General features: G+C 26.9%; 5 protein-coding genes across 6 annotated transcripts in view; 2 read left to right on the top strand and 3 right to left on the bottom strand.

Annotated features, from left to right (window-relative positions):
* The window catches only part of LOC135930108 (ATP-dependent DNA helicase PIF1-like), a 1,161-nt gene extending 49 nt beyond the window's left edge, over nucleotides 1-1,112 (top strand). The window contains exon 1 of the mRNA XM_065466894.1: nucleotides 1-1,112. This exon is cut by the window's left edge and continues 49 nt beyond it. Coding sequence (XP_065322966.1) covers nucleotides 1-1,112 — 1,112 coding nt within the window.
* A 487-nt stretch (nucleotides 1,113-1,599) lies between these two features.
* On the top strand, nucleotides 1,600-11,591 carry LOC135929683 (large neutral amino acids transporter small subunit 1-like). Of its 2 annotated transcripts, XM_065466376.1 has the most exons (16): nucleotides 1,600-1,697; nucleotides 1,742-1,842; nucleotides 1,887-1,987; nucleotides 2,032-2,132; nucleotides 4,110-4,240; nucleotides 5,204-5,575; nucleotides 6,061-6,186; nucleotides 7,276-7,372; nucleotides 7,676-7,720; nucleotides 8,194-8,317; nucleotides 9,156-9,259; nucleotides 9,502-9,598; nucleotides 9,782-9,931; nucleotides 10,056-10,167; nucleotides 10,827-10,892; nucleotides 11,389-11,591. In XM_065466376.1, exons 5-16 carry the CDS (start codon nucleotides 4,129-4,131, stop codon nucleotides 11,490-11,492), a joined length of 1,509 nt encoding a protein of 502 aa, XP_065322448.1. In that variant the 5' UTR covers nucleotides 1,600-1,697; nucleotides 1,742-1,842; nucleotides 1,887-1,987; nucleotides 2,032-2,132; nucleotides 4,110-4,128; the 3' UTR covers nucleotides 11,493-11,591. The 2 variants fall into 2 exon arrangements, with proteins under 2 accessions (XP_065322448.1, XP_065322447.1); XM_065466375.1 differs by lacking the exons at nucleotides 1,600-1,697; nucleotides 1,742-1,842; nucleotides 1,887-1,987; nucleotides 2,032-2,132 and having other exon boundaries at nucleotides 4,026-4,240.
* A 10,918-nt stretch (nucleotides 11,592-22,509) lies between these two features.
* LOC135929738 (Kv channel-interacting protein 4-like) lies at nucleotides 22,510-41,093 on the bottom strand. The gene is made up of 7 exons (XM_065466441.1): nucleotides 40,904-41,093; nucleotides 27,484-27,608; nucleotides 26,676-26,745; nucleotides 25,848-25,918; nucleotides 25,132-25,341; nucleotides 24,665-24,730; nucleotides 22,510-22,994 (listed from the first exon to the last, which is right to left on the bottom strand). Exons 1-7 carry the CDS (start codon nucleotides 40,971-40,973, stop codon nucleotides 22,944-22,946), a joined length of 663 nt encoding a protein of 220 aa, XP_065322513.1. The 5' UTR covers nucleotides 40,974-41,093; the 3' UTR covers nucleotides 22,510-22,943.
* A 3,385-nt stretch (nucleotides 41,094-44,478) lies between these two features.
* On the bottom strand, nucleotides 44,479-55,926 carry LOC135929944 (tetraspanin-33-like). The gene is made up of 6 exons (XM_065466698.1): nucleotides 55,799-55,926; nucleotides 49,829-50,064; nucleotides 48,110-48,261; nucleotides 46,821-46,980; nucleotides 45,934-46,020; nucleotides 44,479-45,137 (listed from the first exon to the last, which is right to left on the bottom strand). The coding sequence occupies exons 1-6, from the start codon at nucleotides 55,881-55,883 to the stop codon at nucleotides 44,487-44,489; spliced, it is 1,371 nt and encodes a 456-aa protein (XP_065322770.1). The 5' UTR covers nucleotides 55,884-55,926; the 3' UTR covers nucleotides 44,479-44,486.
* A 2,387-nt stretch (nucleotides 55,927-58,313) lies between these two features.
* LOC135930107 (tetraspanin-11-like) lies at nucleotides 58,314-71,768 on the bottom strand. The gene is made up of 6 exons (XM_065466893.1): nucleotides 71,696-71,768; nucleotides 69,993-70,228; nucleotides 68,672-68,823; nucleotides 67,699-67,858; nucleotides 59,213-59,299; nucleotides 58,314-58,961 (listed from the first exon to the last, which is right to left on the bottom strand). Exons 1-6 carry the CDS (start codon nucleotides 71,748-71,750, stop codon nucleotides 58,314-58,316), a joined length of 1,338 nt encoding a protein of 445 aa, XP_065322965.1. The 5' UTR covers nucleotides 71,751-71,768.
* Nucleotides 71,769-72,089: the final 321 nt, after the last annotated feature.

Genomic DNA, 72,089 nt, shown 5'->3' with positions numbered 1-72,089 from the left:
CAGGCATTGCCGCTATTCTTTTAAAAGGGGGTAGAACAATACATAGAGGATTTAAATTACCTATTCCGATTGTTGATAACTCTGTATCTCGCATGAGTCTTCATTCCCCTGATGCTACTGTTATTAAAAGGACCAAATTAATTATTATCGACGAAGCCACAATGATGACTAAATACGCTTTACGCTGTATCGATAGATTACTTAAAGATATAATGCAAACAGTTTTCCCATTCGGTGGTAAAGTTATATTATTGGGCGGCGATTTTAGGCAAACTTTACCTGTCATTCCAAACAGTTCAAAAGCATATATTATTGAATCGTGTCTTAAGTCTTCTGATTTATGGGTTTATTTTAAAGTTATCCACCTGAATGAAAATATGCGGTTATCTTCTGAAAATGTTAAGTATAATTCCTGGCTTTTGAATGTTGGAGAGTCTTTATCAAATGTTTACAATCCTTTACTCCCTCCAGATTCGATTGAAATCCCAAATTCATTATTAGAAAATTCATTAATCAAATCAATATATGGAGACTCCATACAAATATCTGATATTAACCTATTTTCAAAAAAAATTATATTAACCACTAAAAATAACATAGCCCTAAATTTAAATAACGAAAATATTCAACAACTACCAGGAAATTCTAAGATATATTATAGTGCTGATTCTATACAAACATATAATCCGGAGGATTTATTTAATTACCCCATTGAATTTCTTCATTCTCAAACCCCATCAGGAATGCCTCCTCATATTTTAAATCTTAAAGTTGGGACAATAATAATGCTTCTTCGTAACATGAACCCCAGAAGAGGCTTATGCAATGGGACACGCCTTTTTATCAAAAATTTACATGATAATTTTATAGATTCTGAAATATTATCAGGAACGCATAATGGCCATCGCGTTTTTATTCCTCGAATTGATCTATCCCCTAGCGATTCCCGGTTACCTTTCATATTAAAAAGACGCCAATTTCCTATTATTCCTGCTTTTGTTATGACTATTAACAAAAGTCAAGGTCAAACATTTGACAATGTCGGCCTCTTTCTTCCTGAACCTGTGTTTTCCCATGGTCAGCTCTATGTTGCTCTAACACGTTGCAGATGAAAATTAAGATATTACCTACAAAAAACCAGGGCAAACTTTTGAATGATAATAGAGTATTTACTCTTAATGTCGTATATCAGGACATATTTAATTCTGTCCCTACAAATTAATAACGATACCACATTGAGCTAAACCATCAAAGATCCGATACCATAATCAGTAAATTCTATTTTATACTTTCAATTTACACAATATATTTACAGCAAACTACAATCAACAAAATTTTGGGCAAGCGTTACCATGGAAATTAAAAAAACGAATCATATTGAGCAAAACCATCAAAGATCTGATACCATTATCAGTAAATTCTATTTTATACTTTCAATTTACACAATATATTTACAGCAAACTACAATCAACGAATAAGGCAAGCGCTACAACCATGGAAATTAAAAAAAGGAATCATAATGAGCAAAACCATCAAAGATCCGATACCATTATCAGTAAATTCTATTTTATACTTTCAATTTACACAATATATTTACAGCAAACTACAATCAACGAAATTTTGGGCAAGCGTTACCATGGAAATTAAAAAAACGAATCATATTGAGCAAAACCATCAAAGATCTGATACCATTATCAGTAAATTCTATTTTATACTTTCAATTTACACAATATATTTACAGCAAACTACAATCAACGAAATTTTGGGCAAGCGTTACAACCATGGAAATTAAAAAAACGAATCATATTAAGCAAAACCACCAAAGATCCGATACCATTATCAGTAAATCCTATTTTATACTTTCAATTTACACAATATATTTACAGCAAACTACAATCAACGAAATTTTGGGCAAGCGCTACAACCATGGAAATTAAAAAAACGAATCATATTGAGCAAAACCATCAAAGATCTGATACCATTATCAGTAAATTCTATTTTATACTTTCAATTTACACAATATATTTACAGCAAACTACAATCAACAAAATTTTGGGCAAGCGTTACAACCATGGAAATTAAAAAAACGAATCATATTAAGCAAAACCATCAAAGATCCGATACCATTATCAGTAAATTATATTTTACAATATAAGGCTTTACATAGAAAAATAAAAATAAAGCCAAATATATGTGAAATCATAAAAACTTTATTATTAGGTTTTTTTTAAAGTTTTCAACTTTTAATTCACCTTTTGGAAGTTTTGATGCAGGTTTTGAACGTAACCTCATCAGAATTTGGAATCGAAAATAGAACCCTCAAACGTGACCTGCAGGCCCCGTCCTAAGTCCGGCTATGACACACAGGACGGGCCGTGAGACCGGGTAAATTTTAAAATACCAGAACCGAGTATAAAAATTTTTATACCCGGGCCAGGATGTATATTTTAAAATCAAATCTTTTAAATCGCTATTATTAGCTATAAAAATTATAAATAAATATATTATATTTTTAAAAAATCTAGGCCAGACCCTGAAAATATAAAACCCGGGCCGGGACGCGACGAATTTTTTTTTTAAAAAATCCAAGCTGTGCCGCGCTATGTAAATAGCACGATTGCAAGTCTTTAATTTAAATATTTAGAAAATTTTGACTTGGAGTGAGTGGTAAATTTTTTTACCCCCCCCCCCCCCAGTGGTTACGCACCTGATAGCAGATATTCCGGGAAATAAACCATTTATTTTATCTTCTAAATATCTAAATTTTTATTTTCTTCTTCAAAGATTCGATCCCCAGAAAAGAAAAACAAAGATAACATTATTGAAATATTGAATAAAAATAAGGACAAAATTATAATCGTAAAAAACAAAAAATAAATTGGTATTTTGAAAAGAATATAGATACAAACATTAGGGGAAAAATGAAGTAATCTTAAAAATTTGGATCTGATTCGAAACCGGTCTGAAATAAAATCTTAAAACCAAAATCTACCCGAGTTCCGTCGATTTCGGATTTAAATCGACCCGGTTCAGCTGTAAGTATTCATTTTCAAAGTAATATAATCTTCTCAGGCTTAATTTTTAAAATATATTTAACCTTAAATTCGACTCATTCATATTATTTTATAGTAAAAAAATAGCCCTTAAGCCATTAAATAACTCGAAAAATCTGAATAAATGTTTATTTTATATTATTGAATAACAAAATTAAGTATATTCATGTTTGAAAAATTAAAATTTCATTTTATTATCAAATATGGTATGCTTCTTTGTTTAAAATACGCATATTTTTGTTATCTAAATATAAGTTTGGTGACCTGAAGGGACTGGGGTGGAGGGGGAGGGGGAGGGCATAATCTCCATAATTTTTCCAAGTTTTATCTTATAGAATATCTTTTTTTATATACCAAAACAAACAAACAGAATAACCTTTATTTATTTTTATTTATTATATATTTGTAATTTTTTTATTGTGCACCTTTAATATTTTATTTATCGAAAATAATTATTACTTATTAAATAAAAAGAAGTATAATTAACTAAAATTAGAAAATTTTATAATTTTTTATTTTATAAGATAATTTTATTTAATCAATGATGCAATATTGATTGATTTATTATATAAGATAATTTTATTGATCGATGATGTGCATTGATTTATTGTACCTTCAATTTTTTAGGTGTAAAATCAAATCACATATTTATATCCTATAAAGAATGTAATACCTCGCTATATTTAATTAATTAAATTACTAGAAAGTTATCAGCTATTATAAAACAAGAATCGTGAGTATATCTGCTTTATTTTAGGCAAGAGTCTTTCTTGACACTGTCATTTAATTAGCCCAATTTTTTTATATCCCTAATAGCTTATATTCCCAGATATATTTTTATTTAAAAATAAATTGAATACAAATAGTCGCGAACGCTACAAATATTGATTTTTTAAAAAAAAAAAAAATGAAAACAATAAAATAAAATACAGGCAAAAATTATTTTTTTTCAAAAAATGATGAAATATTTAAACAAAAAATTTGGACCTTCACATGAATAAAAATACGCAAAAATAATTTACCATAATTAGACAAATTCGGACTTTATTTTTGAAGAAAATAAACAAGAATAAAAATGAATTCAACCGCGATATCAAAAGCAGCTGATGATTCTTCTCAACATTCTAAGCCGGAAGTAAAACTGCTAAGACATGTGACCTTGATGGACGGTGTAGCTATTTTAGTGGGTAATTTATAGTTATTATAATATATTTTTTAAAATTATAATTTATTGTAACTACAATATTTTTTTAGTTTAAAAATATTGAGAATGCAGGGTGAGGTTAAATTTAGTCTTAATAAGATTAAGGGCAAAAGTTTTGATTATGACAATATCGCACTTTGTTAAAAAAAATTTAAAATTATTTTGGTCTCATTTCAAATTTAAAATTTAATTTATTTTTTAATAATTCGCAGCGAATTTTGAACTATGAATGAGGGGTAAATTAGAGAAAAAAATACTCCAAAAAAAACCTATTTTTATAATTATTCACTTTATCTTAAAAAATTTTTTTTTAAACAAAAAAAAATAATCAACCTAACCTTTTGATGTAAGGCCTATTCACAAATGAATAAATGAATTATTTGAACTCGACTCTTTTAAACAAAATCAAATAATATACTATTCGTATTCACGCAAATAATTAAGTTAATTCTATTCGTTTAAGGAATTTAATAGAAATACATTATTAGTGTTCAATTTTGAATAGGCCTACTCGATTTAAATGTAGAGATTTTATTCTTCAACCCAATCCCTTTCCGAAATTTATTAATTATTTAAAAAAGAATATATATAAAATAACACACTTAAAAGGGTTTGTCCTAATTCCGGTGGCTGATTCAGATTTCAAAAAATAAAAAACTTCTTTAATTCGATTTTAATTTCTAAAATATAAAATATTTGAAATTATTTCAATTTATTACGTTCAACTTACCTAAAAAAAAATTACACTCCATTCCCATTATTCATTATAAAAAAAAAGAATTCCCAGTCTGTCAGATCTTTTTAGGTCCCAAACCGGTCTTAATCTGTTCACATTTTTGAGTCCAGGCCCCGGGCTGACTTTCTAGGCTCTACACCTTGATGTGATCCCAAAAAAATGTATTAGAAAGATATTTCACTTTACAAACTAAATGTGTATACATAATAGGCAGCATGATAGGCTCGGGCATCTTTATAACACCGACCTCATGCCTAAAATACGCTGGGAGTCCCGGAGCCGCTATTTTGATATGGTTTGCGTCTGGGTGCTTAGCGATGCTTGGTGCTCTATCCTTCGCAGAGCTTGGCACTACTATAACAAGTAGCGGAGGAGAAGCTGCCTACATAAAAACGGCTTTCGGCTCAATGCCGACTTTCCTATTCATTTGGGTGAATGTATTAGTGGTAAGACCAGTGATTGTAGCCATAGTTACGGTCAGTTTTGGCGAATACGTGATTGGACCTTTTATTGGGAGCATCGGAGAATGCGACAGTGAGAGGAGGGACCAAATAGCTAGGTTCACGGCAGCCTTTGGATTATGTTAGTTTTATTTTTATTTGATTTTTTAAACGTAATTCGTAATTGTATAAAATTTTTTATAGGAGAGCCAGTTATTTCTGTCTAAAATGGTATTTTTTCCTACTCAGTAAGAATTTGAATACCAATTTTCTCCTAAAACCATGATTACCTAGACTTTAAAAAATTTATCAAACTAGTATTTAAATTTAAATAAGCACGCTTTTTTTATCTAAAAATTTTTATATATTTAATACCTCATTACAATAAAATTATGTAGGAAAAAGGTTCTAATTCTTTAAAAAGTAGGTTTTGGGGCCCGAAGCCCTCTAAAATTAATCACAAGACATTTTTTTGCACTTTTATGAACCTGTTCCTAAAAATTTTAAAATAGATTCAGTTTCCTGTTCTAAGGTTCCATCATCCTGTTTGAGGATTTAAAATTTTATTCCGGCGGTTCCCAAACTCTACAATTGTATTTGTCTCTTTTTAAAAAAAATTTATTATAGTCTTATTAATGATGATCAACTGTTATAGCGTTAAATTAGCCACTAAACTCCAAGATGTTTTGACTATAGCTAAATTAGTAGCCCTCGGTGTCATTATAACCATAGGCTTTGTTCGACTTGGTCAAGGTAATAATTTGTAAAATAATAATAAAACAATTTTTTTCCCCACTTAATTATACATTGGCAATGAAAAGTTTAAATTGGATTATTTTCACATTACTATTAAAACCGTGGAAAATCTTTGAAAATATTTAAATTGTTTAGTAAATTTATGTTGTAAATTGGAAACTATTTGTCTTATTTATTATATATGTTAGCGGCAATGTGTTTTTTTCCGACATTTTGTTATTTTTTCAACTTTGAATCATTTTTTGAGTTCGTTTTTTAAATTTAAAAATCTAATACTACCGGAAATATGTTCAAGCATGTTTAGTATACCTATCTTTTTGAATTATAGACAATTCTGCAGTTAACTTTTGAGTCATTTATAATTTATATAAAAAATTTATGGAAAAAATAGTATAAATTATATATTAAGTTCCAAAGTTCAATGGCGAAATAATCTGAAATTTATAAGGTAGGTATTAAAAATTTGATAAAATACATTTTACAGTAAAATTAAATTTTTTAATAATATAAAAAAGCGCTCAAATATTGATTTAAAGTTTAAAAAATAACACATTGCCGGACAAAGCACTTTGACGCTAACATATACATCTGAATGTTACTTTTTTTACTATAACTTTTAGTCAGTGGCTTAAGTGAAACAGTAGAACGCTGCAAAAAGGGGAACGGGCTATACCTAAAAACTTTAGATAACTCAGAAGATAATGATAGGGGCTGAAAAAGTTTTATTTTTACTATAGTTTCGTGGGGAAATTTGCTTACTGTTTCTACGCATAGTGTTGATAAACGGCTTGATTTGAGCCGAGTTGTAAAAACGGCTAACTCAATAGTATATCCAGAAAAATGCAAGCCTGATTTAGCTCTTAGTTGGCACAAAGGTTTGAACATCTATTAGCAAAATCTCATGGCTTAGGTAATATTTTTCTAGCTAAAATATTGAATTAGCTGTTTTTAAAAATCGGCTCATATCAAACCGTTTACAACACTATCTACACCATTGCGCTAAGTAATGACTAAAAGTTTGTTTCCTCCATTTTTATATTCTCCTTTCTTTTCTAAAGCTTGTAAATATATTTACATATATTTTAGGTCATACAGAGAATTTTAAAAACCCCTTCCAAAACACGAATGGGATCCAAAAGATTTCATTGGCTTTTTACTCAGGACTCTTTTCTTTTGGGGGCTGGTAATTATACTTTTTTTAAAAAATATATTATTTTTTATTATTATTATAAATCTAGCATGCTGCGTCCTAATTCATTTTGATTTTTGTCTTAATTATGAATTTTGATTAGGAAAGCAGTTTCGACGTCTTTTTTTGGTTTTATTGCAAATGGATTTTGGCATAAGAAATCACATTTTTAAAATATGCTTTAAATGCACTTTTGAAATCATTCTTCAGCTGTTAATATTATTTTTAAATAGAAAAAAGACTAACTAGGGCAGTCTGCTTAGAACAATATCTATATAATTTCTTGAAAAATTACAGGAATTTTCTAAACTTAGTGACGGGAGAAATGAAAAATCCTACAAGGTAAGCTTATTTATCAAAAATATTTATTATAAAATTAAATTATATTTTGAATATGCAAAGGCAGAATTTTTATTAGTTTATACTTAGAATTAAAGATATTTTATACGATCCTATCTAATTTATTAATTAAAAATTTGCTTATTAATGTTATTATTTTAATTTTAAGCTTATTTTATTAATGCAATCAGAATTTATAATAGTCCTCTATTATCTTTTCTTATAAAATAAGTTATCCATACACTTTTATCTGTCAGTTCAAATAATATTCTCTACCTAAATTATAGTAGGTAAAGGTTTATATTATGTTAGAAGAGTGTAAATAATTTTTTTTAGAATTCATTTCAGTCTTTCTTTCTTTCTCAAATGATAACTGGTAGATCCTATTCAGATCAGTCATATCGGAGAGTCCTAATATTTATTATCCATTATCTTCTTTTAAAAAACTGTATTTTTTTTGTATAATACGAATCGAGAGATCTTCCCCTCTCTATATTGATCGGTATGCCCATCGTGACCGCTGTATACGTTCTAACTAACATAGCTTACCTGTCCGTGTTGAGCGTCGAAGATATGAAACTTTCCAAAGCCGTCGCCTTTGTAAAAAATAATATTTCATGAACAAAATTATAAATTTAAGTTACTAGATAGAGCTTAATTTTTTATCCAGTGCCGGTATTGATGCCGGATCATATACTTTTATTTATCCCAGGGCGGATAACCGGACTTTATAAAAAAAAAAGTCGTTATTTAACTCTCTTATACTGAGAATGTAAATTTAATTCATTTAATAAATTTTTTAATTAATCGACAATATTCAATTATATACATCTAGTAGAGATCATTATTATTTTTGTGTTATAATTTATTTATTCATTTTACATCTTTCAAACAAAAGAATATAAAAAAAAATATTTTTGAACTTAGTTTAAATTTAAATAAATACTTTAAATAATATATATATAAGAACCGGTTAACAATAGGCATTTTAATAAATCGGCTGGATCTAAAGAAGAAAGATCTGGGTCCGTATGTTGTAATTGTTACATCTCCGATTATTACATACTCTCCTTAATCTTAACGATATAAACTAGTGGCATCATGGCCCAAGCACTTTGAACTTTGGAAAGTCCCTCTAAAATTTTTGTTGCAGATTAGTTTGTTTATTTTTTACTTATTTTTAAGATAGCCCTTAATTTTAAAAACGCTAGCTACTTGCTCACCCTAACTATCTAATGTAATATTTTTTGTCCAGAATATTCTTTTTTGTCATAGTAAATTTTGTTCGTGGATGACATCGAGTGATTAAATTTTTAAATTATATTTTTAATATTCTTTATTATTAATGGGAGTATAAGCATTTTCTTGTACTACCATTTCTAGTAAAGTTATTTAGAAGTTGTTTGTCTTCATTTTTTAGTTTTTTTTTTAAAAAAAGGACTTTGCTTCAAAGATAAACTATTACTTAGCGTGGTTCATGCCTATTTTCGCCGGACTTTCCGCTTACGGCACCGCCAACGCTGTGTTATTCACTAGCGGAAGGTAGCTAATATTATTCTTGGAACATAATTTTATGTGACCGAGTTATTAAATTATCAAATCAAATTTGCTTTAAAATTAATGTACGCTTAACATAATAGGATAGTTAAGATTTAAAAAAAAAATTATCCTAAGATTCGCGTGACGTTGAAATGATTTAGATAAAAATAATGAGTAGTTAATTAAGAAGATAGAAATCCCTCAAATAGAAATTTTAATATTTATATTTTAATCAATCGCACAAGAATTTATTACATCGGGGCCCAGAATGGTCATCTTCCTCAGATTCTCTCCATGATTAATATAAAATGGCTTACTCCAATGCCCTCTATTATAGCACTAGTAATAATATAAATTTATTTTTTTTGAACTCTTTTCAAACACTTTTTTATAAAAAAACCTTCTCTTTTTCCTTCCTTTTTCTCTTATCCTGTTAATACTTTTGATAATAAATTTGAAAAATATAATATACTATGATATTTCATTTCTAAAATTTAGTTATTATTATACAAAAAAAATTTTAAGACTTTGATATCGCTATTTTATATGACCGGGAAAGACATAATATCCCTGATAAACTTTATGAGCTTCATCTTCTACTTTTTCACAGCCATGTGCGTGGTGGGATTGCTGTATCTAAGATGGAAGAAGCCGGATATACCTAGACCGATAAAGGTTTGTTATTTTTTTAGGATAGAAAAAAGGAGAGGAGGAAGAAAAAATAGAGAATGAAGGAAAATAGAAAAATATAATTTTATATTATAATATATAATTTATATCAATTTTTAAAAAAAAACAGCTGAACGTGTTGATTCACTTGGCATTCTTGTTATCCTCCGCTTTTATCCTAATTACTTCTCTTATATCCGATTACAAAGATATCTCCAAGGGACTTTTAATGTTGTTACTTGGTATATTTACATATATCTTTATATTTAAAAATATTTATCTAAAGTTTTATTTTAATGATTCTAATTTTAAATTAAAACGCTAAATAATCTATATTTGGTATGTTTACAATATTTTGGCAATCTCAAATATAAATTGAAAAAATAAATAAGTACAGCATTATCGGAAATAGACGTTCAAATACAAATATCTTTAACGTTTAAATTGGCATCTTTAATTATTATTTTAATTTTTAGTTGCATTTTTTTGTAGCAAGAATTTTCTAGAAAAATAAAAATTCGGAAAAACGTCTCTCAGGAACCTTATATGTTTTTATTCAATATTTATTTATTAATATAAAAATATCGCTCTTTAAATCAAATTATTATCTTTAAAAGAATATATTTGGACATAAACAAAACATTCCCAATGTAAAAAAAAACCATACTTTGATGTTACCAATATTATAACCTAGAATTACATTTAGTAAATTTGATAACTCCGGCCAACTTCAAAACGGCTTAGCAAATCTTTTAGCCTTTGACTTAAATCTATAAATTGAGGCTTCAACTTAAAGATTAGGCTAATCTATTTTGTAGTTTGCCCAAAGTTAGGTCTTTTAACCACACCTATCTAAAAATTATTATCATTTTTTTGTATACATTTTTTTAAATTCAACAAGGTATACCGGTTTACTACCTATTTGTCAAGAAATATCTGATACCTAGATCATTTTTTAAAACTTTCGGTAAAAATTGATATTAAAATATATAAATATTCTTTAAAATTATTTAATAAGAGTGGTAGCGAATAAGTAGGTATAGTTGGGTGATGGCTAAAAAATTGCTTTTTGGAGCGTGTGACGAAGGAAAGCGGCTATGCATTGAGTTGCTAATTAAAAAATTTTTTTAAATTTTTCTTCAAAGTTGAGCTATATTTATAAGAATTGTAGGGGACACCAGATTGACTCCTCTTTTTAGAAGTTTGTTTAACCATTTAAAATTTAGGAGTAAGTAATACCAGAATGATACTGAGTCTGTATGTTAATCCTGCTCTTTAATTCCATTCTAATTTTTTGTAAATTTAGCTGGTCCCTCGGAAAGGGTAGCCACGTTTCTATAATTATTAGAATTTTTTCTCGTCAAATCATCTAATTTAAAGTTCTAGTTTATAAGAATGTATATTTTTATTTACCTTGTTAATTAATTAATTAATTTATTTGTTTTTTTTAAATAAAAAAAAAGATAAATTTACAAAATGGATTCAAATGTTATTCGTAGTGGTTCCTTCCGAAGAAAAGGAGAACGATCCGTTGTCATATGGGGAAGAAACTATGAGTCCATTATAAATTTAAAGGAACTATAATTCATATGTCTGTTCTTTCTTGTGATTGATATTATGCAATGTATCAAAAATTATATATTTAATATAGATTTAAAATCGTTTATCCGTGGATTTATATTAATAAGTTCAGAAATTGTTTTTAAAAACATATATATATAGAATAAAAAAAAAATTTATACAGGCCTTAACAGAAACTAGGTCTGGTTTATTTCTTTTTGGCTCGGCTAATATTTTGGGAGCGATTAATTAATTTTGTATTAAGAATAGCTTTAAATATAATAATATCAAAAGTCAACAAGTATCACTGGATTAAATATTTCGTAAAAGAAATAAACCCAACATAGGCTTAAGAAATATATTCTCAAATAGTGCTCAACAATCGCGCCACTAACTTTTTAAAATTTATGTGAGCTTCTATTTTACCAAAAATTTTAGTGGGGATGGGGGGGGGGGGTCTCCAAAATTTTTAAAGGGCTTGACTCTGTATGCCCACACGACCCTACTCGCGCTCATATTATATTATACAATATAATTATTTATGGATCGTCATCATTAAAACAAAATTTTCGGGGATGAATATTTTAATAAATTTTTAAATTCAAATATATTGACTGCCTGACTTAAACAGGGGAAGTGGATGGAGGCTATATTATACTAGTTTAAAATTATTATTGTTTATTTAGGTTCCACGTCTTTATAGAAAAACCATTATAGAGAATGTATTTTAGAGAAACATGAGAAAACAATTATAGAGAATGCATTTATAGAGAATTGTTTTATAGAGAATGTAGTTTATAGTGAATGTTTTATAGAGAATGTTTTATATAGAGAATAATTTTTATAGGTAATTAATTTATAGAGAATTGTTTTATAGAGAATGCCGTTTATAGAGAATGGTTTTGTAGAGAATGGTTTTATAGAGAATGTCGATTATAGAAAATGATTTTAAAGAGAATTATTTTAAAGAGAAGGTCCTTAATAGAGAATGACTTCAAAGAGAATAATTTTATAGAGAATGTTGTTTATAGAGAATGATTTTAAAGAGAATTACTTTTATAGAGAATTATTTTGTAAAGAATTACATTGTAGAGAATTATTTTGTAGAGAATTACATTGTAGAAAATTATATTCTAGATCTTGATTTTATAGAGAAATATTATATATTGGACAATTATAGAGTTCTAAATTTATGCGGGATTTGAAAAATATATCAAAATTAACATTTTAATAATACAATTCAGTTTGTTGTATTTTTTCGATGACTTTATTTGTCTCAACAATGGTTTTTTTGTAAAATCCTTTTAGTTTATATCAAGGTTTAGCTTGATTATTAACTCAGCTAAACCAAACTTGAAAAGATTTTTTAAATATGTATTAACCGTTATTAAAGAGAATCTAAACTGAACCAACCATTTTTAAAATTTTTATATATTGCATTTATATGTCAGCTACCTAGATTAGCATATAGAAGGGTTCTTAACTTTACCCTTATGGATATAATATGACGGACGAGAATCTTGATTCTAATTTTAATTAAGAAAAGGTTTTAACCAGTTGTTTGGGTAAAAAATATGTAACATTCCCGTTCGTTCTGCGTTTTAAGAACACGTTTCTAAATATAATTTTCTTTTTATTTTATTATACAAATTTTATTCATAAATCTTTTTAATATTGATAACTAAGAATTCACTATTAATACACATTTAGATGTATCCGATGGCTTTAATATATTGAGTGTCGAAAAGTGCCGATCTCTATCTGGGGTTCCACAACCAATATTTTTGATTTAATAGAAGAACCATAATTTTGTCCTACCTAAAAAACCAAAACCGTCAACTGAAGGTTTCTATATAAGATATTTTAGCGAATGCATTATCGCGAATGTATTATAGCGAACGCATTACCGCGAATGCATTATAGCGAGTATAATACAGCGAAAAAATTATAGCGAATGCATTATCGCGAATGTATTAGCGCGAATGCATTATCGCGAATGTATTAGCGCGAATGCATTATCGCAAATGTATTAGCGCGAATGCATTATCGCAAATGTATTAGCGCGAATGCATTATCGCAAATGTATTATCGCGAATTCATTGTCACAAATGCATTATCTTAAATGAATTATATCAGTTGCGATATCGGGAATGGAGTTTGTTGAAAACTGCAATTTTATATTTATCAGCCTTTAGACAGAATTAGTTGAACCTGGAAATTAAGATAAAGTCGGACAGGCTTTTGATTTTTTGACTCAAAAAATATATAAAAGATTCTAAGCAATAAAAAGATTTCTCTAAAGATTAGGGTAAAGGAATTAAATTTTTATATTAATTGATTGTTTAAATATGCGTTTAGTTTTATTTTTCAAAATTTGGAACAGAACAGGCTCAGGCCTAAAATTTAAAATTATGGCTAGGCTCCTAAAAATAAAGATTTTGGATGGAGCTTTGGCCGAAATAAATAAAATTTGCAAGGCACTAAGAAAAAAAGTTTTATTTAAAACATTGAGCCAAACAGATAATTAGACTTCGGATTTATATTAATCTTTGACAAAGCATGCTTAATTAGTGAGGGATTTAGTATGGACTTGATTAGCATTTTGATAATAAATTTGTATAAAGTTCTCTTATTGTTTAATAAAAAAGACAAGGTCAAAGCTTATCACAACAAGACATGAAACAATATTCAACATCATAGGTAGATTGTCGAATTGAATTTCTATCCATCTCAGTACTTAATTCGTGTAATCTCTGATGATGAAATTGCAACAATTGTGACTCAGGAATTGGGAAAAAAAATAGATTATTGATTTCATTAATTGATTCTTGCTAAGTTCTTGCTTCCTGACGAGTCTTTTTTCTAATTATGTGATCAAATACAAATTTGTATAAAAATGGATATAGAAATATAATTAATATAAGTAGAGCTGAAATTGAAGGAAATAAACATGCCTCATATATTATTAAAAATAACTTAGCTATTTTTAACACAAATTATAGTATAATTCCATTTCAGTTCAGTTGCTATATATTATTAAATCTTATGAATGTCATAAATTTTATTAGAGTGGCGATAATAGTGATTGGACGTTACTGTCATCGCTGAAGATGAGAAAATTTAATGGAATAAAATATTTACTTTGTGAGTTTTACTTCAAGGAGTAGATACAACCCTAAAAAATCGAAAGGTGGAAAATATCTCTTTTTACATTTTCTATGCCTTCATATTTTTTTAAATGTGTATTCTTCAAGACTAAAAGAGGTTTAGAAAGATTTAAAATAAAGGTTTAAAGGCAAGCATTGACGGATATTAAAACTAATTAAACAAGCTGAAGCGAACTTATTATTCATGATTGCACTTTTTACAGTATAAAGCAAGGCCCTATAAAAAATATATAAGAAAAGTAAGATATCTGTCGCAGGAAGCGTAGATAATGAAAATCCTTATATCCTGGAAAATAAAAATATTGCTATCATGAAAATTTTTTTACTAAGAAACACCCCCCCCCCTCCCAACAGAAAAGTTTAATAAATAATTAGCCCCATGATACGAAGAAATTTAAATATTAATGATAATTATACTTACTTATAACCAGATCTATAGACCGACTACCAATAATAAAAAGACGCTTAACCATTCAAACAATGTTAAACAGGACCTTTTATTACATGGGAAGGGGTTATAACTCAAGATTGGCATTGAAATTAAAATGGGTAGTTTGTATTTGGAATTCCATTGTTCTAATTTTGATGTAGTATAAAAAATGAGGAGAGTGGGGGAAGAAGGGGATAGTATTATAATATATGATGCAAAATCTTTTGATAATTAGGTATTTAAAATATCTTCTAAGTGTAAAAGAGTTAGTAAAATATTGTGCAATCTGCTGCAAATATCAAGCTTCGATATTTTCTAAAGAAAGACATTACAATGCGATGGAAATCAGTGTATATCAATGATACAATGCTTCATATAATCATATGATAATACAAGTTTGTCTGTGAACCAACCATATTTAAACAAATTGGTATCAATAAATATAATCCTTATATATGAATAAAAATTTTTTTATACATATTAAAAGTCTGATCTTCGGAATGTTTAACAAGTGCAAAAAACCTATACATTTTAAACTTTTTGATTCATCTTTCTTTACATTGCTAAGGAGTTTAGGCTTGTAATAAGAAATTTTCATTTTACTAAAATCAATTTAGAGAAAAAAGTGTATTATTTTAAATTTGTCAATGATGAATTTTAGGTAAGGGTTTGAACTATCATTTTGTATTTTGTAAATTCAGATACAATTATTTTCGGACCTATGACAATTTTGACAGAAATTGATCCAACCACCCCCTGGTCTTCCCTGCCTACCCTGTGAATATTAGACAGTACTCTAGTGATCTTTTAACTAAACTTAATTTTGGTAAGGCGATAGTTTGATGGGTATTGTTTTATTTTTTGTTATTATTTGCATTTAAAATCATTAATTGAGTGCGTTTTATTAAATTTAAAAATCTGATTTTGCCAAAAATGCACCAGAATAAGTGTAGAATACACACCCTTAATGTTGCGCAGTCGGTTAATATTAGCAATTCCAAAACGGTTAGCCAAGTTTTTAGGTTAAAAAATCGGCTAAGCATAATTAGGCTTAGCATCGAAATCTAATTATTCAAAAATTAGGCATCGGCTAAGGAGCTCGGTTAATCACCCGTCATATATCGTTACATAATAAATATATAAAATATTTTAATAAAGGCTAGGCTTATTGTTGCGTAACGCTGACGGGCGATTAGCCTAGCTCCCATTTTGTCTAATTAGTTTTAGACGATTTTTCGGTTAAGCCAAATTATGTTTAGCTGATTTTTAGGCTACTAACACTACTTATAAATTTCAGATTAAAATTAAAATTTCTTCAGAGATTTAATATAAGATCTTCTGAAATTTATAGGGTGGGTATTCTGCACATATTATAATGCATTTTCGGCAAAATCAGATTTAAAATTTAATAAAACGCGCTCAATTTATGATTTAAAATGAAAAAATACAACAAAATAAAATTATTAAATACAAAAATTTTGGCGCAATCGTATGAAACAGGATAGATAAAAGCGCACTATAAATCCGAGACCTACAGGCCCGACCTTAAACCAGGGCCGTATTTTAATTTTTTTAAATATACCCGGGCTGAGCCTAAAATTTTATTTTTTTAAATACACAGGCCGGGTCAAAAAAAGCTTTTTTTAGAAACTCGGGCCGGGCCATATATTTTAAAACCAAATATTTTATCACCATTATTATCTAGGCAAATTAAAAATATATAATATATTTTTAAAAAATTGGGGCCGGGCCAAGCAGATTAAAATAATGCACAAAGCAATAAATATTGGCAAAATTTTCTAAAACTATTGGCGTAAGGCTGGCTTTGTTGCTAATAGTGTTTTTTTAAATGGCTACTCTACTAGTTAAAGCAAAGCACTAATAGAAACTGATAACAACAGAAAACTCAAAAATATTATCATAATTATTCATAAGCAATACAAATCAGGAACGTGAATAATTTTTTTTAAGATAATTTTTTCCCTTTTTTTATTCAAGGGTTCCGGGAATTTATATGACGGCATCTGGCTTGTTTTTTTGAGAAAATTTATTTCTAAAATAATACTTAATTCATTTTCTATAAAATTATTCTCTATAAAATTCTTCAATTTATTCTCTATAAAATCCTTCTCTATAAAATAATTCTCTCTAAAACAATTCTCTGTAAAATATTCTCTATAAAATAATTCTCTGTAAAACAATTCTCTGTAAAATATTCTCTATAAAATCATTCTCTATAAACGACATTCTATATATATAAAATCATTCTCTATAAATGAGATTCTCTATAAACGACATTCTCTATAATTGTTTTCTCTTTAAAAGTTTCTCTATAAAATAAATTCTCTATAAAATCATTCTCTATAAACGAGATTCTCTACAAAATCATTCTCTATAAATGAGATTCTCTATAAACAACATTCTCTATAATTGTTTTCTCTTTAAAAGTTTATCTATAAAATAATTCTCTATAAACGAGATTCTCTACAAAATCATTCTCTATAAATGAGATTCTCTATAAACGACATTCTCTATAATTGTTTTCTCTTTAAAAGTTTATCTATAAAATAAATTTTCTATAAAATCATTCTCTATAAACGAGATTCTCTACAAAATCATTCTCTATAAATGAGATTCTCTATAAACGACATTCTCTATAATTGTTTTCTCTTTAAAAGTTTCTCTATAAAATATATTCTCTATAAAATCATTCTCTATAAACGATATTCTTTATAAACGACATTCTCTACAATTGTTTTCTCTATAAAAGTTTCTCATATTTGCATTCTCTATAAAAGATTCTCTGTAAAGACGGGATACCGTTTATTTATTTGTATTTTTAGGACAAAAATTACAAAATTATAAATAATAATATTGATATAGGAACCATAGTTCAGGATAAATCAAGAAATCGAAAATGGAACCTGAAACCCAAAATTTATGGGATCAAGAACCGATTTAATTTCCAGAAACCGGTTGCGAGAATAATTTATTTTTTAAAAATTTTTTGTGTGATTTAGTTTAGAGGGTTTATAAGATATTTAAATTTTAAGAAAAAAATTTTTTTAGGCACTTTAATAGAGTTTAGAACTGGAAATTGAACATGAAACTAGAACATCGATTCAGCTTCGTCTTCTTATCTCTTAATTATAAAGGGTATGGGAAGGAGTTTAAGGCTAAAAGATAGAGATAGCCAAAATGTCAATTTGGAAAAAAAAATGAAAACTTAGGTGCACCATGAGAGGGTGAACGCAAATTCAAAAAAAGCGAAAAAATGGGAATATTTATTGTACATTCTTGAAAAAGATTATATTGTTTATGATATAATTAGATGTTAGAGAATCAAATATTTAAATGAGTTTTTAAAGATATTCCTAAAAAGGGGGGATATTTAAATATTCTCAATTTGTTAAATATGATAATTGAGAATATCGATTAAGAATGTCTAAGATATCCCCATGTTTAGAAATTGTTTTTTAAAAAAATTGGATTGAAACATATTTATTACCTTCCCTAGCCTCTATAAATTATTTTATTTTTAGAGTTTGTAAGGTGCGACAAATAATATCTTGCCTAAATTCTTAGAGGCTAGAGCAGTATAATCATTTGGGGGTGCTCTTGGAGACTCGAGGCACATCCAAATCTTGAACCAATAAATATATATTAAGAATTTTTGACTTTGAGCACCTATTGGCCTCTGGCAAATTAAAAATTCTAGTTAGGCCCCTGGGATAGAGAGGGCACTGAAAATCATATCTCACAAATTTGAACTCATAACACTCCAAGTTTACAATATTTAGAATAATATTATTTTATTAAAAAATAGTTAAATTTTGATTAAAAAATTAGAATGATTAACTCTAAAATGTTTTAAAATTAATAAATGTTTGGATGTTTTTTTAAAAAAAAATGTAAGCGTATCAATTTAAATAAATATAATATTTTTAAATATTTTAACTTTTTGATTTAAAAAAATATATAAGAATTTGTATTTTTTTTATAAAATGTTTTATTTTTCGAAAAATAATATCCTGCGCTATAATGGGCATTTAAAATAATTAAATATCTAATTTAATATCTCTTTAAACATCTGCCACTCTTTTAGCAACTATTTATAAACGGTGAAAATAAAAAATGAAGTTTACAAATTTTATTACCGCCGATTACTTGTTAGCCGATCCATAAATGACGAACAGCAAACTTTTTCCTAAAAATCTTAAAAATTTTCAATGGAAATTGAAGTTATTTGGGACGAGATTTTTATTATTTAAATTGGCCGGTTCATATAACAAGTGCATTTTCAAAATTCGATCTTTTTTTGCTTCCCTCGCCAAACATCTAAAATTGGAAAACGAGTAAGCGTTCATTTTTTTTTACTAATTTTATTTAAATCTTATTTACATAATTTACCACACTAACAATCTAATTGTATAAATCTTTCTTTTATTACAATTATTCGAGTAACTAGTGTGTTTCTTTATTCATCATAAAGAGGGGGGGGGGGGGTTAGAAGAATTCCTTTTTTAAAATAAAATCTTTTTATCCTTGTTATATATCACTTTCATGATTGCCCCCCCCCCCCAATTCCCCCTCCTTAATTATAAAAAAACATAGCTTCCACCCACACGCTCCCAAATTAAAATGTCAATAACCCTTCTTATTACTATTCGATTTGTATAAAGTTTAATATGGTATCTTGGAAGGTATAATATAACTAGTTCCATTCAAAAATAGACATTAAATCCAATGTTTCAGATTATCTTTTTAAAATTCTAAATACTGAATAGAAATTTATTTTTTAGACTAAAAAAAAATTGATATGCAGTGATATTTTGGTACTATATATAATCTTGTGAAACATGCTAATTAAACCTTATCTGAAAAATTAATCAAACTACAAAAATTATTTAGGCATAAGTTTTACAAGAAAGACAGAAAATCAGGTGGAGATTTCGCGGTAGATGAACTATTACAAGAAGAAAATGGATCGCATTCAAGTCCCGATGGAGATAAAAAGTTTATATATTGTCATATGATTATATTTTATTTGTTTTACTGCGAAATAGATTTGTAAAATATAAGTAATTATATATGTCAGAGACCTGCAAGATTAGCTTGTAACCTTGCCCAGAACTTAGCATAAAACAATATCATTTGTAAAAATTTTGGCCAGACTTAAACCCGGACCAATTCAAATCTTTTAAATTAAATTGAAATGATATCAATTTATTAGTTAGAAAATAATGAATAATTTATTATTAATTTGCTACCCATATTATTAATTTTGATGCAGTAATTTTACAAAAATACAGCTAGTCATAGGAGTAGCCAGGGTAGGAGGGGGGGGGGGCAAAGAGAAATATCTCTTTCCCCTTATAAAATTTGTCTTCTAGTAAATATCATTTATGGTTAATAAAAATTTCCCCCCTACAGACTCCTCCCCCCCCCTCCACTTTCTTCTCCATCTTAATATGTGTATACAATATATCACTATAAACAAGATTTTGAAAGAAAATATGTAAAAATATTTTAACATATTCACTTAGGTTTTTTTAAGAAAGAGGCATTTTTATATTTCAAAAAAAGTGAATAACTAAAATTGATTTTATAAAAATCTAATTTAGTCAATGGCCTACATTAACCAAACACCTCCAATAAAATATATAAGGGAAATCCGTGCCTAGATAAGATTAGATAGATGACATAATCATAAAGCATAGGAGATCATTTGGGTTCTACAATCATCATGGTTGTTTTGCAAGGAGTTGGGAGCTAATTCCCTGATTTTTAGCCCCATTTCTAAATTTTGAGGAAGGCTAAAGCACCCCTCCTCCCCCTCCTGAAAAAAAAATTTTTTTTATTAATATTTTTCAAAAGTGATTAAACCTAATTTTTAAAGAAAGCTAATTAGCCTCGATCAAGGTCTTGAAAAAAAATATACCGTTAATCCAAGGCTTAGCCAATTTTTTCAACTGGCAAGAAATAGTTCAATTTTATTAAAATCTTTTAAATGTTATAAGAATTTAAAATTTTTAGAAAAAGTTTCGGGTTCGAACCGGACAAGGCCGGGCTTGAAAAAGTAAGCCCGGTGCAGATCACTACTTTGAAGTCTATTTAATTAATTTCGCTATATTCTAAACAACCGTCTCTTTAAATACATTTTGGTTTATATCATCCTTCAACATGTTTAAACTTTTAATAAGATTGTCGTTTAAAATAACATCTTAAACGATGCCCATATATCCCCATATGTCTTATTAAGATGGATTGAAGTCACAATAATAGGTTCAAGACCAGAAAATTTCATAACTACTAAAAAAAAAATAGATAAATATTTACCAAATAGAAATTTAGGTAAATCGTGTGATTATAACAGTTAACCCTAGTTTAGATCCTAACTCAGTTTGAAGGGGAATATAAGTCATTTATATAAAAGTCGAATGTTTATTGAGCTCAAAAACAAGTTTAAGATTTTCAGAAACTTGTTCAACCAAACTTATAGATTCACATTAGCTGATCGAAATCATATTGCTATTTTAATTAATCAAAGTGATAGTAAAGAAAAGCAAAAGAAAGTTCAAATGAGAATATCCTTTCCACGATTATTATTCTTTATTATATTATTTTAAATTCGGACAAAGAAACTTTAACAAGATCTGCGTTACACACGAAAAATTTCAAGATTTTTGCAAAAGTTTTAGTATCACGATGGATGTTATGAATAGATTGAAGTTAAAAGAACGAGTCAAGAATCGGGCCTGTTCAGATATGGCAGAAGTTTTCAATCTAATATCCGAGTATTATTATTTATATATCATATGATAATCGAGAAGAAAAATTTTTTTTCTGCCAACATAAAAAAAAAAGGTTTATAGTGCGGATTTCATATCCAGATACCTTTATAGGCCTTAACCCTTTAAATTTCTAATTCCTACGTGTATATCATCTAATTAATATTATCTTTCAAATTTAATTTTCGTCTCGAAATTTAAAATGAATTAATGAAATGAATTATATCAGGGAAGAAAGTATATTGTTATAATTATTTAAACAGGGTTAGAACCTTGGAATTATAATATTTTTGTGCCCCAGGAAAAAAAAATTTAAAACACTAAAATGCGAATTAAAAATGAACTCAGCAAGAAACCTTTGTTGTTATTTAGAAGGATCGAGTCAAGCGGGTTTAATCGTAATAAAAATCTACCTTGATTTACTCGACCCAACTAATTATAAACATTAACCGTGAGCGATAATATAGGTGGGAAATTAAAATATTTAATATATTTTCTATATTTTATAAATTATAGCGCCTTTGTCATTGAAAATTGTGGATGTCCCCATTAGAACGAAAGCACCCTGAATATCAATTAAATCAAGATTTATATATATTAATATATAATATACTATTTTGTGTGTATTATAAAGCCAATAAAATCATGCGCATTCATAATGTTATATTTTAGTATACATTCAAAACTTATACAAATAAACTAATACAAAAAATGTTGTGTTTTATAATATAATACTAAATCTCTCTCGTTTGCTGACACTAAATCCCAGCCTAAGGACATAAAGAATCAGATTGTGCATATATATCATCCCTTTTAGATTTAAAATTACAGTTCACAAAAATCATGATTAATATATTTAATATAATTAAAAGCATTTTTTAATCTAAGGATTACTATTTGTCTCATATTATAATAATATTTAATTACTTAGATTTAGCTTTAGCGCATAACATGTGAATAGTTTTAAAAGATTTATTATATTTCAATGTTCTCTTTTCTCGAACGTGACATTTTTATTGTAGAGAAATCCTGAAGCCCCAGAATGTATTGATAATTTGTCGCGGTATATTTTATATGTAATTTGTTTTTAGAAATTCGATAGATTCCAATATATCCCATTTCTAAAAAGGAAAGATAAACAAATAATATAAAAATCTTGTTATTTATAGGAAAGAAACAAATAATATAAAAATTTTGTTAAATGTAACGTTGTATTACTAATGGCGTTACTTTCATTGAGGAAAAGAAACACCAGTAGCTACTTTTATGTCTTTCTTTTTATTAAAGTTTTTTCTTAAAAAATATAAATAATATAGCCGAGTTTTTAATTCAGAGCATCCCATTGAACGTTATTAATTTTTTATGTAATTATTAGATAGCGTTGTAATTTTACAAAAAATTTAATGTTTTAGAGTGTGCCTGTGGTCTAGTCGGTTCAGTGTATGTATCACAATCCTATAGTTCTGGTTCGAATCCTGCAAGTTCATGTTTTCTTCTAAAGCCATGTCTTATTTATTTTATTTTTGTTTTTATTATAAAAAAAATTATTACAAAATAAACTTTTCTTTTAATACTTATTGATAATTATATTTTTATTATCTATGGGGTAAAAAAAAAATTAATAAAAAGGATATTTATATATAATATTTAGCAGAAACTTGCAGAGGTACAATTTGTACGGCCCAGCCCGGCCCAGATTTTTTTAAGAAATTTTTTCGAACATGTCCGTCCCGGATATTTTTTTACTGGCCAGGCCCGGGATATTATTTATAAAAATTTTCAAGCCCGGCTTTGATTTTTACAGATAATAATGGCGAATTCAAATATTTGGTTTTAAAATATATGGCCCGACCCGGCCTGTAAATTTTTTTAATATAAATTTTCAAGAAAAATTAAAATACGGCCCGACCCGGGCTTAGGGCCGGGAGTGCAGGTACTGATATTTAGTATATTTTAAAAAACAAGTAACGCGTTAATATTTCTGAAAAGCGAATAACGCGTTTTTTTTTTGAACTAACGTTTACAGCACTAATAATATGTCTTATGTTATATTAGAATTAAGAGTATCTACATCCTCAATACTTAAATCGTTTATACCGCGTATTTTTTAAATTTTTAAAAGATTTAATTTTTTTACCGGTATATTCGGTCTATGCATACCACTATGAATTTCACATATCTTATCGCGAAATTTTGAATCTCTTTTAATTCAAACCGATTTTTGATATATTTTTATATATATTATACTGAATTTAATCCAACATTTCATGACAAAATTGTGTAAAATTTATAGAATAAATATTACAACATCAGCTTGAATTTAGCTAATTTAAAGAATTTATCAAATTAATGTAATTTTCTTTAATAGTAAAAAAAACTAATACGGGTTAAAGTTTTTAAGTACCCGTCCGGTGTCAACTACATCGATTTCTACATTAAAAAAGTGCTCACTTTAGATGATTAAGATTAATCACAAATATACTTCGACCAATGTAGCTTGAATTCAAATGATAAACAGATTTTAAAAAAAATGATTATTTTTCTTTCTTCCAAAAACGACCTAAGATGCAATGATAGAATAAGTAGGAGGGTGAGTTTGTTTTTAGCTATAATCTCGATTACTTTCAAAAAATTTCCTTAATTTCATATCAGCTATTAGTTAACGCTTAATAATTAAATTTTATTGTTATTAATCAGATTTACCCATCTTTACTATCTATATATCTATGTAAATATTTTTTTTTTGTAAGATATACTAATTTTGAATCTAGAGAATTTAAGGCGTATATACTTTATCATTGCAAAATTCTATAAATTCTTCGCGATTCACTGCTCCGTAACTTTTAGTGTCCATTTTCTGTTCAAAAAAATATATGTTATTAAATTTGGGTTATTTTTAAAAAAAACGCCGCATAACTTTAATATAGTTAAAATCAGATCTTTACATTTAAAAAAATGCGCGTTTAATAATTATTTTTGTTATTTTTTAATGTTCAAATAATTTGATTAGCGTTTTTATAAATCTGATTTTGCCCGATAGATTTTCAGATATTTTTTAAAGATATTTCACAAATTTCTTGATTATTATACCCATTGCCATTAACATTTAATAAAAAAAAAATAAAAACGTTTTATAATTATAGTTTAAAAATTAATGTATAATATGGTTTTTAAAAAATGATAAGGGTGGACCACGGACCATTAATCATCGCGTTTATTAGTTAGTATTATCTTATATTTTATTATTAATGACTTAACTTTGAAAATATTATCAACGTGAGCTATTATCCTGGTAATCGTTGGAGGATTTAGGACAGGATTTTGCAAGTAATATATCGCTATAGCGACGTCTAAAATTTCATTCTTCGTGACGAACCCGTCCCTGTTGATGTCGTAAAGGTGAAATATCCATTCGTAATTTTCTTCTTTGCTACCACGGGAAACGGTTGATATGAATATTAAAAGTGTCTTTTTGTTTTGTTTTGAAAAGTTATATATAAATTTATATAATACTTCTAGATTAGATTTGTGTACTTTCCGCAATAACAGTAATAGACTTTTCGATTTTTTAAAAAAAAGATTTATCTTATGCTCTTATGCCCTATCTTTGATCTACATGAAATAATTTGAATTTGTTTGATATTTCGCAATTGGCCTTCAGTCAGGTTCTATATTTTGATATAAGCCTTGCGAACAATTAAAGCCTGGCGGTTGATCATTTAATTAGAGAATGAATTTTAAGAGATAGCACCATGGATACAGTATAAATGGCATATTGAATCTTATTGATACCCTTTGGCAAAAGTAAAATTACTTTTGGATTGTATAAATTCATGATAACATCTCAAAGCTCAAACTAAGCTTAAATAATATATCATTCCTAAGAGCAAAAAAAAATCTAATTTTGCCAAGTATATATTAATGATATTTTAAAAACATAATAAAATAAAATTGAAATATTTTATATAATTTACTTCGAAATTGATTAATCCCAAGTTATCTTTGTTTAAAGTGGCGAAAACCATATCAGCGTATTTTTCAGGTCCTATAATGAAACAATATTTTTGAAAAAAACTTAACCGCTTACCCGACATAATAATAATATTTTTTCAAAACATTATTGTATAAATAAGTGTTTAATTTAATCAGCAAGAGCCGTTTGACCCTGAATTTTAGTTAGCGAAGATTGGTAGCCAATTACACAAAATATGCTGTATTTTTGTATTCTTTTTTGTATACTTGGCCGCGAATTCGCGCTAACAATAAATTTAGGGTAATAACACTAGGTGAGAAATTAATTAAAACCTTGCAAGTTCATCCGAAACCCGGTTTAAAATTTAGACAATATTTCAGGCTAAAATATTAATTTAATTTAATTTTTAAAATAAAATAAAATAAAATTTAAAATAGAATAACATAGAAAAAATAATGTTTTTTTTTGGTTATAATTTTTCTGTGACAAGGGACAACGCTAATGTGCGTAAATTTTAATAAAGTTATTGTAGCATACACCCCTTACCCCGACAGATGGCACCATGATTAGTCAAATTGACTGACCAATCAACATATCTTTTATCATGATAAATAAATTAATTAATTAAATATTATTAATATTCTTATTAATGTATTCATAGCTCTAATAGCTACATTTGGGGTAGTTTTTAGTGGAAAATTTATTGAATATTCTTTTTTAGCTATCTCTTTGCTAGTTACATTTTTGTTAAATTAAATTATCCTACAGATATGTTTTAAAAAAAATTCATTCATATGATAAGTTTTTGATGTTATTTATAAAAACTTACTTCCTGATAAAAATATCTGTGCAAATATAGATTTGAAATCTTCTTGATTAATAGCACCTTTGGGAAATTGCTTTTATATATTATAATATAAAAATAATATAATAATAATAATATATATATACACTTTCTATATTATATTGCTCTCTGTTTTTTAATCTGCTTGTATATTAATGTTACCATAAGGATACTAACTATATAAAATGAAAGGGGGTGGAAAATATTGGATAAACTTCTGAGGAGGTATGGAAAAAATAAGGGTTTAAGGGTAAATTTTTCGAGTCCCTTCTAATTGATTTTCTCATTTACTCTCAAGAAAACACTGAAATGCCGAAATAATTTTAAAAAAAATTATTTTAGAATATATAGTGACCTGATTATTCTGTATTAGCCCTAGATTATTATACTTACTGCTATTATATAGATGGTTTACAAATGATATTTATTTTTGACGAGTTTCATTTTATAAAATATATCATACAAACTAAGTAATTATCAGTTTTTTAGATTTTAGTTAGCAATTTAATCACAATAAATTTATCTTAAACCCCTTCCCACTTTATTTTAAATTTCTGATTGCCAAAACCTTATCAATAATTACTAGCATATACTACCCCTCTTCTCTAAAACACATTATTTTTCCTGATCCATCATTTCTTTTTTTCCCTTCCATCAACAACTTCTTCACTTTCATATTTAAATATATTAAAAAGGTTCAAAAAAAAAATATGTTTGGAGTAGTACTTTTTTTATGGTGAAATTGCCAGAAAAATGTAATATTATATTAAATATATCTAAAGAAAATCCTAACCTGCTTAAAATTTTGATAGAAGTGCTGGATTTCCTTTTTGGTGAATTTAGTTTTCCGGCACAATTTCTCTAAACTTTCGGGCCTGTAGTACTTTAATACTTCAGCAATATTCTCAGGTTCCTTGCCTGCATTTTTTTTGATAAAAATATTCAGAATAGTTTGAAATTATCATAAAAAATTATCCTGGAACGGGAGGCGAGTGGGTTAAAAAAATTTTGGAAGTATTTGCCCTTTTCATTTTTATTTTATTTTATTATATAATTTATAAATTTTATTTTTTTATAACATAATTTTTAATAAAAAAATATTTTTTAATAAAATTTTTATTTAAAAATTATATTATGAATAAAGAATATATATCTAAAAAATGAAAAATAATTTTTACAAGTTTCAAGATAATGAATCAGACAAAAACTCAAATCTTCAATGTGGAAACAATTTAATTCATTAATGATTGCAAATCTATCTATAAATATCAGGCACGTACGCAGCGGCGGGGGGGGGGGGGGGCAGGGGAACATATCCCCCCCCCCCCAAAGCCAAAAAATGCAGATGCCGGATTATATTTTTCAAAAATATTATTGTTAATATTAATTTATATTTGTTAATATTTATTCCTATCTCATATATATATTTAATTACATTTATTTATCACATTCATCTACTAAGTTATTTTATCAATTAATTTCGATTTCAAGTTTTCCTTGGCGTAATTTACCTTTTCAAATTTTAGTGGCGTATTATTTATCTAAATTTCTAGTCAAATAATAATTATCTCTGAAACTCCTTGTCCAACAGGAAGAAAGAAATTGCAAGCTTGCCCAACGAGATCGAGTCTCCTCCATCAAGCAGTAACAGCTTTTATGGAGTTAGAAGAGCCGATTATTAATGCTATTATTGAAATATCACAATGGCTTGAAAGAAATATTTCCTCAGAAGAAAGAAAATTATTGGTATCAATACTTACCCCAAATTTTTTTTTCTCATTGAATGTATTATTTAATTATACAACTATTTTATGTAATACTTTTCAAAAACATGACATTGACTTGATTAAGAAGATGAGAATAACGGAGAGTATTTTATTAAACTCAAGGAAATTAGAACTAATGTTGAAGAAGAACATATTTTATATGTTCTTGTTGAGTTAATAGCAGAGCTATACGTGTTTAAAATTTGTCCCCCTCTACTTGCAGCAAGCAAACTCATCGTAAAAACATTCAAATGTCCCCTCTCTTAGATACATTTATAACCCAAATATATGAATGTTACTTCATCAAACAGCACTACAAATCCGCAGATATTATATCCACAAAAGCCTTTCCAACTTTTTTTCAGATTATGATAGGAGAAAAATAAATATTCGTTAGATTTTTATCATGAAGATGTTAAAGTATCTTATGATGCCTTATTAGCTGAAGAACTATGATTAAAAGATTAACTATAGTCCCAAAAATGCTATAGATGCTTTGCATTATTTCAAACACATTTTAAATTATATTCCCAAAGTATTAAAATGGATATATATTAGCAACTCTTCCCATAAACACTCTCTTTTTTAAGAAGAATAACAGAGTCCTGTAGAGACTATTTTCAGGGCACGGCCCGGATTTTTTGAAAATAATATTTTCAGGCCCGGCCCGAATTCTTTTAAAATAAATTATATTTATTATAGATTTTAATAGCTAATAATGGCGATTTCAAATATTTAGTTTTAAATACAGCTCGGCACGGATATTTTTTAAAAAATTTCGGGTCCGGCCCGGTTATGTTAAGAAAAATTATAACACGGGCTGGCCCGGGGCCCGGGCCTGTAAGTCTCTGAAAAACATACCTATGAAATACAACTTCTGAAAGTAGATTGAATGATTTGGATTTTTTGAACATTCATAGACATTTAACGCTAAGCAAGGATGGATAAATGAAAAATTAGCTCAAAACATACAAAATACTTTATATATAAATTTTAAAGGCTCAAAAAATTCAAATTTCAATTTTGGGTCATTTAAGTGATTCATATCGTAGTTATATTCACTTTATATTTTGTAATTCACATTTATTTTATAGTTTTTCAATGCCGGTTTATATATATAATTTTTTTGTAATTCACATTTATTTAAAATTTTGTATTAGAAAAGTTATTAGTTCTAATAAATTTATGCTTAATATTTTTAAATAACAATAATATTTCTTAAAAAATTTTATTATCCCCCCCCCCTCAGACCAAATTCCTGCGTACGCGCCTGTTAAATATAATAACAAAAGTGGCGCTTCCTTCTTCCTTCGGCACCAATGTTCATCTGTAAATTATGAAGATTTTATAGATAATAAAAAAATAAGCGGATAATTTCAAAAAGACAATTCTCAATTAAACAAAATGATAAAATCGGGTCTAAATCCAATTTGTAGAGGTGTAATGCTGAATTTTTTTTTTATTAGATGCTTAAAAAATTGAAATAATGGCCATAATTAAATTTTATAAGCGGGCTTGGGTTAAAATTTTTTTATAAAAAATAGGCTGTCGGGTAAAAAATTTTAGACTAATGGGTGAGCGGGTGAGTAATTTTAGACATTTTTTTGAAAACTATGGGCGGGCGGTTAAGCTTTTTTAAAACATTGGGTGGGCGAGCTTTTGGTTCAAAAACCGGTCCAATGCAGACCCCTAATCTGGATCCTTTATAGGTTACCAAAATGGCGTATAACACGTGGTCTATAGATGATTTGCATTCAAGGCTTTAAAATGCATTTATGAATGAATTGACAGTGAGTATACTAAAAAAAAAAAAATTTACCGAGGACCTGCGAATATACAAAAGACGCCATTGTTTAGAAGAAAAGTTACTCTTCAATAATATATGTGATGATAAGGGAAGAAAAATTTTTTTCTTCTTTTATTAGAGAAAAAAAAAGACGAAAAAAATGTTTTAAAACGACAATTAACCTATTTCTATAATTGTTTTTTTTATATCCATAATTTCGTTATTTTTTTAAAAAAAAATAATAAAAAGTATAAATCTGATTCATCTTTGTAATTATTTTATTTATAATTTCTCCAATAAATATTATTATACCTTGTTAAGAAATGCTAGATTTATTTTTTTTTAAAAATATCAACCCACCAAAAAATCTCTAGTTGTTAATATTTTCACATAAAAGTTCTTATATTCGTAGATTGTTAATAATGATAGTTAGCCCCTTCTCACCTGACTGATTTCACGAATAAAGAAAATTTTCGCATAATAGCATTCAAATATTATAAAAAAATTTAGTGAAAACAAATTCACTCTCCCCTCCCCCTCCCTTCCATACTCCTTCCATGTACTAAATGATTGCTTATTGTGTGCTCCTTCTTTACTTTCTTTTTTTTTTACCTTTTCAAAAAAATATATAAAATAATTAAATAAGCTTTTTTTTTATATAAACCCGAATAATTTATCAAGGTTAAGAGAAAATCAATAAAAAAAAATATTTTTTTCAAGAGATTTGCCTTTTTTAATGTTTTTTTTTAAAAAAAGTACCTATTCATATTTTGTTGTTTAAATAAAAAGGTAATATGTTTTTTATAGGGAAAGTGTAGAAGAAGGATACTACTTTTGAAGAAATGGTCCGATTAGGGTAGGATTAGAGAATGACTGAGAGCGGAGATGTGGAATCGGACAGAAATAAATAGAGAATTGTATGAGAGTTCCCGGCTAATGGGAAATCTCCGGTGTTTAACAGATTTTTTTCTATTCTAAACTAAAAAACATGATCAATCAGGGTAGATGATAGGAGAATATAGTTGTTATTAGAAGTTTGCAAGAAACGGATTTTTAACCCGCATGCCCATTTTTTGAAAAAATTTTAAACCACACCCCATTGCACACCCAAATTAGGTTTGGCTCTAGCTCTCGTCTAATGTTTAAAAATTATATGATTTGGTTGGTTAAACTCATTTTACATATATACTTTACATTAAACTTCTAAAATATGCCATATTATGAAATATATATAAGCTTATAGGCCGTGCTTTAGGTCGACTTAATGAAAATAAAAAGTTTTATGATGAAATCTTTATTGGTTATATATAAAACATTTTTTAATCTTTAATGAAACATGTTGACGATTAAATTAAAACCCATCCGTATAAAAATATTTTGTTTGCAAAAATAATTAAAATAACACAAGGAAGGATAAAAGAATTTTCAATATTGCTTGCCTATATTTTAATTATTTTTGCAAACAAAATATTTTTATATGAATGGGTTTTAATTTAATCGTCGATATGTTTCATTAAATCATCACAACACTGTATTATTCAATAGCTAAAAAATGCAACAAAAATTTTTTTATGAAAAAATGAAAAAAAACATAAAATAAAAATGAGAATAAAATACAAAAAACATAACAATGTCACCAAATACTTAAACTAGTGCTACAATACTTCAAAAAGAAATGCATTACTCGTTACGTTAAAAAAAAGAAGGTGTTAGCGTTACCGTTACTCTTTACCTTAGAGATTACTGGAACGCCTTATATTACTCACTACTTGAAAAATTAAATAATATATACCAAAATTTCCAAAATTATACAATATATTATGAGATAAGATATTTTTATAATTTTTTTATTTTTAACAGCAATTGATTTTCAAAATTTTGATCAGATAAACAAGAGAGTACTCAACACATCTTTCGCAGTGCTAAGCACACGTTCACAGCAGAGGAAGGGAGGTTGTATTATATTTAATAAATAGACATTATTTGAATGGGAGAATTTAGTGAAAATTGAGGAATAATCCTTGTTTTGAAAAAAAGTTATAAGATCATCTATCAAAAATTCTTCATTCAGATCCACGTCAAAAAATTTTTTATCTTTATCAGAAAATAATCTGGTAGCGTGTTGATTTTTAAAGGAATCAAAGTCTGCTTTTTCTTTGTCAAGATATTTTCTCAAACAAATCAGTTCAAGCTTTCTACCTTCGTTGCCTATAATTTTATCCAGGGTTAATCTACTTTAAGTTGCAGGAAAATTATCGCTGATAGTAATAGTATATATTCATCTTTATATATGTTCGAATCTATTGAAAATAAATGTAATCAAAATGTAAATTTTAAACAATATTTCAACTATAAACAGTTTATCTATGTCTTGCAGGATTGCATTAAGTTGTTTGCAAAACTTTAAATTATTAGCAAATTTTTTAAATTTAAAAAATTATAATCATCAATTAAATATCCAAATTGAGTCGAAATCAAGATAGTCATCCAGATTATTCGCGTGTTAAAAAATATCTTTAATTCACCACATAATAATTAAAACATTTAGCCCACTGGCCCATAGGATGGATGAAAATCTGTTCTTTGCAGACCTCTAATTATTAGATTATATCTAATTAATATAGTTGGGTAATTACTATATTTTTAGCCGTTTACGCCAAATGGACGAAAACTATCCCTTTGGCCTCAAAGTTTTTCTTAAAAATATGGCAGCTCCGAATTTACTAGAAAATAATGTAAATTAAGACGCCTAAGTGATAACTGATTTTAAGTTCTCGCCTGTAGCTCGAGCTGAATTAACCTAATTGCCAAACTATACAGATAAAGTAAATGGAGAATATTTATTAAAAATATTTAAAGTAGGTCGCACAACAGTCAGTGTGTTTATTTTGTCAACTTTAAATCATTTTTTTTTGAACGCTTTTTAAAATTTTTTAAAATCTAATTTTAACGAATTTCATTAAATTTTTGCCCGTAAATTTTTAGTCAACTGATGCTAACACTTATAAAATTTACTTGATATTATGATTGATTGAAGCAAATGCAATATTTGGGCCGATTTTTAAAAACGGCTAACTCAGTATTTTATCCAGAAATATATTATGCAAGTCTGAAAAGATTTTGTTTGAATAAAAAAAACACTCCATTTTTAAACCCAGCCCGGCTCACATTCTTTTTGGGAGAAATTTTGCAAGACACAAAAAATATTTGGTCATTTTGAAGAATTTTTTTTATTTTATTTTGAAAATTGTTTTTTAAAGGGAAATTAAAAATATGAAAATCATGAAATTTAAACAACATTTTTAAAATATACCAAAATTCGTTAACAACCGATTTCCCTTTCAAACAGAACATGCAATAGCACAATCTTCTTCATTTAATTAAATTCATTATAAGATTAAAAATTATTTTTTAATAATTTTGCACTTAAGGAAAATAATACCAAAGAACAATTTAATCATAAAAATTTTTTTTATTACATGGATATATAATACTATAATCATCATTATTATTTTTTATTAACTTTGTAGTAATTTAATTATAAAAAACATAATAAGTGTAAAGTGCATGAAAATCATGTTAAATACCCTGCGCTATCATGCGGATATAATTATGGAACATTTGATAGAAATATAGCAAATGTAAACATTTAATTTTCTTTCTTTAATTTGGATCATATTATGATAATTATATTTTATATTTTTCCTGGTTAAATGTTATATTTCATATTGTACAATCATTTAATAAATAAACTATACGACAGTTTCTTTAAGTTTTTAACCTGGTCTATAATGATCAATATAATGTAAATTTATTTCTCATAGTCAAACTCAAAACTATATTTAATGTATTTAAAACTATGAAAACTTTAATATTACCATAATATATTAGGCTTCAAATCATTTGGGCATTTTTTAAAAAATTAAGAAATAGGAAGTAATATTAATTGCACTTTGGATATTGGCAGCATTTAAATTTTAATTGGACATGTTTAGAAAAAATTATTTGGTAGATGTTTTAAATTCTTGGAAAGTTATTAATAAATTTTCAAGTTGTTTTCTATACTTGAGAAGTATGTATTGAGCAGTTTAAAAATTTATTGTTAAATATTTTTAATTTTTTTCAAAATTGTTGATTAATTTTTAAGAATTTTTATTGATTTTTATGAAAATATACCTTTTTATTTTTTTTAAATATGTTTTTTTATAGGTATAATATTAAATTTATTTGGTAAGTATATTTTAAAAATAATGTTAAGGTGAGAATGAAGTTTCATATTTATATAATATAAACAATGTAGTAAATGGTATACATTGAATTGTATTTTATTTCTATCATATTTTGAAGCCAATAATATTGAAAATTTTCAAACGAATACAAATTAAAAAATGGCCACTTTTAGTTAATGGTTAATTGAGTTTATAGACTGATTCATACTATATAATAATGATAACTCTTTGTAACAAAAACTAACTGAATAATTTTTTTATTAACTGACCATTTTCTACTTAATTTGCGAAGGTCTAATTACCCCATATTGCTAATAATGCTTTCTACACCCAATCAAATACTTGTCTCCTCTTATATTTTAAAATAATTTATATTTCTTCTTCTTTCTTTTTTATTCTCATAAAACCATGAAATTTTTAAATTCAGATCAACCTTTGGATTGATATTTATGTTGGAGGGGAATAATAGAAGCATGTGTAGGCCCATATTAGTGATTTTCCGAGGACCTAAGGTATGGTTATCATATCATCAGGTCTTAAACATTTGCTTGAGATAAATTTGTGGGCTCAAGGTGAGAGTTTGAAAATTTGTTCTAAAGATATTTCTTGTTCAGAGTTTCCGATTCCTCCAGATTTATTTTTAAATTGGGGGGTACTGGTTCGGATTTGATGCGATTTGGCGGTTACCAGATTCTAGTTCATGTTCTAGAACTCTGTCAATATGTAATTAAAAAAATTTTAAACAACAACGACTCCATAAAATGAGTCACAAAACATTTTGAGAAATGTTATTTACATTTTACTAGTTACTCTTTTATTAGAACCGATTTTGGTAACTAGAATTTTAAAATAGGTTTTATTTTTATTTCTATAGCTGGATATTTATATTCTATTCGTTCATCAAATATCATTTATTACCAAATTAAATATTTTATGATCTTTATAATTTTTTCAAAAATTTTTCCAAGAATCATAATCATAACTAAAAACGAATTTTCTTCAAGATTTCAATAATTTTATCATCAAAAAAAATAAATTAATATTGATTTTATATTATATTATATCATATATTTTTTTCTTAAATCGCTTCATATTAAATAAGTTATAATTTCTTATTTTGATAAGTTGTTATATTTTTAGTTTAGATTCATTTGATATATAAAATGTTCATTTTAATTTATTACATGACAAAACAATTAATTGTTATTTGTCTGAGCTGAAATACTTTCATGTTAGCTCAGCTAGATGTCTAGCACGCAATAATTACAAGAAAAATCATATTTAAAAAATATTATTTAAAAATGAATTACACTTTATTTTATGTTAAGCTAATATAACTAGATATCATTTATCTATTCATGATTTTAACAACGGCTAACCCAATATTTTAGCTCTAATACTATGCAAGGACTTTGCTCTTTGATGGCATTTAGGTTGGAACATCTATTAACAAAATCTCGATGTTTATATAATATTTTTTGGCTCAAATCTTAATTTAAGATTGGTTAAATCGACGTGAAACAACATTACCAAAAAAGGATATAAATTTAATGTCATAAGGTCTCGCATTTCAATAGACTATACTTCTTAATCAGGCTTTTTAAAAAATTTATGGAACTTAATTTATGTATAGCATGATTTTGTAATTGATTTAAAAAATATTAAATTCTAAATATGATTTCATATAATCACATTGTTGCCATAACTATTTACATATTTGATTCAATTAAGTTTTCTGTATTATTAGATTTTATTATGCCAAATAAATAATTTCTTTAAAGGAAGACTTACAAATGTTAAACTGTGCTACTATTGTTAATATACAGTGATGAAGCTGTTTAGCAAACCGTTGAAAATTTTAATCAACAGAAATTAATGTGTATTAAGGTTTAAGACTCAAGCCGTCACATGAGGATTAAAAGAGCATAGTAATAGAAATTTTCTTATGACGAAAGCTTTAATCTATCTATTTAAAAGCATCACAATACTCTCTTAAATTGTATCAAATTATCTAATAACTTCCACATCAGCTAATTCATAAGCGTAGAATGGGGGGGGGGGGGCAAGGTAAATCCCTCTCTTGGAAATTTGTATATTCTTGTGAATATCATTATAAGTTAATAAAAAAAATTCATCTATCATCTTCACTTCCATCTCCCCAAAAATGTATTATCACTATAAAAAAGAATGTGAAAGAAAATTTAGTGAAGGTTAATAATTTTTTAAAATAACGTCTATAATTCTAAATATTTATAAAAAATAACATTTTAAAGTAAAAAACCCAAAATTATTTTTATAAAAATCTAATATAGGAGTCATTCCATTACAAATCAAACCGTGTTTCTGATGACCATCTCGAAAATGAATGAAAATTGGCTTGTTAATTTTTTATTGCTAGCTACACCAGATCAAAAGATGTACGCCTTCATAATGTGTGATTTCATTAAATCTTGTTTTTTTAAAAAAAAATACCTACGATGAGATTACAAATTATATATCATTTTATAGCCCTTAAGATACATTAAAAAATAAAAAAAATAATTAAAAAAATTCCAAGTGTTATCTTATTTCCGGCAAAATGAAAAATTAACATTATTAAAAAGGGAATTTTTTGGATTGTTGATAGCTTGGAAAGGTTTATTACAATAATATTTTGTTTAATAAAAAAAAATGATGGCGTTTTTTTCGTTTTAGTTTTATTTAAATTATTTATAAATAAATTTAAAAGAATATATATGACGTTATATTTAAAAATCATTATAATATAATATATTTAATAAAAAGGTATTGTATTAGTATTAAAATAAAAAATTCCGTGTATAAAAAATATGTTTTGGAGCCATATGTGAGCAAGTAGCCCATACAGATATGATTATTATTAGAAGGCTATATTTTAAAATAAACATAAAATTTTATAAACAAATTATTAATAAATACCTCTCATCTATATCGTATTCCATTGCCTTTAGAATTTTCTGACACAATAATTTATAGGTAAGTCCTGTTCCTGTTATTGGATCTACTAAAATTATTATTTGATTAATGGGAAACCATACCTTATTGTGGTGTAAAAGAATGTGGTAATGCACCATGTTTATGTAAAAAAAGAAATACTCCTCAGTATTGTCATTCTTTTTCGGTATAGTGACTAAACCTAAAATCGTTATAACATTTTACGAATTCTTTGATATCGACAAAAAGCAAATTATCGGCATTTGAGAACAAGTTAATGGTGCATATGACTATATTTTTAGACTCAAGGGAAATACAGCGTGTATTTCCCGAGTTCCTGGAATAGGGGGAACTAATTGAATCTTTCTCATAGTTAAATCTCTTCTAAATTGTATTGCGATGGTTATATATGTAGAATTTACTGATGGAATATTTTGTTTTGCAGATATAAATCAAATGATTTTAAAATGTTCTCCAGATGGTATTCTGAAGGTTTGATACTGCTGCTAATCCTTTTAATCTCCCTCCATGGCTGTTACATGGACGGCATTCATGGAATGTTAACAAAAATTGTTAAACAGCTGCACGACAAAATCTGATTCATGATAACACTGATTTATAAAAAAAAAACCTGTTTTTATATTGCGCAGTTGATTCGTCAGAGCAGATATTAGTAAAAAATCCAGAACCTAAATATAAATAGATTCTAATCCATAATCTGGATAAACTTACCTTTTGTAAATTTTTAAAATTTACTTATGGCCCTTTCCAAAGTGCATAGAGATTTCATTGGAAAAAAAATTAATTGGATTTTTACATAAAAAATATATTACAATTTTTGCGGTGCTATGTTATAAAAAAAATTTAACGTTAATAAAGAAATATTTTTTTTTAACATTATATTCTTTTCAATCCCTGAATGATATTTAAATTTCCTATTTACATATTTTAAAGTATCATAGAAAGAAAGGAATAAAAAATAATTTTTTTTTACTTATTTCAAATATATAGCGTTATCTATATTAAATTTTTTTTAAATTTTTTTTTAAAATAATAAAATTTAATCAAAATTAAAAGAAAAAAAGCTATCAATTTCTTTGGATAAATAATTTAATATAAAGGAAGTAAACATTCTTAGCGAATATCAATACCCAATTAAAAATCCCATCTCAAGTTACTTTTTCATTTTTAACGGAAATAAGAAAACACCTATAATTTTTTAATTTTTTTAAATATTTTCCAAATTAGAATTTTAATGGCTATATAATGATATGTGACACTATCATAATTATTTTTATTTTAAATGAAATTTAATGAAATCACACTTTATTCGATTTTCGACTTTGAAGACGTATATCTTTGGATTTGATAGAGCTATAGCGCTCTAAAATTTTGATTTACTAAAATATACAACATAGATAACTATAATGCCAAGTTTAGTTTATTCTGAGATGGTCGTCAGAAAATCTCGATCTCCAAAACATTATAAGGATAAAACCCGCCTAATAGTATTTCCCCCTCCTTAAAAAAATCTTGGCTACTCCTATGATCTACTCCCCTTCCCCATCTATTTTATCATAAATTGCAATATTAGTACAAATTCTTTTTTTACAATTTAGGTAGTACATTTCAAAAATGGATGCTATTTACTATTTCCACTTTAAAAAAATTTTTTTTAATTTAGATAAATTCAATCCTAAAACAAGTAAAATTATTATAAGCCTATCCCCTAACCCACCCACCTTCATATTATTAAGACATAAATATAGCGATAAAGACAATTTTATACAATTATTTAATGTGCCGGTCATCTGATCTTATCTGCGTATAATACGTTAATAATCTTTCTTTAATCTTTAAAAAATATTATGCTTGATAATATATCTATTTTTTGAATATTTATAAAATAAATATCTCTACGCTATTTGAAAATCAAAATTCAGCCTTAGGTTCATCTAATTATTTTTCAACATTAGTAATATATTTTAATATCTTAAACATTTCGCACTAGTTTACTTAAACAAATTCTTAAGGTTCTTTCTCTTTCCATGTTAATAAAAGACATTATATTAAATCTAGAATCCTCGTATCTATATACCCTGATTTATAAAATGATTTCAATGTTAAAAAAATAGGCTCCACATTAGGCTAACTGTGTCAGTAAAATTGCTTATACGAGAATACCCTAGAGTTCATATCCATTAGCCCCACCCCCTTCCATTTATAAAAATATATTTATTTTTGGAGAAAATCATGCCTTGAATTCAAATGTGAACAAAATCGTCGACTAAGTTAAATAGAGTTCGATTCATTTTTTATAATTTCTCAGGAGAGAATATTTAAAAAAATATTTCTTATATTTGATAGGAGAGCATTTAAAAAAAAATGTTTCTAATATTTTAGATAAGAAAATAGTTTCTTTCAAAATGTCCATTTTATGATAAAAATAATCGAAATTTACAGGGAGCTCTTCAAAGTTTTCAGTGGGTTTGAGCTACCTGCGCGATATCAGTGCTTAGATTCATTTGTCCAAAAAAAAATGATTTTTTGCAAAATAAGTGAATATAGAACCTTAGAATACTCAGCGGTTAAATATAAATAACTTTTCGATATGAGGAAATTTACAGGTACCAATTATATGTATTGTAACGCAATTTCTAGAAAAGGATTAAAATTCTAACTTTGATAGGAACGAAACCTTAAGCACCTTAAAAATAATATTTATTGAGATACAAAACTATTTATTCCGTTTTCGCGATCCAACGCAGCTCTTAATTAATTACTTATGTATACTGACAGTATGCCCTAAACTAAATAATAATGATATTTCCATGATATTTTTGTACGATCATTATACGTTGAATCATTTAAAACGTTTTTAATATTACTACCCATCCATCCCTCACAAGAGAACGTTTCAGTCCACCTTACCCCTCCCCACTTTAATTTAAAAAAAACTCCTTTTTTTAAATCGTTATATAATAGGTTATGGGTTCTGAATTATTTTTTATTTTTTCGGCTTTTAACTCTAAGAACATTCTAGCTTTATCAATTTATTTTATTATGGATTAAAACATATAATGGTATATCTAAATCTTCTATTTTTAAATTTTTTACTTTTAGTAATATTTGATCTCTTGTTAGTAATATTCTAAGTAGTTTGATAGGCAGTCAAAAATATATTAGAATAGAACTAATCGAAAGAAAGTTTTGTATATTGGCCTGAAAATAAATTAATATAATTATATAAAATAAACAGTTAGAAAATATTTTTTTTATCATTTAAAGTAATTTCAGATTATTTTATTTTTAATAGAGATCATAAAATCTTAAGAACTCTAATGGGTGTTTTGCCATACTTCTGATACTTTAAAGATTCAGACCTCTCATTATAAACTTAAATTCTTATTATATTTTTTTTATTAGAAGAAAATATAATAAATTTAAAGTTTTAAAGCAACATAATATTAATAAACTTACCCTTAGCAGAGAATCGATAGCTGGCTCTCCTGTGCAGACTCCCCACATACCTCGTTAATAGATGAGCCATAAAATCAAAGTATTTAATTTAATAAATTTAAAAATCTCCTTATATTTGGAAAAGAAGATGATGGATATATTGGAACGCCACTGGAATTTATAAAATGGCTTAATTTTTTTTTTATTATTATTAAATATTTAATTACTTATTTTTTAAAAAAAAATTTTTTTTCATCTGTTCCTCATCTATATTTTTTTCTGATTTTATTTTGTGACTTCTCTTTAAAATAAAATTAAAGTCATCGTTAACAAATAATTATAATCGCATTTAAAGAAATTATATTAACAACAAAAATACATTTATTTTTTAGACTGGCGTAAATAATAATTTTTTTCTTCGTTCATTATTGGTTGATCCTATTTAGTAATATGAACATATTTTGGTATTTATAAATAAAATTTATTTATTAAGATTCACTTTTTCTTTATCTTATATTTTCGTGTTTTTTTAAAAAATTTACCCGTAAAAACCTATGCATAAAAATATGAAAAAATCATCTTTGTTCCTAAATTTTATGGTATGAAAATTTAGGGTCATTTTAAACAATAGAGTTATCCGAGATAATAGTCGTCAATATTCAAACAAATATTTATATTAAAATAAAAATTGCGAAATCCATTTTATAATATTATCATTAAAACCTCTTCATAACTTCGGGTTGTTGTTCAAACTGAGATTTCCAGAAATTATTAGTTATAGTGTATATACATTAATAAGAAATATATCTAAAATGAATCCCAGAAAAAAAAAGCCTATCAAACCGCACAAAATAACTATGATGAAAAAGGTTTAAGGAGAAAAATTCTGTAAAGAAGAAATAATTAGAGGGAAAAAAAATATTTATAAAAAAGACTTCGATAAATAAATTTGTATATTTCTTTTATTATACATGTTTCTTCTACTAATAAATTTAGCCATTAGCACGAGTTGGTCCTAAAGCGATTTGTCATAAATTTAAAAATGTTCTTTTAGACCGGCCCATATATTTTTCCCCGATGTTTAATAAATTTTTTAAAAACCTCCCGACCCAAGTCTAAATTGTTTGGGAAGGGAAAATCATAAATTTGAAATTGAATATAATATCAAAATTGTGGGTAGATCAAGAAAATATTATCTTGCATAAAATGGGAAGGCTACTTTGCACAAGTTTTCCGTCTCGTTTCCACTTGTTCGATGTCAATGTCTTTTTCCATAAATATTTGTCGAAATTAGTAAAAGATTTCCTTGGAAAAAATTTATTTATTTTTGATATCTTCTTCCAAATTGAGGTTTGAATCTCTTTTCTTTAAGATATTTTACAAATTTGTGAGTTATTTACTATAGGTTTACCAAACAAATATTCTTTTTTTAATAGGAGAGACCGGGGTCATATGGCAGGGATTACATTTTTGTGATATTTTTCATTTAGGTAAAAAATATTACGATTTTTATATTAATTCTTTACCTTAAATATTAGCCTTGGTAGTTTTGAATTTTATTTTTTAAATTATACACATTTATTTTCTGACAGCTTTCATTGTTTTTTTAATAAATTTAGAAGAAAAAACCTCATTATTAATAATTAAATATTAATTTAATTATTTAAAATAAATTTAAATCATAACTATATTAAAAATTGTTAACACGCCAATTAAAATGAATTCAGGTTTAGTTTTGATTTGCCAATAGGTTTATTAGAGGTTAAGGTGTTCTGTTCGATTTAAATCTCTTGCAACAATATTTAGTATCTTCTCTGATATTAATATGTCCATTATTCTAAATTCATAGTTAGTGTGCTAATTCGCCGTGGAAAATACAGAAATTTTATATACTTCAGTGCTTATTAATGGTAACTATGAATTCAGGTCTATAAATTTAAATTGCAAAACATTTCCATCAAGTGATATTATATATTAATGAAAACTAAAGTAAAGCTCTCTATACTTCTCTCCCAAGTCAATCGCGCTAAGGCCCCATTCATGACTGGAATACAAAACTGATATCTTCTATATTTTGACTAAAAATGTATTGCCTGAGTTATCCCTGAAATGTTACTACAATTCCATATCGTACCTCTACCTTCCCGTTATTAAGGGGCATAAACCAAAATTGGTATGAAAAGTGGCGTGAAAACTGGGCAGCAGAATGCAGTATCCTAGTTTGGGTCAATATAAATTTCAGGACAGAATAATTTAACTTTTCCAATGAACAAAAAAAATAAAGGAAAATGCTTTTACTAATATTAAAAACATGATATAATACGATGGAACATCCGTAATATGTTAAAATTGATCACTTATTATGATTTTTATGATATTTTGGATTATAATTCAATTCAGTTAATATATTTAAATTTCTATTCGTCTATTTATAATCTCATGAATTATCATTGACAGGTTATTTAAAAAAAAATATTTAATGTTTATTAAAAACCATTTTTAATATTTTAACCTTAACCATATCTCTCAAACCTTTAATTATCCCATATCTCTCTCTCACCTTTAACTCATTACTTCAGATACTTGTTTAATGTTAAATATATTTTTTTCCAATTAAAAAATCTCCTTTAGTTGCGTTTTTTTTGTATGTTAAACATTTTTAATAAGTTGTTTGTATGAAATATCTAAAGAAATTAATTTAGTTTTGTTTTGTGATTATTTGTGTGTTTTCATGTAATTTTATAAATATGCCATAGGAATCTGAATCATTATTATATATAGGGAGGAAAACGATTTTAAAATAGGGTTAATACTTCATTTTTAAAGATAAAAGTAAAACTTAAAGCTAAATTTTTATACTAGAATCCTAAGAAATGAGGGTGCCCCGAAGTGCAGAAGAGTTTATTCTTGTCATTAGTAAATTTAATTTTTTGAAAGTTAGGGTTACGATTAAAGTTCTATAAGGGCTACGATTAAAGTTTTATCAGGTTATGGTTTGATGGTTTGGATAAGTTATATAATTATGCATAATTTTAGGATGGAGCTCTAATCAAGGCCATTTAAGATAAACTTTTATATTGGACAAAGCAATTAGATATCTTAAACAGTGTCGTTAAATGGCTCAGCTAACTCATTATTTAGACAGAAGGATATTGGCTAAGCCTCGAGATTTCGCTAATAGATGTCCAAACTTGTATGCCATCTATAATGAAAATCTTTAATCTTACTTAATGTTTTTCTGGATTATAGAGTTTACCGTTTAAAAATCGGCTCAAATCGAACCGTTTAACAACACTAATCTTAAGATATCCTGAAAAATGCATTATGAAAATCTAAAAATATATTTAGTCGATTAAAGAGTGTCTAGCAAAATTAAGCTATACTATATTAATAATAATAAAAATAATAATAAAAATAACATTAATAACAATAACAAAAATAAAAAAATAATAATAATAAATAATAATAACAATAATAATATTTATTTTGATGTATATAAAAATATAATAATTGAAATTTTTTAATAAGAAAGGATTCGTTAGTTAATGAACCCATTTTTTAGACTTCACATTTTATGCAACAAATTTGGGGTTTTTTCTTCTTACTATGAAATGTCTCTCAAATAGAAATGGTCGTCATCTTTATCGAAGAACGTTTTAGCTAATTTTGGTTTTTCATCTTTTGACTCAACTAGTTTATTACTGGCCTCATTTTGAATATTAGCCGGTTTTTCTTCCAGTTTCTGGACTAACGATGGGGTTATATAGACGCTTTCTCTAGACAGGTTTTCGGATATGGTTGGCAACCCGAGAGTTTCTTTAACGCCGGGTAAGGTTTGTTTGTGTGGGGATAGTTTGGACTCATTATTGATAGTGATTATTTTAGTTAAAGGAACATTTTCGAATGTGATTGGTGTAGAGATTGTGGGGGCAGCAGAGGGCTGAGGTAAAGTGTTATTTTGATTAGGCAACAAAGAGCTACTTGTCTTGATCATAGATGCGTTAAGTATCATGGGTTGTGAAGGGGCAGATGGAGTACTACCAATATTAGCAGCCAAAGCTTTATTCGCAGCAGCCATGGTAGAAACTCTAATGTCAAAAGGTGTCATTTGGGTGAGAATAGTTTTTTTGTCGGTAGTGCTAGGAGGTTGTATCTGATTATCCATTGCTGCCATTTCCTGAGATTGAATTATCTTTGATCCCATTTCGTCATAGAGTTTTGACTCCATGGAAAAGGCAAAATAAATGGCTAGGATCTAATAATTTAATGATAAAAAATTGACTAATAACACAAGTTTATAAAATGCTTAAAATAATACAATATCATTTTACTGTTAAAATAACATTTCAAACTTGTAAAATGTCATTTTAGATTTATGTGCAACATATCATTTCAAACATGTATTATCATTTTAAGCTTCAAATGAGTTTTAGGTGAAGTGCAATATATAAACTTTAAGGAAACATTTCGTTATCTCTTTAACTATGTACCTCATTATCTTGTTTATTAAAAATGGTGGCTTTAAGAATTACATATTATAAAGAATAAAAAAGAAATTAAAATCAAAAATTAACAAAAAATTTACATTCGAATTTTATATATTTCTGCCCCCCCCCCCATTGGGGTTGTGTATGGGGGGGGGGGGGTAATGATTTAATTCGCCCTATCATAGAAATAATTTCTTTTCTTTAATGGGGTTAAACATTTTATCTGAATCTAAATGATGAACTTAAAATCAAAAATAAATAAATATTGAGTAAGAATATTGTATAAAATATATTTTACCGATTTTATTTTGTAATAAATTTTTTACCTTATCTATGTATAAATTGATTTTTTAAAAATTATTTTAATTTAAACTTTTACTAAAATGTTATCTCAATATTATAAGTACCGATGTTAGTAATTTAACTATTCTTTTTACAGAAAATTTGACCTCCCTCGCAAGAAAAATTCTAGATACCCATTTTATTATAATGACTATAGTGCCTTCATAACTCTATACCCTTCCATTTTATTTAAATTTAAAAAAAAATTGCATTATTTTTTACCTGCAATATGAATATAGCTATAAAGTTTCCGACCAAATAAGGCAGATTTTCATCCACGAAAGTATTTTGCAATTGATTCAAACATCCCTTTTATTTACAAAGACTATATACTATATTTTAAGCTGTTACAACTAATTATAGGTTTATTTTGCTCAATCTCAGTTTCCGCCACCGATTATTAAATGACTGTTGGCTTCATTTTCTTAAATTCTTATGAAGAAAAAAAACACTCATCTGTAATATACCTTATCATCCAATTTTGTAAAAAAAATTTTTTACCTATGCCATAAAACTAAAATTATTACAAATATTAGACATCACTTGATTTTTATAATTCAAAGTGAGGGCTAATATATTAAATGAATTCCTCTCCTAGCACAAATCAGACCTTTATGATACATGTTTCTGAAATGTTAAGTTTAAAAAAAAATATGCAATAAAACAAAAAATAATTGGTTTTTCAGATATATAAAAATCGAAAACAAAACAAAAAAAAACATATTTAAATCATTAAAACCGAAATTTTGAAAAACTCAAAAATTATAAAAAAAATTTTAGAAATAAAATAAGCATTTTGATAATGAAAAATTTCGAATAAAATATTGATGGATTATATTCTCGAGGATATTCGTTGTATCAGTAAAAAAAATCAATTAACAGGAGAAAAGAGGTTGTATTGTTTCTCATTAACTCGATGCCGCTATTTTTAATTTTAAAAAAATCGTGAAGGTCACGTGATATCTTATTTTGACTCTTTTGCCAATTAAAAAAAACAAAGAGCATGACGGTCATATATTAAATTTAAAAACATCAATTTATACCGTCATTATTATTTAAATTTTGAATTATATTTATTTATCCCCAAGAAGAAAAACAGAAAATTGTACCTTAGTAAATATGAAATTCGACCCGACTTCCCAATAAATGTTATTGAGATTCCTGATGAAGGTTACTTTATTGCAATCAACGTCATTGGGGTTTACACAACAACTTCTGGGTAATAATTTTCCGTCCAACCTCTCCCTTTCTGGCAAGGTCCATAGGAAACTTTTTTTTTTAAAATGGTCATGAATATATAACTAACTTCACAATAGATGATGCACATATTTAATTTGCAAGTATTTCGGGAAAATTTGAATTAGGCTCATAATATAATATTCCTTAGGGGGTCCGCTCCACATACCTATATCTTGAACCTGTCCACCCTCAAGAAATTAGTTCTAATATTTTATGTATGTATAATGAAATTTTAGCTCTTAGTAATGTTATAACCAGATGTGATTAAGCCTACCAAAGTAGAATCCCTAGTCGAATAGAATAAAACCGAAGTTCTTGTTTAAGATTGAAGCTAAGCACGTGACATTAAAAATATACCTATAAACGGAAAAGGGATAATGATGATTACGGATTATTCGGCAATCCTGATAGATGATTAGCAGAAAAATTAAAAAGATCACCTATTTTTAGAAGAAAAAAATTTTAAAAAATTTGCACGTTTATATATGAATGTAGAAGCGAGATAGATGAGATAAACAATAATATATTTTTTTATTTTTATTATCCTTCCAAGAATGGTCTATTTTTTTTCTTTACTTAGCTCAATGTTCCCAGAAACCTAAGATAATAGAACTCAAAAAATTTTTTATGCCTCCTTACCCTTTGTTTTTATCCTATCTAAATATTTTATATCCCCTGCCCTGTCTCAATTCGAAAAATTTAGCTAAAATGGGAAATCCAAAATAAAAACCATATCATATTTTATCACCCTACCCTTGTTGAAAAAGCTCTAGGAGATATTATTTATAGGATAAGGATATTCTTTTAAAAAATGATATTATGATACTTTTTTTTTAAAAAAAGCAAACCAATTGTTTTAATCTATAAAGCTAAATCCTGGCGAGATAAAATTGCGAGATTATTTAGCTGCTTTGCCACTTACTACACTTTTAAATGGTTTCTTACTTGTCTAAATAATATTGTTCACCCTTAATATATTGCAAGCACAGGTGTAGCCAGGATTTGATTAATGTAGGTAGGGGGTTATAAATTTTAGCCTTATCTTTTGGTGAAATAGGTCCCTTTATTGCAAGCCTTTGACAGAGTTAAATCTGCTCTTCAACTCGTTAACACTATGAGAAACATTATAGCAATATTATAATGTATGATTGATTTTTACAAACTATCCGCGTAATCTTGGTAATCGGTGGCTCCACAGCATTGGTATTTATTCTGGATAAAATCGATGGAGTTTCCCACGCTTTTTTCGTTGAATTTGCCGTATTTCTCCTTAATTATTATCCCCAGGTCTCGGCCAATAAGATTTTTAATCTTGAATTATATTATGTTATCGGCAGGCAATTATTAGTTAAACAGAGCAACAGTTCATGACTTAGGTTCGGTTTTTAAAAAACAATAATATCGGTTCGGTTTGAAAATTTAAAAACTGTTTCATATCTTTTCACTTACAAGCGTATTAGAATAATGTAAAGACACATTTTTAAAATTTTATCACAGTTCTCTAGATATTAATTTTAGGGGCAAGTCGGTTTACATACATTTGGTTTAGGTTCGGTAAATAATAACTATTAATACCAGTTTAACCATTCGGTTCAGGTTCAGTTTGAATCCATGCAGTCAATACCCGTATTCACTGATTATTCGCTTATTGCCTGTATATAAATTTAAAATGCTTCAAAAGTTATTGATTAAATCATCTGAAATTTAGAGGTTAGATGTTCCACACATATTGGAATTCATTTTAGGCAAAATCAGATTATTGTAATGTAAAAAAAAAGAAGCTTTGAACAAAGGATTTTGAAATTTAACAGTTATAAATATTTATTTAGTAATAATTTTTAATAATTTATTTTTTCCGGAAATGTAACTAGCATGTTTAGAATACCTACTATAAATTACAGATAATTTTGTATGATATTCACGATTTAAATAAGGCAATACGCGTATTTATAGGATACGCTATTTGAAAGTAATATTATGTATACGGAACAACTATTCTTGAATATACTAAGATAAATTTTATATAATCGATTTTAATTAACAATTTAGAAAATTTTGAGGAATTGTTATCTAAGGGGAAAAAAAATATAGTAATTAAAACATAAAACGTTAAGAAAACAAAAACTATTGTATTATTATATGTTAATGTGATATTAAATCGATATATGTTAGAAGTTTGACACCAATATCTCTGACACCTAAACGATCGATATGAAATAACATCTTATTTTTTAATATTAAGATGCAAGTGCCCCAAGTATGTTTTTTTGTAAATAATTGGACCTAGCCTAAAAATGAATTTTATATATTTCTTCGATAAGTATTCTAAAATTGTGAGTATGTAAGATCATAATTAATATGTATAAACTGAAATTTTAATATTTTTAGAGCAGGGACTTCTACCAGGAGGGGTGAGGGGGTAGAAGGAGTGGGTGGGTATTGCACAAGATGTTTAAGAGGGAAGGAGGTTGTTTAGATTTGGAACTTCCTTTTTTGTTAATTCTTTTATTTGCTAATTTTGATTTGGATAGGGGTAGGAAGATATAAGGATAGAAATCGGAAATGGCTAAGAAGATTAAATCCATGATCTAAAGCGTAACATGCCATTTTTATTCTTATAAAAATGTAATGTAATCAGGTAAAACTTAAAATCATAATTATAAGTCACAAATCTAGGTTAAAAATTAGTAACTGAATGAAATTAGATCAGCTATTATTAAAAAAATTTAAAAACTACTAATATTTTTAAATTTAAATTCAGTCATATTTGTTATACATATTAATTTCACTTCGATCCTTTAGAAATGAAGGTTTGATGTAATGCGCATAACATAGTACATATTAATAAACACTATATGAATACAATAACATTTTAAACCTTATTAGCGAACGCCAATAAAAACAGAATGATGAGAATCTGGGAAAACACTATGGTAGTCAGCACCACGTAATAGTTTTTAAACGAATCCGGGCTATTTTCTAAATACGCTTTAACACCTATGAGCGCCGCCGTGCAAAATGTGATGGTCATAACCATTAGGAGAAACGATATCCCAGTTGACATCTCTTCGCCCGAGAGATCGGTATATATCGGGGAGTGTAGTCTCAAATACGCTGCAAATAAAAATAATGTTCTTGTAATGTAGTTCTAGCCGATCTAAGATTTTTATAAAATTTGTAGAACCATGGCGTTTATATTTTATAATTTTCAAAAAATTGTCATCATTACGAATCGTATTAGAGCAATAGTTCCTATTATTCTATGATCCTTAAATTTGTAGTTAAAAGAATCATGTCTTTCATAATTAGAAAAAAACACGCGCTATAAATTTATTTAAGTTTTAAAAGTTTTATAAAAATGGTAATCAATGAACAAGATAAACCCCTATTTTAGTGAGCACAAATTGACACGTTTGCATTTTGCCATTAATTAAAAAACGTAACGCAAACCTTTTTTAAATTTAAGTTGCCTTATAAGTAGTGTTGTTAAACGGCTCGTTTTGAGCCAATTTTTAAAAACGGCTAACTCAATATTTCATCCAGAAAAATATTAAGCAAGCCTAAAGATTTTGCTCATTGAAGCAACAAAGGTCTGGACATATATTATCGAAATCTCGAGGCTTAGGCAATACTTTTCTGGTTAAAATACTGAGTTCGCCGTTTAAAAATCGGCTCATCAAAATTTTAACTAAGTTATAAGAAAAATAATTGAATTGGCTTTTTGTTATTCCCATTATCGGCTGTCTTTTTATTTCATTAATTTCTAAATATTTCATTATAAGATATTTTTTTTACATTTTAAATAATATTAAATTTACAATAAACAAACAACTAGGTGTTGTAATTGTTGGTAAAGAAGAAATAAATTTAATATAATGCATAAAGTTTAAGTTATTTTCTGACAGGGGAATTAAGTTTTTCTTGGGGAAAGAAGAAGAGATGGGATCACGGGGTGTGTTTCATTGTTCGGAAAAACCCCTAGTTGTAGATTGGGAGATATTGGATTAGATGTCAGCTGTGGACCTTTGGATGTCAGCTGTGGACCTTTGAGAAATGAAGAATTGGATAATTATATTATATTATATTTTTCTACATATTTTATGTTAGATTGTTGTTGTTTTATTGGGAATAAAGATAATTTTGAATAAATGGGTTATGTTAAATATGGATCGTCGTTAATGGTCAATGGTATTTATTTAATATTATTAGAAAGAATCATGTTGGATTGTTAAGTTATATAATTGAGAGTAAAAGGCATTTTTATTATATTTAAGGTAACTTGTAATATTGGTGCCGTGACCAGGATTCGAACCTGGGTTAATGCGGTTTTAAAGTAAAACAAAATTTTTGTTGTATACATATTACATAAGAGGAATTTTGACAAGGCAATGTACTAAAAACTATACAAGTTACAAAGATCACGATAGAAAGAAGGTAATGGGTATTATGCAAGAATATGGAAATAAGATCAGGAATTTAAGACAGTAATATTTGGTATATTATCTTATGTCTAGATGTATATGGTACATCCAATTTTGATCATTATTTGGTATGCCTTAAAACTCATTGAATGGTGTTATAGGTATTCCGTCATAGGAAGCTACTCATGATCAGCAGGACAGAAAGGATTGCTAAATATTTAAATATTTGAAATTTAGGAAAATATATATGGAAATAGACTTTTGGAATAAAGTGTAGATTACAATTATGCATTTGGGTTTTTAAAGGGATGGACATGTGTGGGATAATTTATTAATAATTAATGGTAATATATGGTATCTGTAATTTAATTTCAATTAAGGTTGATATGTTATTAAGGGATCCATTGAGGGTGAGGTAACGTGGTTTATTGTGAATTAATTAACCATTTTTATGAAATAGGGTGTAATGTGAATTACACATATGATATATTAAATTTTGTTTATTTTGAAGTAATTAATTTTGTTTATTTGAGGTAATAAACCATTTTTATGAAATTGGGTGTAATGTAAATTACACATATGATATATTAAATTATGAATGATAATTTGAAGGAATTAAGTATGAGGAAGTCAGAATAATATCCAATTAGAGGTGGATAGTTATGATTTAGTGTCTACATTTAGCATATATATAAATTGGATAGGAATTTATATGATATATTAGAGGAGGTATAATATTTTTTTTCTAAATTATGAAATCTTTATATTTAATATATATATTTTTTTTTTAAATTATAAAATTTTATAAAAAGTTATATTTGCAATTATTATATTAGTTTTATGGTATGCAATGATGTGAAGGGAAAATATTTTTACAGATATGGTCAGCCCGTGTTGATGGGTATGCCTTGAGGTGAGAATATTGTTTTGGAGAAAATTTTTTTTGGGTGTAAATTTTTTTTTGTAAATTTATGCTGCATAATACATTTTCTTATCTTTTTAATAAATTTATAACACATCACATTTTACTATTTATTTATGAACTATTTTTTTTAAAGAAAAGACTCAAATTATTTTATATTGTGAAGGTATACATTATAAATTCTTTACGTATATACCATATAGCCCATTATATTCTCAATTTTTGTTACTTTTCATTCTACATTTTTGTAAATTTGTGCTAATTGTGATGACATAGTTAGGTTGAAATGGTATATTTTTCTTAGGATACTGAGTAATTCCTAGATGGAAAATATTGTATTTTCTACATATTATATTTGTTCCTTCATATAAAATATTAAATGTATTTGTATATGTATGTATTGTAATTTTATTTATAATCTTTGTTCGGCAAAGTTCGCAATTATTTGTAATACCTAAAGATGGATTTTTATATTCATTTTAGGAGATATTTATAAAGATGTAGCTTTGTTTTTTTTTCACATGACAGAAGGAAAATTACATGTGTTGAAATTACTTTTCACACATAGACCATGTTTTCACATTACATTATTATATGTAAAATCATTATTTCTTAATTACCATGAATCATACCCAAATAATGTGTATTATAGCTCATATTTCCCAAATGTCTTAAAATGAATGAATTATTATGTTTTGCTGATATTACATTGTCCATATTAATGTTGCATAGATTATAAATGCAGATATCCCAATGTACATGTCATTATCGATAATATGTGTTTTCGCGATTATATATTGAAAGGTATCGGCGATATTATATTATAAATCATCATAAGGGAAGACGATTAGACAAATTCCCTGAATGTCTTCAAGGCGTCTCTATATAATTCAAAAATGTGTTCGATACAATTCAAGGGGGTGATTCGATACAATTCAAAGGGGTGATTCGATACAATTCAAAGGGGTGATTCGATATAATTCAAAGGGGTGATTCAATACAATTCAAAGAGGTGATTCGATACAACACCATCAGAGAGAGAGTGGATACAACACCACCACAGAGAGAGGGACGCTGGGCTTGTGAAGGGTGGGCGTGTTGTAATTGTTGAAAAAGAAGAAATAAATTTAATATAATGCATAAAATGTCAGTTATTTTCTGACAGGGGAATTAAGTTTTCCTTGGGGAAAGAAGAAGAGATGGGATCACGGGGTGTGTTTTATTGTTCGGAAAAACCACTAGTTGGAGATTGGAAGATATTGGATTAGATGTCAGCTGTGGACCTTTGGATGTCAGCTGTGGACCTTTGAGAAATGAAGAATTGGATAATTATATTATATTATATTTTTCTACATATTTTATGTTAGATTGTTGTTGTTTTATTGGCAATAAAGATAATTTTGAATAAATGGGTTATGTTAAATATGGATCGTCGTTAATGGTCAATGGTATTTATTTAATATTATTAGAAAGAATCATGTTGGGTTGTTAAGTTATATAATTGAGAGTAAAAGGCATTTTTATTATATTTAAGGTAACTTGTAATACTAGGTAGGGGTTTTTGTGTCATTCACTTTATTATTCTTATTTGGGTAATAAAGTTTCTCCGGCTTTCTTGCGAAAACAGTGGTTAAAGAACTGGTCTTGGATCAACATGCAAGATTAACCGTTTTTTTTAAATCATTTCTAACGTCAAGGAAATGCAATATTTGCGTTTGAAAAGCTCAATTTGTGCGTACAATTAAGATATATAACTACTACTATATAAAAAATTGTAACTTATTAAAACCTTTTATAGTACTATACAAATCCTGCTGAGACTGGTAAGAGAGATAAATACAACAATTTTTATAATTGTTCTCGAGATAATTTTGACATGTGCATACATTTTTTTTACATTAAATTGTTTCGTGTATTTTAAGGCTTGAAAAGCCTGGTATTTTTAAATTTTCATAATTCATAATATGATAATGGTGAAAAAGTAATCCGCATCAATTTATCAAATTTAGGGGGACCTGGGCAGGCACAAAGAGTTCTTAAACGACAAGATTAACATAATGTGAATATTAAATTATATCTGAGAAAGTTTCATATTAAAGTGTCATCATGTAATAATAATTTGTGAATATTATTCGTGCTTAGGAGCTACTGGAATTAGAAATAGTTGGGTCAATTGTATAATGCTTAATGCTACATATATCATAGTTAATTATAAAATAAAATATGTGGAAAAAAAACCAGAAAAACTTCAATTTTTTACATAAAACCATTAGATAGAAAAAAATTACCTGATAAAAAACCTATATTTTTTTTTTCATTCACGATATTTTAAAGCATATAATTTATGATTTACTTTTTTAAATCGATTTATAAAACTTATGAATACTTCATTCCTTTAAATTTATTCTGTTAGATTTGTAGGATTCAAATTGAAGGAACTTAAATTTTCTTTTGATTCCAAATTCTTTGTAATTATTTTAAAATGTTGTAATTGGTAGGAGCTTAAAACTATATTATAAAAATTAAAAATGCCGGCCAAGAGCCTCTCCCCGTTTACATATTGAAAAGGCCTAAGGTATGCTTGCGTAGATGCATTTGTCAAATTGATAGAATACACACCTATAATTACTGCCAAGACATCAAAAGGCAGTAAATATTAGGGCCGAGAACCTTCGAACCTAGATTCTACAAAACCCAACCTTGAACCCTCTTTTAAAATATATGGTTCAAGAATTGTTTTATTTTAAATTTATTTTCAATTATTGAAAAATTTTTGTGGAAATTATTTGGAATCATTTGTATTAAAGGTTATGTAAAAAATATTTAAATTTTTACTGTCACATTTTCTAAAATTTTCTAAAATTTTCTATCATAAATAATAATATATAATTGGGAAATATTTATAATTTGTTTATTTAATTATGAATATAAATAATTTTTATGGATATAAATATAATAAAAAAAAATTTTTTTAAAAAAGATGATTCGCTTATTTTTTATACTAAATTTAATAATTCCTTATGTTTCTGTACTCTAAACCTCTGAACCCAAACCTGGTGCAGGGATTTTTAACTATCCCCCCCCCCCCATTTTTAGAACGAGAGTTTATAGCACTGATAAATACGCTGCTTTCGAACATATAGTTTTTTTAGGTTACTACCATCCTAAGGAATTTAGAAGAAAATCGATCCGATTTTTCTATTCAAAACAAAAAATTAGCATCATTATGCGGAAACTCAAATATAGACATAATATATGTTAGACAAGAAAATATATCCTTTTTAATTCTTTTTGACTAATATAAATGTATTACTTTTTTTATAAATTTAAAGGTTTTTTTATAAATTTAGATTACAATTATTATCGGGCCTATGGTGATCCCTGGTATCCCCTAATCAAGTGGATTTCTTAGTAAGATGTTTGTAATTACTCAATTATCTCTCCTCTGGTTGGTGGAAACCCAGAACGACGCAAGTTTATTAAAATAATTTATATACTAGTATACCTCCAAATATGAAAAATCCGATTCCATAGACAAACAGTAGAATATTCGAGAACATGAATCCGAAAGACCAGATTTTTACATGCATGGTGATGTTATTACCCGAAACATCTTTTGAACATTCTCAGGAATTTATTTTTTTAAATGGTGCCACTCTATGGGAACCATAGGTAATTTACATATGTATGATCAAATTTTAGCTCTAATAATAAATCATTATCAAAAAACTAATAACATTTAATTTAAAGTAAAATTTTATTGAAAAAAAAGGAACATTAAATAAATAAGTCATTCTAAAATAGAGGTTTTTTAATACCTCGAGCTTCATAAATTAGTTGTGAATTAAATTTAGACAAGCATTTCGACATAAATATTAATATATGTATTTGTTTAACTAAAATTGGGGCATTCTTATGTTTTTTTATACATTATTTTAAAATAAATATACGAGTTTATCGATGATGTAATTGTAATATATTTTGCAATATGTTGAAAGGTAGGTTGGAAAGTTCCAACAGTATGCCTTTTAAATAAAATAATTTTTTTTTTCTTTCTCTTCTATATCCTAATATGTAAGTAAAACGAATAGTAATTTACTATTCTTATTCTTATTCGTAAGAAGTATATAATTTAATATTTGTATTTTTAATAGTGTCATTACATTTTGTATATCTTAGGAATCTACCTCTGCATAGTTTGCAATGTAGAGAACGGTGGCCTTTCGGGATAACCGGAGTATGACAAAGTGAGCATGCGTGTGGTATTACCATATCGCAATTAAGTCTGAGTCCGGTGGCATGCCTTAGTTCATCGTTTGTAATTAGTAAATCATGAAGAGATGGCTTCAAGAAATTCATAACCGTTTCCCAATGAAGTCGAAAAGAGAAGGGACTGCTCCACAGGTTGATTTCTCGATTTGAGAAATGCAAAGAAGTTGTCAATAAGGGTAAATCCCAATCTATCTGCAATGACGGGAAGGAGAGTCGACTAGGAAAGATGACTTCCAAAAATATTAGATCTGGATGAGTCGTTCATTTGCTGACTGGGTCACATGTAGGACATATAGATAAGAAGGCACTGATGGAGGAAATATCCTTTTCCATCTGCTTTGATGGATAGGGTAGCCAGTAGTAGTCTAGATAATTCTCCAAACTTAAGATTGACTATTTCTTCGGACAATATTTAGATCTATTGTTCGTAGGTAGCAAGAATGGCAAGATATTGAAAAATGCTTGTTGATCGTAGTGCGTAAAGAATCTTCATAATCATAAGGTAATTCTTTAGCAGCAAAAAGGACTGGTGTTCCGAAAGATAGAGTAAGATATCATGAATTTTCTATGTTCCTTTGAGGTATCTGCAAAATATTTAGCGAAGGAGTCTTTATTACATAAGGGGGATCAAATAGATATATTTTAAAAAATTAAATTTATTCAAACAAATCCTTTTACTTCTTTCATTCACTATTGAGCTAAAAACATCATTTAAGTTTCTTTATATAGCCTAATGGTATGGCCTTTAAAGATATATAATGTTAAATAATTTTAAATGTCAAAAAAACAGGAAATATAAAACCGGAAATAGTCATCAAATCAAATCATTAATTTATTCTCTCAATCTTTTTAATGAATAACTATAGAATTAATTAATAGATGTGTAAAATTTCAAGTTTAGGGGATATGGCATTTTATTCATTGGTGAATTGCAAATACTCTTAATAAATATATGATAACTGATTGTAATAAAGTCAAAAGGTATCAAATTTTTTATAATTAATATTTAATTTATGACCTGGGAGATATTTTTTTTGCCATTGATATATGCATATTTTTTATATATTACCCGATTCATATTCTAATCCGTTTACACCATAAAAATGTCGAAAAATAATGAAATGATGCAATTTTGGGTTGAATTGATATATGCCATTTCGGATCAAAATATGCGCACCCACTCCCCGCCCTCTCATGCTTATTTTTTAGTTATCGCCTACGGCATGTTATAAATATAATATTAACGATTGACTGAATTTCCCAAACTTCGTTGATATATTTATTATTCTATATCTATATTTAGCAAAACTCACGCAAATTTATATAGTGACAACCAAAAATGAATAATATCAAGTTTTTAAGGTTAGAGTTTATGGTTAAAATTTTAACTCTTTTTACGGTTAGATTTATCTATATAATTCATATAATTATGTAGTAAAAGTTTAAGAGTACGAGTGCTAGTAAATAACTGCTCATAATGTAAATTAAATTGCTTATTCTGGCAAAATAATCAGATTTTAAAGTCAAAATACATTTTGTCAATAACTAAATATTTTTTAGAAAGAGCGCTATCAAAATTGAGTTTAAATTGTCATACAATAATATTTATGTATAAGAATATTTATTTCAATTCGTTAATATCGTATAAAAAAAATTATGTTGAAAATTGATTTTTGTAATATGAAAGTAATCGTTAAATCATATGATCATGAAACCAATTTTTATATTATGGTTTTTTTCTTCTTCTTCTATGAAATGTCTCTTAAATAGTAATAATCGTCATCTTCATTTAAGGATTTGGCTGATTTGGGTTTATCATCTCTTAATCCAACTAGTTTATTACTATCATCATTTTGAATCTTAGAGGAAGATGTTTTATCCATCAGTCTTTGGACCAAGGATGAGGTTGTATAAACATTTTCTTTGGGCAGATCTTCTGGTATAGTTGGCAAACCGGGGGTTCCTTTAACACTAAGCGAGGTTTGTTTGACTGGGGATAGTTTGGACTCATTCTCGATATTAATCAATTGTCCTAGAGGGACATTTTCGAATATGATTGGCGTTGAAATGATGGACGGAGCCGAGGCTTGTGTTAAAGTTATGTTTTGATTTGGCATCAAAGAACTATTCGTCATGACTATGGGTGCAGTTGTAATGATGGGTATCGTGGTTTGTTGAGGAGTGGGTGCTGAGATAGCATTATTCACCGACATAGTAGAGGATTTGGTGCTGAAAGGCGATGCTATCATTTTAGCGAGGATAGTCTTTCTATCCGCGGGGTTTGCAAATTGTAACTGATTACTCATCGTTTTCATCTCCTGAGATTGATTCATCTTGGACCCCATTTCCTCGTAGAGTTTTGATTCCATGGAAAAGGCAAAATAAATGGCTATGATCTGGTATAGGTGAAATGTTAAATAATAAAAATATTAAAATCATTATACCAACTATAATGTGGGATTTAAAACTTGTTATCATTTTGAGCTTTAAAAGTGTTTAAAAGAAAGTTTTACAATAATAAACTGCAAAATTTAAACATAAGGAAATGTTAAGCTATCTACCTAACTATGCTCATTTCATTAGTCATTATCTTTGTACTATATAAATTTCAAAAAGGGAGAAAGAGATGAATATTGTTTTAAAATACCTGCATTATAAATATGGCTATAAAGTTTCCGACCATATAAGCCAGACTTTCATCCACGAAAATATTTTGCAATTGATTCAAACATCCCTATTATTTAAAAAGTATATATTATATTTTAGGTTGTTGTTGTTAATACTAATTTTAAGTCAAAATTTTCAATTCAATCTAAATTTGCCACTGATCATTAAAGGATAAGCTAATTTTTTTAACCATGACTAAAATAATGTAAAAATTAGAGATCGCATGATTTTTATTCTTTAAAATTGGGGGTATTGATAGCTAGGATCTTGCTAAGAAAATGGGGGAAGCAGTATTAGGCGAGTTTTCTTCAATAGGAAATAAAAATAATTTTGGGTTTACACTTATTTACAAAAATGCTTTTTTTTCTTAATATTTTGAATTATTGATGGTTATTTTAAAAAATAATTAACTTTTAATTTCCTTGATTCTTGTTTTTAGTAATATATTATATATATGGTGGAGGTTTATTAGCTTAGAATAGTATTTAAGAGAACGGACAAATTTACGAAGGGAAGAAATCCCATTCCTTGGCTATGCTCATAGAGCAATTATATAATTTTAACCCATGGTACACATCTGAACCTTTTATCATACTGGTATATCTAACATTTAAAAGGTTAAAATACCTTCTCCGTTACCCTTTTTAATATTTGAAAAATCATGATATCTTATTTTTAGTTCCTTACCAAATAAAGTAAATAATAAAATTTTAAAAATAAAGAAAAATAACAACCAAGCTTCTAATGGCTCACAAAAGTAATTATTATATTACGGGACCTGTAAGGGAAAGTTCCGAGAAGGACGTTGAGGACACTTATGGAACAGAACGGGATCCTTGTGGAACGGTCCTAAACTCTCCCAAAAATCAATCAAAATTATAATATGGAAATGGATAAAGGGTTTATTTCATTATTATATTTAGTTATCTTAATATTTTTATTAAAAAAATTTAAATTGATTAATATGCCAATTAATGAATATATAATAATTTTATTAAAATAAAATTAGTAATTATTAAATTTAGAAAAAAAATATATAAATACATCTAGCCTGTAATAAATTTTTTTATAATATTAATAATCATTAATCACATAAAACAATTACCAAGCACAAATAGAAAAGAATATGGATATGGACCATGAATATGTTGATATGATGCACAAATTATGAAGTATTATAAATAATTTTAATGATGAATAAATTTTATATTGGGTGGGTCTATTTATCGCTCGGCTGAAAATATCGCTCGGCTAGAAAATATCGCTCGGCTAACCACATAATAAATCATTTATTATTAAATATCGCTCGACTAGAAAATATCGCTCGGCTAACCACATAATAAATCATTTATTATTTAAATTACGCTCGGCTAATTACATAATAAATTTTTTATTACTAAATATCGCTCGGCTTATATTTATGTATTAAATTTCCAAACATTTTCCAGTGGGTTTTCACTTTCCTAATATTAATTAAGAATTAATTAGTTTATAAATAAGATAAAGGTTTGGACAGGTGTAAAAAATTATCTATTAGATATTTTAGCTTCAATACTTTTATAAAATTAAAATTGCTCATAACATTTTTTATTTATTAAAGTAAATGAAATAATATTCTATCCGCTAGATGGCGTCTTTAAATTTTTTATTATAAAATTTAAAAATAATATTTTTGAATGTGTTTAATAAATTTCGCCATATTCTATCATGATGACTAAAATATTTATGATTTTTTTTATAGCATTATCTATATTTTGGTAAAAAATTAGTAGTCTTTTTTAAATTTTGCAATTTTTATTAATCAGATAAATTAATAACGATGGTAATTCATTTTATTCATTCATATATAAATCATAATTATTTTTACCAAATTGATATATAATGTTATTATAATATAATTATTGCGTTCATAAAATATAATTTGTTCGGCAGAGAAGATTTAAATATACATTTAGGATAATAAAATTATATATATTGATGAAATAGATTATGAGCAGGGGAAAATTGGGGAAAAATAAGGAATTAAAATTTATAAAAAATATTTTATCGAGTCCTTTCTGCTTTAATTCTACGTCGCTGATGTGGTTTTTTTGAGCCTTTTGGTTTTAAAACAGATAAAGTTTTATCTAATGAATGTAATTTATCTTTGCTTTGACTATTAAGTAAATTATTTAATGTATCATGACTTTCTATCGATTCGGGTATTAAATAATTGCGATATTCATTATTTAAAAAATATTCTCCTTTTCCTGAGAAGGATCTTTCAAATTCTTTTTCTTGTAACATTGTGATATCCTTAATTTTTTCGATTAATTCTTTTAAAGGACGTTGTTTCCAGTTTATATATGATTTTAAAACATGGTTCATAGATTCGCAGTTGTTATTTGTCCATAAACAATTTATTATTTTATTTTTTAGGGGAATGTAAACATGTTCATAAATTACTTTTTGAAATTTATTTTTTATATATGGCAAAAAAATATTTAAATTTTCATTATTACAATAATTGTATAAATCGTTTAATTTTTCATTATATATTTGGTCATTCCGAGAAAATAAAATCCCATTAAAAGAAAAAATATCCTGTATAATTTTTTTAGACATAACAGCATTTACACCTTGTTTTTCCGACAAATATTTTCTTATATTGTCTTTTAAATGACGTGTGCATATTAAATGAGTATTAAATTTAAATATTTCCTGAATAGGTTTTACTATAGCCTTTTCTTGGTCACTACCAAATATGATATTTTTAATATTTATTTTATTTTTTAAAAATACAGAATGCAAATGAGAGAAAAAAGTATGATAAGTGGTCATATCAGAATCTCCATGCAAATATATTGGTCCTAAAAATATAGGGGATTCATCTGTTTTATATCTCTTAACTGCTATATGTTTAAAAACTATAGCAGTTAGGTATAGATCACCCAAATTAAATGTTTTATCAACGCCTAATATACAGAAGTCAGATTGGTTTGACAAAAACTTAATAGTTTTAATAATAAAATGAGTATAACAAATTATCGATGGTGTTTTCTCTTTGATGTGAATTATTGATTGGATAAATGGCGAAATATGTAGATCATTAGTAATTTGTAAAATATTATCCGCAAAATTTAGAGGTACTTTTGTATCTTTTTTAAGTTTATAATTTAAGTTATAAATTTGTTTTAAATTTTTTGGTTTAATTGGGTCTTTTTGAAATATATAATTATTATAAATATTGCGACATGTTTGATTGTCCTTTATTTGATTTCTAATGTTTGATAATAACTGATTTGAAGTCCGTACATAAGGATTTACAATCTTTTTGGAATTCCCATGGCAAGCGGGACCTGGCCATTGTCCTATATATTCAACTAAATATATATCTTTGAAATCGTAATTAGGCTTTTCAATAAAATTAATTTTTAAAATTCGGCGTTTATACTCTTTACTTCTCTTTAAAATACTATAGTATTTATAAAGAACAATTATATTTTTGGTTAAAGGTTGAGGTTCTATTTTTTTTAAAATTCTAGAACCACCTAGATGAGTGTCCTGCCTAAATAGGCCATCTTTAAAAATATACGGACCTTGAACAATATCATTATATATATTATAATATAATTTTCTTGAACTTGATTTTGAGCCTGTCCATGGCCCACAATCATCTATATATAAATTTTTATTCTTATAATTTGTAAAATTATTATTAGAAATTAAAAAATACATATTATATTTTATACCTAAAGGTATTTCGTGCAATATATTATTGGGAGAAAGCAAAATTTTTATGGATTTTACAATGTTTAAAAAAAACCCATAGTTTGGATGACCTCCTTCGGCTATAATATTGTTTAAAAAAAAAGGTAAAGATTTTAATCGGATATCTTCGCTACATGGTTTTTTTAGAATATTTTCTATCGAAAATGATAAATCTTTTATGATATTGTTGGACAGTTGGGGTTTTTTTGTTAATGTATTAATATAATTATTTGGTATGAGAGATACAAAGTGATTGATTCTAATATTAAATATATCATTTGGAAATATGGTAGATGTCCACATGATTAAAATATGAGGCTTTAAACTCTGGCTTACACCCCTGCCATAAAGGATATCGGTAAAAGCCTTTAATGAATTTGATGGGCAAAATACGTGAATTGGTTTGCCAAGAGCAGCGCTTAATGCACATATATGAATTTGCTCAGCCCAAACATTTATATTTAGAGCCGAATCGAGTATCTCATAATACTCATTCACCCATATATTTGGATTAATTTTATAGTTTTGGAAAAAATCAGGATGGTTTTTATCATAATATTGAGGATTCATAATTATTTCTATTGCCGTTATCAGTCTTAAAAAAATATGATGTGTTTGTGTTTTATATAAAGACATTGAAACCGCCCGGTAAAAGCAATTACCATCAGATTCAATTTCCTGCGGAATATAATTTTCTAAGATTGGAGATTGCGCCATTTGTATAATTTTTTCACTTATAGAATCTTTTGATATTTTCTTTAACGTTATTGGTTGTGGCTCTCTTAATTTATTTTTTTCTATTAAGGCCATAGCTGGATCTCTTTTTAATCTGCAAAAAAAGAAAAAATTAATTTTTTTTCAAGTGATGAATCTTGAGTAAATAAAAAGAACGAAGATAACCCTAAATCAAATAAGATTTTTATAAAATGTAACCATATCAAGGTTTTATTAAAATTGACTAAATAAAATTTCTTGATATCAAATAAAATTGCCAAAATCTTTGATTTCCAATTTGGATGTATGAAAATGTGAGTGCTCTGTCTGAACCCTTGTGCGAATATTCAGAGTCGGCACACAACATTGGGTAAAATTAATATTTATATTAATATTTTTTAAAACAATTCAAAAACTACCCTACCAGTCTAATTTCCTAATAAAAACAGCGATTTGTCAAATTTTATTAAATTATGGCCCTACAATGATATTATATAGTTCCATATTGTTTTTTTAAATGATGGTCACCAGAACTCCAAATGATAAATATTTTTACGGTGAATTCTTAAACTAAATATAAGATTAATTTTAATAAAAAATTTGTACTGTTATTTTAACTAAATTAAGTTTTTTCTGGGCACCGAACCTGAATCCCAACCTGGTTCAGATATTTTTTGCAAATAAACTCGAATACTTTTTTAATAGGGTCACAGCATGTAACAACCTATGTATCTTTATTTGAATAAAAATTAAAACCATAATAAAATAATTGACTATATTTTGTGAATCATTTCATAGATAAAGAAAATATGAAGAGTAAATGAATATTAACCTTAATATAGCATCCTCCATTGTGAATATGAATTCGAAAAAAAATTGATGATATGTAATAAATGAATGATTATATTTTGAAGTGAATTGTGATTGTGAATATGAATTCGAAAAAAAATTTTATGATGTGTAATAAATGATTATTTTGAAGTGAATTGTGATTGATATTATGTTATTTTAATTTTTAACTATTAATACTTTTTGAATCCTTTTGCCGCCTGGCTGGCATCTTAAAATTTGAGTTTTATTTTTTTTAATATTAATAACTTCCTTTTTTTACATATTTTTTTTTCTCATAATAGCATAACTTTCAATTGTATTTCCCTCCCTTTCCTTTTTTTCCCCAAAAGAAATTAAATAATAAAAATAATTTGTTTCCATCTTTTTTTTCAAAAGTTGAAATCATAATTTTCATCTATTTCTATAAAAATCTATCATGTTTTCTTTCCAAGATGTCACAAATCTATACTTTTTATGCTATCTACTAAATTATAAAGTATCAAAGCTACCAACCGATTTATCAATTCTCATATTTTGAGATTGCCCTATATCGCTTAGAATTAAAACAGAAATAATGCTAAAAAAATCCTCAAACGTCGTAAATAAATACTCAACTTTCAGAAAATACTGAATATAATTTTTTAGAAATATTTCCGTTATTTTAGCGGCAGGGTTATTTTTGAAAATTTAAACAAAAATTATTCGGGAATTTTTTTATGGTTTTTTTTTCAAGGATTTATTTTCCCCTATTAATTTAAAACTTAAAAAATGGGTGGATTTGCATCTAGATCCATTTAAAAAGTGTATTTTAACAACTCTGGTGATCATATATATAAAATAATAGTTTGTATAATTCTTTATAAATTTGATAATATATAAAATATTTTTAAATTTAGATTCGGCTCAAACGGCTTATTGAGCCGCACTAGTCTGAGCCGTTTTTTACGACTACGGCTCGAGTTCAGGGTCAATAAAACTCGACTATTTAACAATACTACCCTGAACGGATTCAGAGATTTATCACTGAACTCTCACCCGAACCCATTTTTTTAGAAGGGGGGTTTACAACTCTGATATATATTGATGAAATATATTCGATATTCTAGAAATATTGGATAATTATGATTATCCTATATAATTTCTTAATACAATAAGGCAAAATTTATTAAACGCATTCAAAAATATTATTTTTATATTTTATAATAAAAAAATTAAAAATATTTAATAGAATATGGCGAAATTTATTAAACACATTCAAAAATAATATTTTTATATTTTATAATAAAAAATTAAAAATATTTAATAGAATATGGCGAAATTTATTAAACACATTCAAAAATATTATTTTTAAATTTTATAATAAAAAATTTAAAGACGCCATCTAGCGGATAGAATATTATTTCATTTACTTTAATAAATAAAAAATGTTATGAGCAATTTTAATTTTATAAAAGTATTGAAGCTAAAATATCTAATAGATAATTTTTTACACCTGTCCAAACCTTTATCTTATTTATAAACTAATTAATTCTTAATTAATATTAGGAAAGTGAAAACCCACTGGAAAATGTTTGGAAATTTAATACATAAATATAAGCCGAGCGATATTTAGTAATAAAAAATTTATTATGTAATTAGCCGAGCGTAATTTAAATAATAAATGATTTATTATGTGGTTAGCCGAGCGATATTTTCAGCCGAGCGATAAATAGACCCACCGGAATATGGATATGGACCATGAATATGTTGATATGATGCACAAATTATGAAGTATTATAAATAATTTTAATGATGAATAAATTTTATATTTAATTTTGATTTATTTATGAATATTTTATATTCCAAACAATTTTATTTAACCGCTTCTTTCTATAAAATATATCTTTTTAATAAATCCTTTAATGTCGCTATTGTGAAACCGACTGCTGGGAAACATAAAAAATATGAAAATTGATTCAATGTTTAATTCAGTAATAATTGATTATAACTAAGATAGGCGATATAAATCGAGCTAATGTATCAAATAAGGAATTAGAAATGTTTCTAAGGTCCATAAGAAGAAAAACATAGCAAAATATTTTTTTTTTTAAAATAATGACATTCTATCAACAACATATATTTTTTGTTCTGATTGGCTGATATCAAAAAATTTACTAGATACTCAATAAAATAATAAATTTGATCGTTTATGAGTTGGCATATATCGTTCTAGTAGCATTTCAATCAAGCAAGCGGTGGTCAACGCTGCTTTTACAAACTCAAATTTATATTAATCCTGCAAGGAACAAATATTAATGATAATTTTTTAGAAAATATCAAATTCTGAAGTAAAAATCTAAAATTCAGATTTGGTTAAATAAAGATTAATAAATAAAATGTGGTGTTGATTTAAAATATACTATATTAAATCATTTTTTAGGAACATTCCAGACTTTTTAACCGAAACAGAAGCTCGAAAATACTGTTGCTCCGGTCTCTATTTATAACCTGAAGGTCATTGCACTGTCTTTGGTCCAGACCGATGCATACAGACCGGACCAGGGCCCTCAAAAGAAATATTTTTTTTTGTTTTTTAAAAATATTCCCATTTATACTTAATTTGATTTTTTGTTTTATCATTTTATTAAATATAAAAGTATTTAAAGTTAACAATATCAAACAAATCAAATATGAGATATTAAATTATACAAATATTTAATTTAAAAGCAAAATTCTTTTTTTTGGACAAACTTTTCGTCTTTTAATTGGAAAATAAAAATGAACCAAAAGTTAAAAACAATCCCAAAAATTAAATTAACTCCTTTACCCTGAATTCACAGTTAACGTAAATTTGCGGTGAAGTATACAAAGTATAAGCGGCGATGAATACAAGAATACAGCATATTTTGTATACTTTTCCTATCATTCGCGCAAACTGTGAATGCAGGTAATATAGGATAAAATATACAAAAAATTATATGAATTGAAGGGCAGACTTAAATAATAATTATAAAGCTGATCAACACCAGGGTCCTCTAATAAAAACAGGTCGGTCAACCGACACCAATCCTAGTTTAAGACGGATGGATTGTTGACTTTCACTAATTATAACAGAGCAACATAGATTTATTTCAAATAAAGCTGTGTTTATTATTTAATTTTGAATTATTTACTTTTTCCTAGTTATAATACCTTAGTAAATATGTAATTCGAAACAACTTCCCAATAAAAGTTATTGAATTCCCTGAGAATAGTTATTCTATTGCAATCAACGTCGCTGGGGTCAACGCAACAACTCCTGGGTAAGAATCTTGTTTCGAATTTATCTTTTTCTGGCAGGGTCCATAGATAACTATTTTTTTTAAATGTAGAATATTAGATGATGAATCAACACGAATTTATAAGGTAAATATTTGAGTTAGATTCAAATATAGTTATCCTTAGGGGGCGGGGTCCATCCACTTAGATCTTAAACCTTCCCCCACCCTCAATTTAACTTAGGCTTAATGAATTATCAGTTCTCAAAATATGTTGACTCATAAGAGATCAAGTCGTTTGCAAAGTTGTATCTCTAATCGAATAGATTAAAACACAATTGAAAGGATGAAAAGATAATTGCTATTGTTGAAAGAGTTTCCAAAATTTCTAGAATGGATGAATAGTCGAAAATAGAGTATATTACCAATTTTTTTTAGCAAAAGATAAAAAATTTACACTTTAAATATGAATGCAAGGGTTAGGTGACAATTTAGAATTTATCAATTTATTCAGTAACGTCGCTAGAGAAAGGCACAAGGGGGTTTAATCTCCTGGAAAATTTAAGAGAGATCCCGAAAAAATGCTGATTTTTTTAAGAAACCTTTTTTTTGCTCATTTTAGATAGAATCACTTCTTTAAAAAGGAAATTTTTTTTAAAAAACGACCCTTCCTTCTAGTTTAAAAATTCAGCGAATCAACTTAGCTTGTCATCTTAAAACCTGACTACCCAACCCCAAAAAATTTTTACTCCTTATGCCCACCCCAAATAAAAGAAACTAAAATATTTATCCCTTAATCCAATTAAGTTGCATGGTATAAAATTACCCCACCCCATTCAAGTGGACAGGTGATAGAGTAGGATCATTATAATGTTTTAATCCGGGATATTATAATATACGTTTCTTACAAACTATCGGCGTAATCTTGATAATCGTTTGCCCCGCAGCATTTATATGTGCTTTGAATAAAATCGATAGACTTTATCACGCTTTTTTCGGTAGGCTTGCCGTATTTCTGTTTAACTATTACCTCCAAATCTCGGCCGATGAGTTTTTTAATCTTGATTTATATTATGTATACATAACAATTATTTATAATGAAATACGTAATCGATAAGGGTTTATTAAAAGATACTTTTCAAATATATATACGTAGCCTAAAGTTATATTCTAAATAAAGATACACTTTTTATCTATATATAGATACATTTAAGATATTTATTATTAAAATTATAAAAGGTGTGAGCATAATGTCAAAATTGGGAATCTATTGCTAAATTCTTAATATGAACCAAACTTTTTTTAAATTCAATTTGATATTTATAAATCAAATTTATAAAGTATCATTGTTAACACAAATATAAAACATTCTTAATATTTTAATCGGCGAGGAATCCCATTTTGTCCATACACATTTTTACATACAATGAAAAGTATTCAACTAAACACTAGAAGGTAGCATAATGCTCTACTTTATGATCTACATTTTTATTCTTGAATAATCATTAAGTATAATAAAATTCTGACATTTATTTTTGAAATAATCATTTCATCTAAAATAAGCAATAAAAAAAGAATTCATATCTATAAAAAAACATTTTTAGGAGGCTCTCCAAAGTTTTTAGCCGGGTCGAGCCTCTTTGCGCCTTTCTTCAGCCACTGAACAAATTGAATAATTTAAGATTGTTATCTCATCTTTAAATTTCCTTATTTTCTTTTCTAAAATCGATGATCTATTTAATCTCTATGTAATAGATTAAACCTTTGTAAAATAAATATTTATGAACTATCGAATTGGTACCGTTAAAGTATCTCATAACTTCAAGCCTATATAAATTTTCTATATATATTAAGGTTATATTAATAAATCGATGTAATAGTAGGAGAACCAAAGACTTCTTGAATTCGTTTTTCGATACTCCTTTTAAAGGATCGATTAAATTTTAAAAAGTAAGTGCTTCTTGCCAAAAAATTTGTTAAAAGGTAGAGTTAGATAAATTAAACCTATGATATATTTTAAAAAAGTATTTGACCTCTTAAAAGATCACACTTTTTTTGTGCAAATAAGAAAAAAAGGAAATCCAAATACGATATCGACCTCATAAATACTTATTCCCTTCCAATTTTAAAGATGATCTTGCCTCATATCCACCACTCCTAAGTAATCCATGATATTGTTTAGTTTCATTTATATTTTAACTATTTTACGCTATATAATAACATTTAAACCTTATTAGCGAACGCCAATATAATTAGAATGATGAGGATCTGAGAAAAGACTAAAGTAGTGAGGGCAACGTAATAGTTTTTAAACGAATCCGGGCTATGTTCTAAATACGCTTTAACTCCTATGAGCGCCGCGGTGCAAAACGTGATGGTCATAATCATCAAGAGAAATGCTATTCCGGTTGACATCTCTTCCCCCGAAAGATCAGTATATATCGGGGAGTGTAGTCTCAAATATGCTGCAAATAAGAAAAAAAGGATAATATAAATTTGTAAAACTTAAGCCATATATAGCGCACCTTTATCTTGCCGGTATCGAATCACAACATTTAGTTCCTACCTTAAGCGTAACCCAAGATTTTGTTAAGGTGGGGAGCACTATTTATTAAATCTTTTTCTTATTGTGTACATTTTGTTAAACCGCTGGATTTGAGCCGATTTTTAAAAATGGCTAACTCAAAATTTTAACCAGAAATATTTCTGAAGGCCTCACACTCATACTCTTCTCTTCTTCTTTCTTTCTTTCTTTCTTTCTTTCTTTCTTTCTTTCTTTCTTTCTTTCTTTCTTTCTTTCTTTCTTTGTCCTTACCTTTATGCCATCTATTAGCAAAATCTTCGGTCTTGCATAATACTATTCCGAATAAAATATTGAGATAGCCGTTTTTAAAAATCGGCTAAAAATCGAGTCGTTTAACAATACTAGGCAGGTTACATTTTTAAAAAAATATATATTCTTGTACATATTTTACTTTTTAAATAATTTTTTATTAGTGACATACTATTGTATTGGAAAAGAGGAAGGAGTTCTTTTTCTGAAAGTAGACAAAACATCCCCCCTCCCGCCAATTTTAAAACAATTTTATTTCGTCAACTTTTGAACTAACAATTTAAAATATATAAATTTTCGTATAATTTGCTTGAATAAGATTCCTGTCAAAAATTTTGAAAAAGAAACTCGCGGGTGCTAATAATTATATTTTAAAAATTTATCAAAATCCCAGCCGGTCATTGAAGCGTAATCCTGAATTAGCTAAACTCCTACGACAATATTTTATATATAATATATTTAACAACTATATATTTAACTTTCTAATTATTCTAATTAATAAAAAAATGCCGCGATTGGTAATCATTTATAGTAAGCGCGATTTGCTCAAGCGATGCAGAATTAAAAGCTAGCGAAATCACAGCTGATTTATCATATTTTTGGTATATGTGTAAACAGCTGTCGCGATTCGTTCATTTCACTCCGTGTTTACAAATTATACCTATTATTGGCTTACTTTTGTAAATTATGCAGTAAGTAATATCGCTACTCCTGAGAAAATCGCGCTTACTACAAACGAGGCGTAAAGATATTTAAAAAAAATTCATGATGGATTTTTAAAGTTTTTGAATCCCGACATATGCAATATTTTTCAATCTTTAATATTAAAAAAACTGATAATGGCAACAAGAATAAAATTAGCAGCCTAGATATTGATCAAACGTGATCATTTACTGGATTGATTTATTAGTAATAAGATATTACACTTTACATTTCTTAAGCCTCGTTCATAATACTACGATGTTACTCAAGAGATATGCAATTTACAAAATACACAATGTTAAATTATACAACTTTAACGTTTAACGATGAGCGATATATTTCGTGCTACTTATAAACGGGCCTTGGTTCTCGAGCATCCCTAGATAAAATATTATACCTCCAAATATAAAAAATCCGATTCCATAGACAAACAGCAAAACATTCGAGATCATAAAACCGAAGGACCAGAATTTTATATGCATGGTGTTGTTGAAATCAGAATCATCTTTCTGTGAATTCTCTAGAATTGTCTTTTTATTTAATTAGGTTCATTCTATGGACTTACGTTAATTACATATGATTACATTTTAGCTAAACTATAATAATAAATCATTATCGAAAAACTATTATAACATTTTTATTTAAAAAAAAAAATTAAATTCTATTTGAAAAAAGGAACATTTTTTTAATTAAATATATAAAAAAATCATTCTAAAATGGTGGTTGATTTATTTTCTTTCAAAATCTATTCTAATGATAAAAAATCTTGCCCTATTTTTATAATAATAAAT

This window comes from Gordionus sp. m RMFG-2023, chromosome 5 (assembly GCF_954871325.1).
Source record: "Gordionus sp. m RMFG-2023 chromosome 5, tfGorSpeb1-WG-v2, whole genome shotgun sequence".
Taxonomy (NCBI): Eukaryota; Metazoa; Nematomorpha; class Gordioida; order Chordodea; family Parachordodidae; genus Gordionus; species Gordionus sp. m RMFG-2023.
This window is presented reverse-complemented; position numbering and strand designations above follow the sequence as displayed.

Coding starts and splice junctions, on each gene's coding strand:
- LOC135930107 (XM_065466893.1), bottom strand. CDS start 71,750: ATGATCTCGAATGTTTTGCTGTTTGTCTATGGAATCGGATTTTTTATA. Junction 70,229..71,695: donor CGGATTTTTTATATTTGGAG/GTATAATATTTT, acceptor TCTTATTTGCAG/CATATTTGAGACTACACTCC. Junction 59,300..67,698: donor CGAATTACATATTTACTAAG/GTATTATAACTA, acceptor TTTAAATAATAG/GGATGTTTGAATCAATTGCA.
- LOC135929944 (XM_065466698.1), bottom strand. CDS start 55,883: ATGCATGTAAAAATCTGGTCTTTCGGATTCATGTTCTCGAATATTCTA. Junction 46,981..48,109: donor CAAGATTACGCGGATAGTTT/GTAAAAATCAAT, acceptor TAAAAAAAAAAG/TTTCCTATGGACCTTGCCAG. Junction 45,138..45,933: donor TAGCTATATTCATATTGCAG/GTAAAAAATAAT, acceptor TTAAATTATTAG/ATCCTAGCCATTTATTTTGC.
- LOC135929738 (XM_065466441.1), bottom strand. CDS start 40,973: ATGGCTCATCTATTAACGAGGTATGTGGGGAGTCTGCACAGGAGAGCC. Junction 25,919..26,675: donor ACAGATATTTTTATCAGGAA/GTAAGTTTTTAT, acceptor GTTTCATTATAG/GACCTGAAAAATACGCTGAT. Junction 25,342..25,847: donor TGGGATTAATCAATTTCGAA/GTAAATTATATA, acceptor CAAAACAAAAAG/ACACTTTTAATATTCATATC.
- LOC135929683 (XM_065466376.1), top strand. CDS start 4,129: ATGAATTCAACCGCGATATCAAAAGCAGCTGATGATTCTTCTCAACAT. Junction 4,241..5,203: donor CGGTGTAGCTATTTTAGTGG/GTAATTTATAGT, acceptor TATACATAATAG/GCAGCATGATAGGCTCGGGC. Junction 5,576..6,060: donor CACGGCAGCCTTTGGATTAT/GTTAGTTTTATT, acceptor AATTTATTATAG/TCTTATTAATGATGATCAAC.